The sequence below is a fragment of the Oryzias latipes genome, chromosome 13, assembly GCF_002234675.1.
Source record: "Oryzias latipes chromosome 13, ASM223467v1".
Classification (NCBI taxonomy): Eukaryota; Metazoa; Chordata; class Actinopteri; order Beloniformes; family Adrianichthyidae; genus Oryzias; species Oryzias latipes.
This window is the reverse complement of record NC_019871.2, coordinates 22,258,667-22,319,468: the sequence shown is the minus strand read 5'-3', so window position 1 is coordinate 22,319,468 and position 60,802 is coordinate 22,258,667. Positions and strand designations below refer to the sequence as shown.

General features: G+C 40.8%; 4 protein-coding genes across 7 annotated transcripts; 2 read left to right on the top strand and 2 right to left on the bottom strand.

Moving 5' to 3' along the window:
* Positions 1-1,027: 1,027 nt before the first annotated feature.
* On the top strand, positions 1,028-10,100 carry LOC101173726 (RNA-binding protein FUS). 3 transcript variants are annotated; one of them, XM_004075761.3, is made up of 16 exons: positions 1,029-1,193; positions 1,852-1,876; positions 2,320-2,356; positions 2,436-2,520; positions 2,686-2,746; positions 2,983-3,185; positions 3,283-3,457; positions 5,357-5,391; positions 5,926-5,958; positions 6,042-6,151; positions 6,262-6,391; positions 7,160-7,249; positions 7,334-7,406; positions 7,500-7,588; positions 9,141-9,285; positions 9,737-10,100. In XM_004075761.3, the coding sequence occupies exons 1-16, from the start codon at positions 1,184-1,186 to the stop codon at positions 9,774-9,776; spliced, it is 1,341 nt and encodes a 446-aa protein (XP_004075809.1). In that variant the 5' UTR covers positions 1,029-1,183; the 3' UTR covers positions 9,777-10,100. The 3 variants fall into 3 exon arrangements, with proteins under 3 accessions (XP_020564056.1, XP_004075809.1, XP_020564055.1); XM_020708396.1 differs by lacking the exon at positions 5,357-5,391 and having other exon boundaries at positions 1,031-1,193; XM_020708397.2 differs by lacking the exon at positions 5,357-5,391 and having other exon boundaries at positions 1,028-1,193; positions 1,852-2,356.
* Positions 9,904-32,139, top strand: mmp28 (matrix metallopeptidase 28). The gene is made up of 8 exons (XM_023961722.1): positions 9,904-10,438; positions 12,140-12,216; positions 12,721-12,908; positions 22,080-22,301; positions 24,501-24,746; positions 29,196-29,345; positions 29,463-29,630; positions 31,412-32,139. The coding sequence occupies exons 1-8, from the start codon at positions 9,947-9,949 to the stop codon at positions 31,804-31,806; spliced, it is 1,938 nt and encodes a 645-aa protein (XP_023817490.1). The 5' UTR covers positions 9,904-9,946; the 3' UTR covers positions 31,807-32,139.
* A 541-nt stretch (positions 32,140-32,680) lies between these two features.
* On the bottom strand, positions 32,681-40,271 carry LOC101173486 (protein FAM124B). Of its 2 annotated transcripts, none has more exons than XM_004075760.4 (7): positions 39,544-40,271; positions 37,999-38,030; positions 36,741-36,956; positions 36,262-36,651; positions 35,982-36,178; positions 34,889-35,036; positions 32,681-34,247 (listed from the first exon to the last, which is right to left on the bottom strand). In XM_004075760.4, the coding sequence occupies exons 1-7, from the start codon at positions 39,609-39,611 to the stop codon at positions 33,718-33,720; spliced, it is 1,581 nt and encodes a 526-aa protein (XP_004075808.1). In that variant the 5' UTR covers positions 39,612-40,271; the 3' UTR covers positions 32,681-33,717. The 2 variants fall into 2 exon arrangements, with proteins under 2 accessions (XP_004075808.1, XP_020564053.1); XM_020708394.2 differs by having other exon boundaries at positions 34,889-34,961.
* Positions 40,272-40,609: 338 nt separating this feature from the next.
* LOC101172920 (cullin-3) lies at positions 40,610-58,582 on the bottom strand. Its single transcript, XM_004075757.4, has 16 exons — positions 58,316-58,582; positions 55,672-55,869; positions 53,955-54,068; positions 53,678-53,838; positions 53,323-53,437; positions 53,008-53,236; positions 52,588-52,733; positions 49,782-49,958; positions 49,261-49,431; positions 47,775-47,882; positions 46,859-46,983; positions 46,059-46,155; positions 43,619-43,753; positions 42,812-42,998; positions 41,571-41,716; positions 40,610-41,439 (listed from the first exon to the last, which is right to left on the bottom strand). Exons 1-16 carry the CDS (start codon positions 58,376-58,378, stop codon positions 41,308-41,310), a joined length of 2,304 nt encoding a protein of 767 aa, XP_004075805.1. The 5' UTR covers positions 58,379-58,582; the 3' UTR covers positions 40,610-41,307.
* Positions 58,583-60,802: the final 2,220 nt, after the last annotated feature.

Genomic DNA, 60,802 nt, shown 5'->3' with positions numbered 1-60,802 from the left:
TGTGGTCTATATTTGCCAATCTAGTGAGCATAGATGCACACTGGTTTTTCGCAGAGACTTCTGTGTGACGCATTTTTTACCTCTTTGACTTTTATTCAATTATTGCAAAACCGTTATAGTCTTTGCAGTCCTTGACTGCAGTGGGCCATAACAAAAATGAAAGGAATCATCATCCATGACAGTCACATGAGACACTTCATAAAATGATAAATAAACACTAGCAGGTAAACTCAAACATAGGGTCTCGGGTAAGGTCACAAAACGGTGTCCTCGTGTTTAAAGGCAGCTCTCACAAAGACATCCAACCACTAACTCCACAGGTAAAGGGATGAAGAAAACCAGCAAACTACGTTTGCATGCCTTACCTTCAGTCTGTCTTCAGATAAACCACATGTTGAGCTAAAGAACCCTTTAAAATTCTGCAAAAACACTAAAGCACCTTAAATCTGACAATTCTAAAACGTTTTAAAGGTGCATGAATTTAAAATTTAGAAACAATCACAAGATAAAATGAAAATTTGGCTTAAATTTTAGATATAGTTTTGTAAACAAATAGGGAATATGTTTGCAAATTAGGCAGTTTATAAAGATTTTTCAAATAACTGATTTATATCTGGTAGTTTTATTTAGCAATTGCATCACTATTTTTATTACCATTCCCTTTGTTGTTTCTGTTTTTTTTTTCTCATACAATATTTCAAATCTCCAAAAACCAAAGAGGGGTGAAAGCTTTTAGGTATGGTCAAAGTTATGGTTATTTGAACACAAAGGAATGCCTTTGTGTAATTATTTTTTTTCAGTTATACAGAACTTGAATTCTAGAGTATTCAAATAGGTGTAGACTCTCAGTCATCCAGCTCATGATGACATGAAAAGTTCTAACAAATTCAACAGAAATTTTGACAAGTTGAATTTTTTATTTTTAACACTTTTCATTGAAGAGTATTCAGGGATGTAATTAATCAAACAAACACTAGGTGGCGGCTAGTGGGGCGGCTGTGCTTTAAATCGTGACCGTATAGCAGCTTGTAGGTCGAAGAAGAATTTGGAGGGTGGTCCGGTAAGCTGTTAGCCGCAGAGCAGCAGCGTGTTGTCCGCGGCGCTTTCCAGAAGCTATTTTAATTATTCAGTCACAGATATAGACCTCCTTTATTTTATAACGAGTTAAACAGAGGAGTGTACAATGGCGACCGGTAAGTAAATATGTTTCCCTTTTTAACGCCCCATTTTCAGCCGCCTGGACCCTGAACTAAAAGTAGGTCGAAATGAATTGCGGCGTAACGCTAACACAGTGAGGCCTGTAGTGGTGTCGTCTATTTAACGAAATTCAACGTTGTTTTCCACCGAAAACGGACACAAAATCATCTTTGTTAACATGTTTTATCTGTTTCGTGGTTTGAGCTTCTTTCTGCGCAAAATTATTTTTAAACTGTAGCGCGGAAGAACATTTTGAGGAGCAGGCCTGTCATCGGGCTGCGTTCAAGTTGAAGCCAACAGCCTCTTTGTGTTTTCCCTCATATCCTTTTTTCAAAACCGGAATCATATTCAAATATTTGTGTCAAGTGTATATATTCACGTGTACGTATGCTGATCCTGAACCATTAGATGGGGTAGGCAGAAATGAGAAGTTTTGTTTTCAGCGTTTAGACCGTACCGACGCTGAATAAACCGCCATTTTCTGAGGCCTGCTTTACAGCAGGCCTGCGCGCGTGCTCATTGTTTTTCAATTTGGCGCATTTTATGTCCGTTCATAAGTTTCCGTTATTTTTAGTAAATTGTTCGATAAAGTTAGTCTTATTTTTGTTGAAATTCCTGCACCTAACTTGGTGGTGAAAATGTTCTTCTTTCCAGATTCGGGGTACGGCGGTCAACAAAGGTAACTCTGAAAGGGAAAGCGCGGTAGAAAAGTTATGTTAAATTGTTGTTGCATAAGATTGTTATCCTTTTTACATTTGTAGGCGTTTTGGAATGTTGATTAGAAGTGACTAGTGTTTTTACTATTAAGTAATATTTAGCAGGTTAATATTTATTTATTTGAAAGTCAGTGTGATGGTGTGTGTACAGGGTATAAGTACAAATATTGTTCTGAAACAATTATGCAAATATGGCATTTTTTTCTAATTACTTTATGAATAAATAGACTTGAATTGTCTTTGTATTATGTCGTTTTCCCCCTATTTAGAATTGCTTGAAATAAATGTGTTAATTGGAAGTTATAAAAAATTAATATTTTTTAATTGACAAATTATAAATAAGTCTTGAGCTTATTAAATACCCATTGCAATGAATAGATAGTATTGAAATACTGTATATCTGCAGCTATGGAGGGTCGTATGGAAGTCAGCCAAGTGGACAGGTAAGGCTTTTTATTTAAAAAACAAACATGTAAAACGTTGTGTGTGTACGACCAGCTTTAACTGATATTTTTGTGACAGGCCTACAGCCAAGGAAATGCTGGTGCCTCTTTTGGAGGACAGACTTATGCTGGTTATGGTCAGCAAGGTGCTCCACAGGCCACAGGTATGTTCATTTTGGGGTGTTTTAGGGTTGCATATTGGAGATTGATTTATATCCCCACCCCTTTCCCCCACTTCCATTAAGTGCAACAGAAAAAAGTCACACGATTTACATAGATTCTTTTGAAACTCTGGAAGATGATCAACATTTTTCTTTTCACTTCTACAGAGGGTTACAGTCAACAACCCCCGCAACAGAGCTATGGAACTTATGGACAAGAGTCATCTGGGTGAGCTACCATAATATTTACTGCTTTCAGATTTCGGCCATTGTTGTGATGCAACAATACTGTTATGACGGCTGTTTTAAATGAGGAAAGTACCATATTAAATGTTTGTCTTTTGGTGCTACAAAAAATGTAAACCGTTTATCCGTAAATCTTGGCTAACCAATAATATTTTTACTCTGACTTATTCAGTTGTTTAGAATGTGTTGTGATAAATGTTTGCATTTTTTTTTATTAAGGTATGGAGAAAAGCCGTCGTATGGTCAGCAGGCACCCGCGTCTTATGGCCAGCCAAGTTCATATGGACAACCGAGTTCCTTTGGTGCCCAAGGACAGGCAGGGGAAAGTTTCAGCCAGCAGGGCTCCTATGGAGGCCAGGGTGGCACTGCATATGCTGGTACCCAAGGCCAAGCAGCCGCTGGCTATGGAAGATGGAGTGAGGGTATGTTCGCAAGTTCATTGGTATAATTTTCTGAGCTTTAGTAGAGATGATTTGGTCATCTAGGCACGGATCAGCTGTTAAATTAGCTTCTTCTTAGGTGAAGGTGGTGGTCAAGGCGGGAGGTTTGGTCGGGACCAAGGAGACCGCTCAGAAGGAGGGGGCTTCAGAGGCCGAGGCCGCGGGGGTTATGAACGTGGTGGTTATGACCGCAGCGGTGGCTACGACCGCGGAGGATATGACCGTGGCGGTAGAGGCGGACCTCCTGGTATGGGGTAAGTTGCACATGCCACTGCCCCTAAGGTACCCATTTGTATGTTTGATTATAGTATGTGTCATTTGGCCCTGTAACCCCCCCATCCCCCACAACTATGAACATCAACCTGGACATAGATCTGTGCTAATCAGCGATGTGCTCAAGTATCCCACAATGGTACACTCAAAAAAAAATTTTTTTTTAAACCAGCTTGACCAAGTGTTGTCAAAAACATGGGTATGTGTCAAAACATGAAGTCTTGTGCTAATCCACACACATCTACATGTGTTTTAAAGTCTCCCCTCCCCTGAACCTGAACTCTGGTAACAGAGCCATATAGAGGTCTTACATTCGGACCTATAAACGACTTGTAATGGTTTCATGGGGTCTTGAGTGGATGAATTGTATGATCCTTTTTTAGCTTGAAAGGCACTGATCATTTCAATCAGGAGGTTTTGCAAAAACTAGAGACGTGGTGATCCAAATGTACCGACCCAAACTTTTGTAAAATACATTTTACTTTTGCTTGAAGTGAAATTGTATGCAGGTTTTTGGATTGTGTGGTACAATGTGACCCCTCTCATAACTGGTCAATGCAGTCCCTTATTTCTCAATATTTTTCTTCTTTTGGCTGGATCTACTAGACGCGGTGGGAACTTTTAATTTTTTGAAGATTATCTATATGGACAAGTTGTAGTATTAAACTTTATTTACATTAGACTCCAGTGTGGTTAAGTTTAGTGAGATCCTTGTTAAAGTTGAAGAAGAAAAATGTCCAAAAAATCAAGAGAAATTGGTGTATTAGCAGCCTGGTTAAGGTTTGTAAACACAAAGGTCTGGTGTGAGTTTATTACATGTCCAGTCACAGCGTGTGGATTCATTTGAATGCTCATCAGTGGTTAGAGATGCTGCTGCAGCAGTGAATTAAAGTTGAACTCAGGACAGTAAACTATGTAGTAGAAATGTTATCTTTCACCAAAACATTTTATTACATTTGAAGCCTGTTTCTGTCAAACACAGCTATCAAGCCAGACTTGGAAGTGAGTTGGAGGCTGGTTGAATAGAAATGCCTGTAAAGCGGATATATTTTATGCATTTTTCTGTTTTTTTTTTTTTTGTGTAAAGCATCTGATATTTCAGATTTATTGGGTGTTCACAGTGGATGATGTTGCATAAGGATGTAATTTTGAAAGTACAAGTGTACTTACTATTAACGGCTAATATTTTCACAAATATTTTAGCTTATCATATTACATTTTTTAGTTAAAAACAACGTAGACCTGTTTATAGTTGCAGTCTTATTTTCTTATTTCTACTAAACTTAAGCATCCAGTTTTGTGCATAAGGTTAGTATATTTTAAAAAAGACTATAATTCCTCCGCCAAATATTTATCCATTGAGTTTTCATGAAGTGTTGTGTGTGTGTGTGACAATGGCCGACATTTGTATTGTGTTAACATGGATCTACATTTTATACTACAGGTGTTCAGAGTGAATGAACTTAAACTCGGATCTCGGTTAAAGGAGCTCATAAATGCACTGAATGGACATTATAGATTGATGGACCCCTTGACATCAATTTGGCTTCTCAATTTAAAAAAAAAAAGAAGAAACTTCTGGTTTTGTAATTTTATTTCCCCCAATTTGGCCTGCTTCTCCAAAAACAAACAACATACCTCTTGTTGTGGTGACCTGTTGAAATGTCATTCTTAACCGGTCTGCCTGATTTGTTCAGAGATGCCTAGTGGTCTGTTCAATGATCTCTAATGCCAAAAACTAACGCATTCCTCGTGTGAGACATTTCCACAATAGTCGCACACCCTGGCAGAAGTTTCACACTGGTGTGGATGTAGGGGAGCTTTGAGCTCTCATATGGAACAAAGGAAAAGCCATCATATCTCCAATTTTTCCTCTGCAGAGGTGGTGACCGTGGTGGCTTCAAAAATTTCGGTGGTAAGTGACGAGCATCAGAACTGTGTCGGTGGGGGAGGAAAGATCTTAAGTTTAGAAGCAAGAAATAATAAAAGGAGGGGATTAATGGAAAGAGAAACTGAATGCCACCATTTCCATGTCCAGAACCCCAAGGATGTCCGCTTTATGCTATTAATCATACATGACATCAGATATGGTAAAAAAAATGGTGTGGTAAAGAGCTTGGTAATATAAAATAATGGTCTTGCTGCATGAAGACAAAGGTTGACTGTAAATAACAAAGGTGTTCCTCGGACGAAGGAGGAGAAACTTAATCTTGGAGACGTTTTTGGTGGTCTTCCTTTCTGGTGTAAGCCCAAAGAAAAGTGAATCGAACCTTGTTGCAAGGTATTGGTATTTCATGCAACGGTATGAGAAACAGCCAAAACGCTGTAAACACGGACGTAGCCTATTTTGGATTGATAGGGATGAAGTTACAAGTTATTGTGAAAGTCTTGGGTTTGTGAAGATGCCATAATAAAGTTGTCCTCCACGCTCTCCTCCTTTGCTTCTCAGGCTCTCGAGACTATGGCTCAAGGGATGATTCCGGTGAGGCTTTCAGCAGCACTTAAGTGCAACATTCCCCCCCAATATAACAAACTCTAACTCTTGTTTTCTGACCCCCAATATAGGTGGGGAGCAGGACAACTCGGACAACAACACCATCTTTGTTCAGGGCCTTGGAGAAGACGCCACCGTTCAGGAAGTTGGGGACTATTTCAAACAGATTGGCATCATCAAGGTGCATTATGGGCTCATTTTGTATTACAGATTGATTTACCTTTTTGGTTTTATCCATTTCAGCTCCTGTCAAAGGCTTTGGCTTAAGATTTTAAAAAAATGCTGTTTCAGGTAAATAAGAAGACAGGCCAGCCAATGATCAACATCTATTCAGACAAGGCGACTGGCCGTCCGAAGGGGGAGGCTACAGTGTCGTTTGATGACCCTCCTTCAGCTAAGGCTGCCATTGACTGGTTTGATGGTAAGAGAACAGAGTTACATCTCCCTTTGTACCATGGTCCGGGCGAGTTCTCGATTCTGATTGGCTGCTGGACGTCTATTAAAAAGTGATAATTAACACCAAAAACAGAAGTTCTGGTCAAATAGCCTGTTAACCTGTTGGCTTATCTTGTTAGGGCTCACCACAGCAAATCAGCTTTCACTGATTTGCACAGGTGGTTTAGTAGAGTTTGTATTTTCAAGGCCAATGGAGACCCAGATGGGCAGCAGTGTGAAGAGTCTTGTCCAGTGACCCACACTGGACTTTTTTTTTTTCCCCTCCAGCTCATTGAGCCCTGGGAACCCAGGTTTCCTGCGTGACAGTCCTACTTCTAGCTAACTGAGTTATCCCAGCCGCTTTATGTTCTATATAATCTATACAATTGTGGTGGCCTAAATGCATTAGTTACCTGCAGTAACAGAAACTTGGAAGACAGGTGGACTTATATTATTCCACAGTTTATCACAACAGGAAGACAGTAGAAAAGATCTGTCCTTCAAATAACTCTACAATGTTACCTTTTAGAATAGTCCACTTTGTGGAAAATGATTTAAACCTAAAAAAAATGTTAAAGTATTAACATTTATCTCTCACAAGTGACCATAAGCATGTTGGACGACATGGGGACGTAAACCATCCTCCAGTTCACGCCTCCTTGTTGTCCCTTCATTTCTGACGATGGACACCTCGTTGGGCATAATCCTTACTTGTCCCGTTGTTTTCTGTCCGTTTGATCTTTTCTGATTCCAGGAAAGGAGTTTAACGGCAAACCCATCAAAGTATCATTTGCTACTCGTAGAGCTGAGTTCACACAGAGAGGGGGTAGAGGAGCGCGAGGAGGTGGGTTTGGATGAAACCGTTTGTGTGTGTACAACGGCCTGAAGGAGGAGTGGGATGTTGTCCTCATCAGTTGTCTTGGTGCAGGTTTCAGAGGTCGCGGTGGAGGTGGAGGACCAAGCTTTGACATTAAGGGAGGGGACTGGCCGTGTCCAAACAGGTTAGTGTTTTAAACATCAATTCCCAGAAGGCCAACTGCTTGGTATTTCACCATAACTTTCTAGATGAAATGTTTTCTCTGATCTTTCATCAGCTCCTGTGGCAACATGAATTTTGCTCGACGGCAGGAGTGTAACAAGTGTGGAGCACCTAAACCAGGAGACGCAGGCTTTGGAGGTGGAGGTCAGTGCTTTGAACTGAGTGGCAAATGATTTGGAAAAACCTCCAGCTTTTGTCTCTTTAAATCTTTAGATTTTTACCTTTAAAGTCTCTTGCTTTCATTTTTTTTTTCTTATCAACTTTTTCCATGTGACTGTTTTTTGTTGTTTTCACACAATAAATCAGGAATCACAAAACAAAATCCAAGTAGAAACTTAGAAATTTTCTTTTTCTGTGAAAATCTTAAAAGTTTAATAAACCTAACTTGAAATGGAAATGGATTGTGTAACTTTGAAAAACATAATTTATTTTACTGTGATCTTTTCTGTTAATGGCTTTTTTGTTCAGCTGTTCCTCAGATTTCAAATTAAGAGATGTATTTAGAGTATTCTAAAGTATTTAGTCAGCCACCAACTGTGCAAGAATGAGAGAGGGCTGTAATTTTCAGCACAGGTATACCTCAACTATGAGAGATAAAATGAGAGAAAATCCAGAAAATCACATTTTCTGATTATTTTTTTTTTTTTTTTAAATGTATATGTAAATTATGGTGGAAAATAAGTATTTGCCCGTATAAGTATTTAACCGTGACACCGCGACTCCTGCTGCTGCTTCATCACCGCGGTGATCAAAAATCCCACACCGTCACAGCTCTAAACTCAGCATTCCATCTCCTCCAAACACGACGAGTAGAGTTCTTACCAAAAAGTTCTATTTTAGTTTCATCTGACCATAGGACATTCTCCCAATCCTCTTCTGGATCATCCAAATGCAGCAAACTTTAGACGGGCCTGTACATGTACTGGCTTCAGCAGGGGGACACGTCTGGCACTGCAGGAGTCATGGCTCTCCCAAAACATTTATTTATTTTAAGGTGCACACACGTGACCACATCACAAGCATGTTCATATTGTGGCAAATGCACCTACAGATTACTTTTAATTAAAAAAAGAGAGAAAAAAGCAGACAAATTTAAATTCACAACAGGATCCCACAGAAATCCCAGAAAGCAGCTTCTGTCTGGCTGCTCAGGCCTGATCCTCCTGTGTCTTTCCTCATTTTGTCCACTTGGAGGCAGCGTTTGCATTTGTCTGCCTTTGGTGGAGTTCATGGCAGCTTCCTTTCTGGGGATCTTCTGTCTTGTTCACACCTAAAAGCTGACTTACCATGAACTCTGTGTCAGAGGCTGAACCTACTCTGTTTGACTCACTATTCGCTCCAAACACACAATGTCTTGATTCTTCCCTGTATCCCTTCCTGACAAAATGTCCCTTTGCTCATCTTACAAAATCCACACTTTTTTTTTTTTTTTTTGGGCATTTCTGGACTGACAAGATGCAGTGTAGACATGTGGAAACATAACCTCAATGATTTATAATAATGTCTGGAAATAAACAAAAACATAACCAGTGAAGCCATCTGCCTTGTAGTTTGAAATGAACAGTTGGCAGATCCTTGAAGACCAAAAAATGCCTTTTAAAATAGTGATCTGCAGACTTGAGCATCTGACGCTGAGGGGGTAAATGCATTTACCTCTAGGTTATTCATTTATTGTACTGAATAAATTTGTGTGCAGACCGTGGAGGCAGAGGTGGCTTTGGAGGTGACAGAGGCAGTGGATTCCGAGGCCGTGGTGGAGGTTTCCGTGGAGGAGATCGTGGTGGCTTCGGAGGAGGAGGAGGAGGAGGAGGATTTGGGGGAGGCTACAAAATGGGAGGAAGGTTGGCCAACTTTTTGTCTTTATGTTGATGCAGCTTCATAACCAGAAGAGGGCACACACACTCTCCATGTGCGTCCTGGGTTTTTTATTTCCTGTCAGGCCTAATGAACTTTTATTCTTTAGTTTTTCAAAATAAAACTGAACACTAGAACATAATGAATGAGCCAAATATAAATGAATAAGATTTTGGTTCTCTGGATGGCATTAATCAAACTGGACTATATTTGTGTTTTGATGTGGAAAATTAGTGTATTTTAAAAAAGCAAATGTGTAGGATTGTTGATGCATTAATTCTTAACACAGTTTAAATAAATACAAATCGGTTTTCTGTTACAGAATGATTTTTTTTTTTCAGTAATGGAGGTGGATGTTCATCTGTACCCGTTAGACGTACTTCGTCTCCATCTGTTAGAATTCAGACAGTGTAACGCGTCTTTGTCCTTCCTCCACAGAGGTGACCGTCGAGACGACAGGCGAGAGCGGCCATACTAAACGATGATCGACGAAACCATTCCAGCCCTTCAGTTTGACAGGGGGAGGGGGAGGGGGGGTAGCTGATGAGAACATGGGGGGGAGGAGAGATCAGACATTTGTCTGTTTTGTAGGTCGTCCATCCTAATTATTACTGTTCATCTTTGATGCATATGCTTGTGCTAATGTGAATGGGGGTTTGGGACTGGTCGGCATACGGAAAACCTTTTTGTTTGTTTTATTCTGTACATCTTTATTTTTGTCCGATTCTAGATACAGGTGTTTGTGAGGCTGTGAACCATTTTTTCTTTTGTATGAATGGAAATAAAAACCTTTTACTTGGAATTGCGCCTCCTTCTCTTCATTATGAACCGTCGGGACTTGTGTTTGTAGAGTTTGGGTTTTCAGCAGCTCTGGTATTTTTGCCGCGAGCTTCAAACCCCTCAAAGGGGGCGGAGCCAGCGTCCGTGATAAAATCGGAGCCGTCGCCCCTGAAGGATGGAGTCGGGCCGGCAGCTGCCTCCGTCTTTGACACCATGAGGGCGGCTGCGGGACGGCGGTGTGCGCTGCGCATGTCCCGTGGCGAGGCGCCTTTCTCCGGACGCGCCGGGACGGCGGCGTGGGTCCTGGCCGCGGCCGTTCTCATCACTGCGAGCGGAGCGCCGCTGGGGCTCGACCCGCAGGTACCGACTATCTGTGGGAGGGGTCATGCCAGTAAATACACAGGAGTTAGAAACTTAAGCATGAGACCAGCTTTATTGTTTTTTTATGGTTTTTTAGTCCTTAGCGGTTGTTAAAGGATTTTCAATCTTAACCCTGAGCATGCGCAGTTGTGAGTTTCGAAGTAAGGCTTTAGTGGATTTAAATTATGAAATGGGGTTCACTTCATTTATATATATTTTTTAATGAAAACATCTGGGTATTTTTTCCATATCGGGCCAGTTTGGTTGCATTTGACCTTAAGCTGAAGGCGTTTTTTATGGATTCATTGCAGAAAATAAAACACCCTAAATAAATTAAATAAGTTCGGAGTCCTTTTTTTTTAAATGCCCTCGATAACCCAAGAACAATTTCCTTTTGAGGTTTTCAAAGTTATTTTGACAATTGACAACGGCCGAGAAATTGGAAATGATAAAAGATAAAAAACAAAACAGTCCCCTATCCAAGGTTAAACATGTTTTTTGCTTTTTTTTTTTTGGCAAGAACATTCAAAACATTGTCTCTTTTATTTCTTTTTTTTACCAACTTGTTTACCTTGGAATTAATTATTACCAAGACTAAACCAAAGATGTTTCTGCTTTATGCAGTAGATTCCTGCTGAAGTCTAACCTGTCCAGAGTAAAGCAGCACTTTTACACCTGCATTGTAGCTCTTTACCTTTAAGATAATTTGAATAGTTCATTAAGTTAGGCATATATTCCCATCCATGCTGGAAAACTGTGTCTAGTTGTTTTTAAAGTATACAATTGCATTTAAATGTTTAGATGAAAACAATCTGGATTCTAAATCCATGTTTACAGTAAAAGGAAGAAAATCATGATAGAGAATGCCATGTTAGACTTTTTTGTAGTTCTTAATTCAGGTAAATCTGCTGCAGCAGGAGGATCTTATTTGACACATTATTTTTGCAAGGAACTTGTATGTGCAGCTGTCAAAAGTAAAGAAGTTTAAAATTATGATTTATAATTCCATTGTTGGAAATAAATGGCTTAATGGCCACAAAGACATAAAAAAAGTGTATTTTTGTAAATAGTGAGGTGGGACTTTGCGGCTCTCATTGGTTTTTGTCTGGACAAAACTGAACCAAATAGCTCTTTCAGTGTTAAACGTAGCAGAGCCCAGTTCCAAAAGAAGTTATACGAGATTTTTTTGGGGACTTCATCTGGATTCCCATGTACAAAAAATTGATATTACTCTTTAAATGGGTTTAAAAATATAGATTCTTAGATGTAAAGATAAAAATGAACTACAGAAGGTCTCAGGGATGTTCTCTGTGCATCAGCACCTGCAGTTTGAACCAAGCTCTCCATTGTTGAAGGAGCGTGCTTCAATTTGTCCAAACCCATCCGTCAGCCGCTGCTCTTGATTTACAGTCCCACCTTCCCCGCATCTGTAATCAGCTGTGGCTGCTGCTGCCTGAACATGAACGCCGCTGCACACGAGGAGCAGAAAGTGCATTGGAACATCTGTTATCAAATACCACCTTTGTTCATCTTGTATTCGGAGAACAGCCTTTTTCTGACAAATTCCTTCTGAGTGATGGGTGGGGGTCTTTGTTGTGTGGGTGGTCCACGCGTATGAGCAGCATCCTGGAATGGAAAAAGATGCTCTGACATCCAAGTGTCTGATAAACATTTGAGTTAAAAGCCTGATTGTTGTTGCAGGAGTTTCTGGAAAAGTACGGCTACCTCCATAATGACCACCACATCCACAACACGGCAGAGGCGCGGTCAGCCATCCGGTGGGTGGAGATGATTCGGAAATGACAGCTTCAGATTTCTGTGGGCTTATGTTTTCATTCCCTGGGATCAGGCAATGTCACAGGTGCTAGACAGGTTTGATGTGTTCACCTGGGCCAGGGGTGATCTGAAGGTGAGACGAGACGGGGTGATGCAGCTGCTGACCCCCTCCTCAGTCTCTGCACTTGGAGAGATCTCCTGAGCCCTATTTGAATGCTCCAGGAATTTCAGGAAGTTAACCCCCCTCTGACCCATCTCCAGTCTGCAGCATAAATAAATTCAGGACTTGTTTGCTGTGACAGTTTGGGCAGAACTTTGTGTGGAGAAGATCCCTAACAGGAATTATAGGAGTGTCAGAGGTTCCATTGATCAGAAAGACCTTCTGCCTGTCAGTCAATTTGATTTATTCTGTCCTTTATGATGATAATCACGTTCCTTCCAGAACCACCAAACTTCTTACAATCCAGACCTCATAAAAAGAGTGAGTGCTGTTCCTGTCTCTGCAGAGATTTCCAGTGGCTGTCCCATCTGCCCATCACGGGAGAGCTCGACGGCGCCACCCTGAGGCAGATGGCCGAGCCCCGCTGTGGCGTGTCGGATGAGGGCAGCCAGCGGATTTGGTCACAGAGAGTAAAGGTCATCTTTACCGGAGGCAGACGACCGCAGCATCGCGGCAGGCGCTCAGCCTCACAAGGTGCCGATGTGAACGTCTACCAGACTCTGTTTGCTGTCTGAGCTGTGGCTCCATTAGACACCTGCGTGGGGAGGGGCTGTGTGCACTTATGTGGTCACAAATGGGCAGCAGGGAGGGCCCAACAAAGCTCTGAATGGAGCCGGGGGGGTGTAATTAATGCAGGTGAGGTGGACGGTGCAGCCATTCCGGACCACTCTAGCTCTCTGGGGAGTGACACATGAAGTTTACAGGTTCTTCTACCATGTTAGGGTAATGTACATAAATATGTATCAAAGCAAGGATAAGAAGGTTGACAAAACTTCTTCTGTACAAATTCTATAAAAAAGAAATATTTCATCCCTTTTGGTACAAATTATACTCTATAGTTCTATATTTAGAGTTTAAAGACACGCTCTGTTTTCAAAGCGTTTCTACTGGTCTGTTAATTATGTCTGGGTCTTTTTATAGGACATAGTTTCTGCAGAGCGGCAGTTGTTTATTAGAAATTCCCCTCTGAGATGTGGGCAAGACTGTTGTGTGGGAGGCAAACCCACCCCTGTCCCCCTCCCCGTTGCTGAGAGCTCTCTGTTTACACGCTCTCCTGCTAGCTTACACCCCAAGCTAACAACAAAAACGGCGAGCAATATTCGAGCTATCCAGCCGCACAGTTTTGAGCCTGAAGAGGGAAACAAAGACGTATGCGGATCTAGTTGTCAACAAGTGAAAAACAGAGCAAAGCAGGAAGCTTGGGGGCTGCCGATTGTAGCTTCTACGTCCCAAATAAGATCTTTTCCAAACAGCATTTAGTTCATCTGCCCATTATTCACAACAATTTGAACATAGAAAAAGCATTTCTTTATTGACGCCCTCCATAATCAGAAAAATACACAAAGAACATGTTCAAAACACCCTTTTCATCGGGACGGGTCTTTAAACTAGCTTCATCCAAATGTTCAGGAGATCTTTGACTTTTTCTCATCATGTTTTAGACGCCACAGGTTTCACAGTGGTGTAGGGGTTAGCCCTTTCACTTCATAGCAAGTCCCTGGTTTGAATCCTGGCTGGGTTCTCTCGGTGGAGTTTGCGTGTTCTCCTCGTGCATGCGTGTTTATTCTCCAGGCACTACAGTTTCTTCCCACAGTCCAAAAACATGCTTCATAGGTTAATTGGTGACTCTATCAGAGCTTGCCAAGTCTGGTCCTCACGAGCCGCAATTCTGCCTGGTTTCCAGGTTCTCCTCTTGGATCATCTTTCTGCTGATTGGCTGACTCAAGTACTTCCGCATCCTGATTGGCAGGACACACCTGGTTTAGGTACTCAAAATCAAGAAATCCAGGGAGAGCTGGAAATCAGGCAGAACTGAGGCTCTTGAGGACCAGGGTCGGCCAGCCTTGCTCTAAATTGTCCCTAGATGTGGTGTACGGTCTTTGCCCAAGATTAGCTGGGATAGGCTCCAGCAACCCCATGACCCCAAAAGGGATTCAGCGGGTTTGGAAAATGGATGGATGGAAGTTTTAGGGGATAGGTTTTCCACAGTCGCTTTTGCAATCCTCTGTAAACCCGACCCAGTGTTTAACTGAGATGCTTGTTGCCAGATTGTGGTCTAACATCCTGCAGAAAATGATTAATTTTCTCCACTTTTCCTCCATCATCATGCTGCAATGTGATTTGTTTTAATGGGGGTCAAGAGTGCATCTGAGCTGCACCAAATTATTTGCAGATTTCACACGGTAATTGAGTACAAAGTTCAATCTCCTTCTAATGTTTTTTTTTTCTTTTCTGAAAAACAGCTAAGAATTAGTGAAAGAAGCAGCTTTTGTTTGTGTTTTCAGTCTGAGTTATGAGTTTGTGAGTTTTAGTAAAAATTTGTTTTGCAAACTTTGACTGAGGGATAAAGATGATGTTTAGAATACTTGTGGACACTGTTGCGGTGTCGGTTTAGAGTGCAGCTTTTTACGGGCCTCAGTTTCCATGTCTCAGCTGTGAACCTTCAGCACCCTGGGTGGAGAAAAGTCTTGACACCCCCCTTCTCCTCTATCTGCTCATGCTTATGCCTTTGCATTCCTTATGTCAATGAGGACGTTGGCTAACGCTCAGGGAATGCTCCGGTGGCTGATATTTGCCGCCGCTCTTCATGTCGGTACCTGACGCATTCCCTCTGGTGAACACCTGACTGACTGTTTGCTGTCAGAGACTTTGAAGGTTTTTGATTGAATATTTGCAGAGTGACTGGTTGGGTTTTGATGGTTCTTGTCCAGGTTTGGGTGAAGAAAGCTTTTTTTTGTCTTTGGTTTAGACACAGACTTGAGCAGTTTGACTGGCAACAGGGCCTGCTACACTCCCGTCTGGTATCCCATAAGGTTTAATGTGTTTGGAAGTGCAGCATAGTTTGTTTTTTTTTTTTTTTTCTGAGATTCCAGACGTGTTTTCGCCTGATTCTGTTTGAATTCCTGCTGGAATTTGTGCAGCACATTTGGAGCTGACTGCAAATATGTGGAAAGATTCATTCAGAAAAGAAATGCTGCGGCAGTACCTGCTGATCTCCTTCAGCGGAGCAGACCTTTGCTGTATGTCTAAGACATTCGGGCCGGACGCCGCGGTGCACCTTGCTCAAACCCGATGTCTTGTTGCAGCTTTTCAGCCGCCATTTGCACCTTCTATTGTGGGCTCAAAGCGGGATAAAGTGAATGAAAACCAGATTGTAAATTTGAAAAACCGTTTAAACTTGGAAGCACACATTGTTAACTTAAAAGAAATATTGAAAATATGAGCCCATTGGTGCTGTTGATGGAATAAGTGTTGCTCCTTTTATGCTGAAATGAGGGAATTAGACAATCAGAGTGTAGTTTGTGTAGACATGCCCGTGTCATCCCTCCTCTGGCCTCATTTATGTGCACATGCACAACCCGTGTGTGCAGCATTTGTACACGGTCAGTCAGGAGCCAGTACCCCCACCTTACTAATGACTCGTGTATGGCGCATCACCCCCCGTCTGTAAGGTAGCTTCCATTATCCTTACGAATACTTCACAGTACACTTACCCGCACGCATGATAATGGTACGTTCCATTATCATGACGACCCTTAAGGTGGCCGTATGAATCTCAACACACCTGCGCTCCCTTTGAGTTGCCCTCTCTGCGAGCCTCCGCGGGCCGGACAACCCAAATAACTTGAACATTTTTTTTTACATCTTCTTGATAATCATGATTATGTTGAACGTTTGGAACCTTTGACAGATTTGGTGTAGCCTGCTTTCAAGTGGTAGGGGTGTGGACTTCCAACAAGCTCACTCCTGATTGGTTAGAGTGGTTGCCATGGAAACGACGACTCAGAGTAATCACTGCCTACTAAAGACGTCTGGCTCCAACATGGTGACAGCCGTGTCGCAAAGAAATGGCAACTGAATTGAATTGGTTGGAGCCAAAGATAAACCGTTTTCTATGGGTGATGTCACACTCTGTCCAGTTCTTGTATACAGTCAATACTTGTTGGCCGCTGCCAGTGTCATCCCTCCTCTGGTTTATCAAACTTTGGGGGAGCATGAGTGCTACTCTCTGCCCTAAACTATGTTTCTACACATTTTTTATATTTCTATTAAATGCACATTGTAGTACTTTGAGTTTAACCCAATTAGATTAGATTAAATGTAATTATTTGTTTCAAATTTTCCTTCACTGTAAGCTGATCCTGTTTTGACCTCATCTTCTTCCTCTGTTTCCCATTTTAAATGTCTGCACCGCTGCTCTGAGTGATTCTAAACTGTCATGAACAGGGGAGTAACAGTGTAGAGCAGAGACTGGACAGGATGAGCTGATTGTTTCCATATCCAGACAGGTCTATCAGCCTTTTCTCTGTTGTATCTCAAGCCTCTCAGGTCAGGATGACTCAGGGATTCCCAGTTTAGCTTAGTCTGTTTAGTTGATTTTAGCAATTACCTATTATATTTTATGACGATACATATTCTTATACAATTATGAACCCCATTGGGACGTCTTTTGGGTTTTATAAATAAAATTGAATTGAATGAATGATTGCGCCTACCAACGTCACTCTTCCTTTCCGTTTTTGTGAGCTGTGCTGTTGGAGCTATAACGGCTGTTTTTTGTGTGACGGACGCCTTCAGCCACAGCGGAGCAGAGATGAGTCAGACGCTCAGCTGGGCTGTTTTGTCATTTGGTGAACACAGAAACTGAAAACAGGCCTTGACCTGTGGAAGTTGAAGCATGTTTTCCCACTAATATTTACAGAGCGGACACTCCTCCATCCTCACTCACAATGAGAGCTTAACGTGCAGTAGGTGTGCGGGGCTTTTCAGATTCCCAGGAAAAATGTTGCAAATTCCTGTCTGTCTTTTTCACACAGTAGAAAGATGGCGGCTAACTTTACATTTACCGTGCCTGTTCATTTATCCTGGTGCTTTTATCCAGAGGTTCCTTACACTTATGGAGGATTATTGCGCAGCTTAAGATTTAAACCCTCAAACTGGCAAGTGCTACACCTAGATGGAGTCATTCAAGTAAAATCAAATCAAATCAAATTAAATCCGAAAAACTTAAGGCAAATAAAGTTACCGTAAGTCAAATCCTCTCAGATGTAATCACGTTAAATCGAGTCAAATAAAATCGAGTGAAAGAAGTCATATGAAATCAAGTCAAGTGAAATCGAATCAAGCCAAAAATCGAAATAAGTCTAACCGAATCTAATTAAATTTAACAAGTTAAGATAAGACTAGTAAAGTCAAATCAAGTAAAATCAAATCAATTCAATCTGAGCCTTGGCAAATCAAAGTAAATCAAAACAAATGAAATGAAATTAAGTTAAATAAAAAGCATAAAAACATTCATTAATTAAAGCAGAGAGCTGCGTTGTATTGGCGCCACCTGCCTTCGGCCTCGCCGCCCGCCTCTAAGCGCCATCACCCATCTCGCTTCCCGCCTCTATGCGCCACCGTCGCCCGCAGTTGAACAACGCTAGTCAAAGATACATGTGACAAAGTCATGTAAAAACCAGTTTTTTTCAAAATGGCGGCTTTTCTGTTGGTTTTATCTCTACAGCAGCCATGTTGTGTAATAGTCGCCTGAGGATACTGAACAGATCGACGTAAGTTTTAAAAGAATTGGCAAAAATACGCTTTTTTGGTTATTTTGCTAACCACGCCCACATTTCTTATATGTTCATATTCTGTGTTATGTCATTATTTTTGCTCTAGCCAGGGATCATTCCATTCAATTTTCATAGTATTCTGTTAAAAATGTGCAAGTTACAGAAGAACGCCACTTTTGCAAGCTCGCCACACCCACACCGTTCAAAGTCTACAACTAATCGCAGCATTTTTTCTCCAATTGCTTTTTAAAAATGGCAGAGAAGTTAAGAAATGATCGCTATAAATCCCTAGGACGACTTTTTGATTGTAGCTGGTAATAAAAGTGTTTTTTTTAATTCAAGATGGCGGCCTCTTCCCAAGGTCAAAGTTCGATGAAACCCCAGAGGTGGTTGTAGACTTAAGCTAGCGGCATGTGTGGGAAATTTCGTGAAAATCGCTTGAACAAAGGTTTCCTTTTCTTAACCCTTGTGCTATCCTAGGCACTTTAACATTGGGAGTTGGGTCATCTAGACCCACTAGACAGTGCGCTGAACCTTTTTTCTTCAATGATTTGCGATCTTTACTGGTGTCCATGGATTACATGAAATCTTTCCACCTTTATCCACCTTTGTCATGGTAGGGAGAACACGTCAATGCAAGGGTGGGGTCATCTAAGATAGCACAAGGGATAAATTGTGGAAAAGGCAAAATATTTCAGCACAAAATGATTGCCGAACCGTTGGCCGTGTGCCCATACCATAATAATTTCAAAACTTCCTTTGGATATCCCCGACAAGAGTATATTGGTTTCGTTAGTGGATTCTGAAAAAATTATTTAAAATTTATTTATTTTAGCTGAGGCAGCAGAATATTTTGTGAGGACATTTTGTTTACCATGCACACATTAATCCTAATACAATCTTATCGTATGTTACATCGTTTTCTTCAGCTTCAGTCAGGGAATCCCATATTCAATGTTTACGACATTCCGATAAAAATTGTGCAAGCTAGCTTAGATCACAACAGTTGTGAATTTACCACGTGCACGCCATTCAAAATCTACAACTTCTAATTCCAACATTTTTGCCACAGTAGCTTGCCATTGATGCCCAAGAAGAGACAATCGATAAAAACCCCTAGGATGAGTTTTCGTTTGTATCTGGAAGTAAAGTTCCTTTTTTTGTGTTGTAAATTTAAGTTGGCTGCCTTTTCCCAAGGTCAAAGGTCAGTGAAACTTCTGGGGTCGTTGTAGACTTAAGCTGGCGGCATGTGTGTCAAATTTCATCAAATTGGCACAAACAAAAAGGTCGTTTTCCCATATTGTTGAAAAACGGCAAATCTCAAACTTTGTGTGACCGGGTGGTGACTTTTCGCGCATGTGGCGGGGGTCAAATTTTTGTTCCAAGGTGCAGAAATATTTTCAAATGTGAAATGTCACAATGTCAATATGGCCTGCCACAGACCATAATAATTAAAAGAACTTTTAAATAAACTTGAATTACACAAAGAAACAAAACAGTATTTTAAAATGATGTAAGGCTATTGACCTCAAAGTGCCTGTTTTTATGCTGAGAGGACAACACATCACACTGTTGGTGTGCGGTTAAGTAAACACTGTTGGCCTCACGGTTTTTCTCCAGCAGCGTTCTAACACCAGTAACAAACAGGACCTCCTGCAGCAACAGCGCTCCGAGGATCTCCCTTCCTGACCCCCGCTATAGAGGCCATGATGCTAATTGCTTCCATAAGGGAAGTCTTGGAATGTCTTGTGTATCGGACTTCCTGGCCTCTCCGCCGTCCTCGGGGACCGCTTGTTCTCTGGCAGTCTGGGATGGAGCGTGAGCTCCGCTCAGGATCCAGATCAGCAGAGATCCTGTCTCCGTCAGGCTAAACGCGACCCCAATCCGCTGGGAGTAAACACTGATGTGGGGCGGGAAGGAGTGTGGCTCACACCTTCAGTTCATCTGCTCTAACATTCCTTTGAACTTTTGTGACAAATGTGCTTATCATTGTGTTGCATTAAACAGTCTGCCGGGCTGCTGCAGAGGCTCAGTGTGTGTCTGTTTACTCCCAGACTGATGTCATTGCCAAACCCATGCGTTAATGGCTCCAGATATCCAGATACAGCCATGTCAGTAACAATCTTTGAGGGATCTTCTGTACAGACCTGCATGCTTTCAGTGGTCAAACCCCCCCCCCCCCCTTTTTAATGCTTAGATTTGGACTTTTTTTTAGTTTTAACTTGTAAAGTTTGGTTCCAGTTGATTGTAAATGGGTTCCCATTTTCCCAACCACCCTTTCATTCCCAACAGGTCTTCAGTTCCTTCTCTGAACATATTAACAGCTGTTCCCTGTCACACAGCAAACAATGGGAAAACATCACTCATTTCAAGAAGAAAACTACAGGAAAGTAGTAAAATTATCTGTCCAACCAGCAGGGAAGTATCACGTAACAAGAAATCTTATGATAAAATAGGAAAATCTAGAATAGAATAGAGTTCCACACAAGCATTCATAAAAGGAAAAGCAAGACAAAAAAAGGCTGTTACTTAGAATTACTTACACTTGAATGTTATACAGCCCAATAATCAGTTGGTCTTTTTTGCTACTATTAAGCAAATGGTTTGTATTTTTTATTTTCTTTATTTGTAGTTTATTTTGATTACAGTGACTAAAAACTAGTGTAATATGTAGAAATGACTCATTTTAGAACAAAATGTGAACAAAATGAGAACCTTAGTACCAGTTGGCCCATCTTTAGAAATCCTTATAAAATCTGAAACTGATATTGATAAATGCCAGTCTAACTTATTTGAACTTCAAAATAAAGTTCTTCATATTGAACCAAGAATTACAAAGCTTCTTATTGCCTTACAATAAGTTACCAAATTATGAGCAATACGTTTCTCTGTGGAGATCTTACATTTCTTAATTTTCTTGTTGTGGTCTTCAATGTTAAAAAAGAGATTTCATGTGGCTTCTCCCTGTTATTCTGTTAAAAACAATGCAGTCAAATGTCATTTCGGAACCCTTGTGCTATCCTAGGCAATTTAACGTTGGGAGTTGGGTCATCTAGACCCACTAGACAGTGCTCTGAATCTTTTTTCTTCAATGATTTGTGATCTTCACTGGTGTCCATGGATTACATGAAATCTTTCCACCTTTATCCACCTTTGTCATGGTAAGAAGAACACGTCAATGCAAGGGTGGGGTCATCTAATCACAAGGGTTAAATAAAGCCATTTCAGTTTTTTGAGTCTTAAGTTTCTCTTTTGTTAGGAGTATGAAGCCAAAGGATTTGGACTGATTTTAAAAATAATTTCTTTATTTTTTAGATCCTATCTCTTAACGAGACAAAAGTGTTTGGTCCTGATTCTGAGTAAAGTTCAGAAAGGTGTAGAGCAAAGAGAAGTTAAAACAATGGAAGATTTGGTACGATATCTTGGATGCTCCACAGGTCAAAACAAGGTTTAAAGTCTTTGCAAGTGACAAAGAGTTTGCAGCTGGAGGTCTGTGTTCATCGGTTTCTTCTCTCTGAGTTAGAAGAAATATGAAAGTTCGTGAAAGTCTTTCTTCTTTCTTTTTATTTGGTTCTTATTAGAGACTGTTTTATATCAGAATAAATGTATATAACTGTTAATAGAAACTACAGGGGTTTCGTTTGTTACATTTTGCGTGGTAGTGATGTGTCTTGTGATTTATATCAATGTACCTCGGCTCAAAGAAGGTTGAACACGGTGAACTAAAGATCTGAGTCTTTCCATTGGTATTATTGAGGCCAGAAAAGAGGAGATTTCCATTCATTTACACTTTCTATTCTGCTCTCAGTCATTCCCAGCTTGAGAAGTTTCTGCAATAACTCAAAAAATGTTCTAAACATTTGGAAATCTTACGTTTCTGAAGGTTGTCTTTGCTTAGGATTTCCTGAATCCAGCAGATCTGCTAGCGTTGTTTTTCCATTTAGTCACCATTTGGTGGCTTTGGTGAGTTCTGAATATAAATGCACTTAATTTGAAGTTAAAGGAAGAGTGGATACACCTGATAACGGATCAAGGAAATAAGCTTTTTTCCCTAAGTGTGATCTGCTGTGTTGTTGTTGTTATTTAGGTGAGAAGTGGTCCAAGCGACATTTGACCTACCAGGTGGTGAACTGGCCTCAACACCTGTCCCGGGGCTCTGTGCGTCTGGCGGTGCAGGCCGCCTTCCAGCTGTGGAGCAACGTGTCGGGCCTGGTCTTCCAGGAGGCCCCCGAGGGCCCGGCTGACATCCGGCTGACCTTTTACGAAGGCGACCACAACGACGGTGCCAGCAATGCTTTTGACGGGCCAGGTGAGAGTGAGGAAAAATGTCATGGATTGATTACACGCTTCCAAACTGTCCAAGTGAAAAGTTAGACACTCAATAAATGTTTGTGTTTCTATTACCCAAGCAGAGTAAGACCATAGTTTAGTTTAAAAGTGTACAATTTGTTGTAAATGTGATATTTCTAACCAAACAAAGACTGTCCCTCAGATTATTTCAGACACACAGATTAGCCGTTCAGGTGTGCAGTCTGTGAACAGATTACTTCAATGACATAATTGGGGGGGAAAAGCCTCACACGGCTGTGTACTCCAAATTTTTTGCAGTAAACATTTACAGAGCACCTATTTACCAACTTGCAGCTTTTGAGACTGGCCCCATTTGATTCGCTTTAAGTGAATCAGAGTTCAGTTCACCGATAATCCGGAACAAACTTTCAGTCTTAATACATCCAAATGGTCCCTGGTCCGGGACCAGGAACCACTCTCGGACCCAACCTTGGGGGTGGTCTCGGTTCGTTTTCAATTGGACTGAGCTTCGGTTAGCTCTCAGATTCCTCAGTCAGAATACAATCTGTTCCCGAAGCGAGGTAGGAATGAAGCAACAGATGAGTCGCGGACAAATGCAAAGCTGGGATTGTCGTGTTATCAAACAGAAATTTTTTTATTTTATTAAAGTTTATTTTGTTTTGTTCCCAAGTTCAAAACTAATAATCGAAATAAAAAGTTTGAGCAGTTAATTGTTCCGCTTGACCCCCCCCCCCCGTAGTTCCTGGCCAATGACTGAAGAGATCTTTAGTCATGTGGTTTTGTCTACAAGCGTTGGTCCTCAACAGAAAGGTCCGCTTGATGCCAGTCTGAATACAGACCAAACGCAAGGTTCGGGACTCGATCTGGAACAAAGGACTTTCCCAGTCAGAATACGCTCTAAATGTGTGAGGTAAAAGTCTAAAAACAAAACAAAAAAATCTAAAATGCGATAAAAAAGTTAAAAATCTTTAGTAGGATTTTTCAGAAATCTAAATGTAGACAAAGATGTGATCCAGCATGAAGGTAAAGTGAATGTCTGACTCAGAAGAGAATCACGACAGAGGCTGCAAAAAGATGATCTACGTCATTTCTGATAATGGACACTTTGAAGGGGATTACCCCATTTATACCATTGTCACTTACGAGAAAAATTATTTAATCTTGTTATTTTCAACATTTCATTTGTTTTTCACAAGATGCTTACTATTCGATTAGTGGCGTGCCACGTTGTCATGGTAACGGATACAGGCTTGCTGTACTGCAGCTGGTGTGGGAGGACTAAACAGCGGAGGAAAGTGTTTTATAAGCTAAATGTCATGTTAAACTATACAAAACATCATTTTAGACAGGAAATTAACCTCTTCCTGCTCGTTCTTGTCCACATGATGAAGCAAAAGTTTGTTTCAAAGAAACAAAGTCCACAAGTCGTTTTTTCCTAGATCGCTTTTAGTGCTAGAAATATCCATCAATGTGGATCAACAAACAAACTATTTATTTCATTAATAATAAAATGAAGTAGAAACGCGTGTTCACATATGTTCTAAGTTTCTGTTGTTCCGGTCACCAATTGGCGTTTAGAATAATGTTTAGAGTATAGAACATGGCCTCGCAACTGACTGGCAGCCTGTTCTGGGGGGACCCCGCCTTCACCCAACTGTAGCATCTCCGTGACCTCAAAAGGGAAGTGGTGGGCTCTGAAGATGGATGGTGTGGAACATTCAGGCTATTTGACCAGAGCTTCATCATATGTGTTCATTATTACTTTTCAGATTTGAATATTCACCCAGACCATGGGATTCCCATTGGCTGTATATGAGAACTGAACCGAGTGAGTGTGACGTCTCCCATAGAAAACGGCTTGGGAGGGGTCACCCAGTTCAGCTCTCGTCAGCGGGTAGAACACTTTATTTTATGGACGCCCTGCAGCCAATCAGAATCGAGTATTCACCAAGACCATGGTATCAAACTTTATAAACTTTAGGAAAACACAACAGTGCTTCAGGAATCAGAACAAAACAGAGAAGATCTTTGAAACAAGACAAGAAACGACTCAAAGCAAAACTGATGCAAGGATTTCAGAGGAAATTGTCAGAAAATAAAACAGAAACAGAAAAAGCTAAAGCTAGACAGCTTCATCAGCGGCATCACTGAAGCCTGTGACAATATTACTTTAATGACATGTGTTTTTGGAACTCAGGGGGTACCCTGGCGCACGCCTTCCTGCCTCGCAGAGGCGAAGCCCACTTTGACATGGCCGAGAGGTGGACACTGAACGGACACAAGGGCCACAACCTGTTCATGGTGACGGCGCATGAGGTCGGACACACCCTGGGGCTGGAGCACTCGCCAGTGCGGCACGCCCTCATGTCCCCGTACTACAGGAAACTGGGCCGCAGCCTGGTTCTGAGCTGGGACGACATCGTGGCAGTGCAGCAGCTGTACGGTGAGAAGGTGCTGCTTTAATGTTTTCCCTCCCAGATGAAGGGACCTGCTGTCCATCGGAACGGTCGCAGAGGCAGAAAAAGCTTTTCCGTTCAGTTTGTCCCAGACAAAATCTGGAAATCTGGATAAAATCCATCGACACTGTATAAGAGAACTGGACTGAGAGACCCCTCCCCCTCTGGCCTTCCAAACAGGAAGTACCTGCGGGCTCCGAGAAGTCAAAATCCCATAGACTTCTATAGAGAAATAAAACGGCTCATTTTATTTGTCCAAACAATCATTCTTGTTCTGATGCCTTCTTTTAACATGATCTTAATAATCCTCACTATTTTTTGATTGTTTTTTTCTGTAATTTAAGTTGTCAAGTTCTAAACTGACCAATCGGATGCCTTTATAACAGTAGGTGGAGCCGTCTGGCCTCCATGCCTAATGTTGGAAATGCATGATTGACAGATTTCGGGCAGCCCGCTTTGAAGTGGGAGGGTTCCAACAAGCTCACTGCTGATTGGTGAGAGTGGTTGCCATAGAAACTTTGACAGACCAATCACTGCCTTTTTGATATCGTCCCGCTCCAACATGTCTGCGTACGTGTCGCGTAAAATTGGCGAGTGAATTGACTTAAATTTGTTGAGGCTGGTGTGGGGGATGTCAACCTCAGTCCAGTTCTCATGAACAGTCAGTAACCCTTCTCCTCAAAATCTTTTTTTCAAATTGTGTCGTGACAGCAGCACATCTAAGGTTTGGGTGTTATCAGTCCACAAATGCAGCTTTTCAGTGAAAACAAACGTTTTATAGAACATCAACAAAAAAATCAAAGCCGTTTAAATAAACTATATTTAAATAAACTTATTTATTCATTAATTTTTTTGGCCAAGATTAAGGAAATGTGTTTCCAACTTGCAAAATTTGACAGCTCCAGAGAGATGCGATGTCAAAGAGAGTTTTTCTCAACAGTTGTTGGTATCTTCGCTTAAAAATCCAACTAGAGGAACATTGCATGTTTTGGGTGATTTGAACATGTTTTTGTGGCCTTTCTCTGATGATGGGGGACATCTTCAAAGAAAATGTAGCTCAAAATTGCATTTCTGAATATTTTTTAGTTTTTGAGAATCAGGAGCAGACAAAAAAAAAGATGTTTCAATAAGATTGTGTTTATGACATCGAAAATACGCTGGGCGGGGAAAGGGGGGCGGGGTTGCTCTGCGCCAACAGCAACTCAGAGGCAAATTTCTAATAGTTCTTCATAAACTACGTCCTAGGAAACGATGCAGGTGTTTGGATTTTCATCATAAATAAAAAAAAACACTTAGAAGACTTTTATAACAGACCAAAAGATGATGTGATTGGGTCTTTAAGAGCATCACAGTAGTGTGTGGCCAACACTTTGTGGTGTCCACCCCACCAGCTTTAGTCCTGGGACTTGAACCGTTATCTTTGCACTCTAAGGAACATTCTACTGAACACTGCAGGTGCTAAACGGAAATCAGGTCAAAAGCCGGGTTTTATTCTTTTGGTCATCAGACATCTGAGACCACGAGGATCAGCAGAAGTTTGCAAACACACAATTTTGAGGGTTAATTGGGACTCCAAGCTTTTACTTTAGTCTACTTTAGTTTACTTTACTTTAGTGGAAAATCTGATAGTTTGTTTGAATCCCAGCATAAATTCCAGTGAAGGACATTGTTTGTGTGCCAGCACTACCGCGGCTCTCACACTGTGTTGTGTTAGATTACTGAGTGTGGGAGTACGACATTCTGACTGTGTGTTTAATAGTTTCTGTTTACTGTGTGCCCCCCCCTCTCCTTGGCATGTGTGAGGCAGGTTCCCACATGCGCCGCTCTGCACAGCATTCATCCCACAGTCATCTTCGTCTTTTCCACTTCTTAGAAAGTGATTGGGCTGCAGGAGTTGCAGCTTCGCCTGACGGTGTGAAGCCTCAGGTGTGCAGCAGCTGCAGAGAAAACGCTCATTGCAGTGCAGGAATGTTTGCATTTCTGAAGGACAGAAGCTCCATCATTTGGATCGTTTGGCTCCGATCGTTTGGCCTCTGATTACTTTCTGAAATGTTTGACTAAGGCTCCATCTGCTTCACCTCTGGAAAAACGTTTTGCTTTTTAGAAAGTACAGTGCAAACAAATGAATCTTAAGAAAATGAAATAGACTTTTGTTTCAAGGAAAAAAATGTCTTACTTTATGTCTTGCAAGAAAAATAATCTGATCAAAAAAGTTTTTGAACAGCAAAATACTCTTAGTTCGAGAAAACATGTCTTAGTGACTAGAATTTGCTTCTTGGAATTCCTAGTAAGATCATCATTTTTCTTACCCCATTGGCAGATTTTCATGCTTATTTAAAGACAATCTGCCACTGGGTTTAGACGTTTTGACTATTTTCTAAGGGGCCTGTTTTTGCAGTGACATTTAACTCTGAAAGAAAAACAGAAAAGGTGCATCAGACCTGTAGCGAAGCCCCTACATTCAGGGTTGAAACACATTTACGGAAAAAAATAAGAGTAATCCGATTACACTTTTAGTTGTTTTACCAAATCCCTGTGTTTTAGTTTTTTAGAATCGTCTTTATGAGCTAAAACTAAAGCAGAATCCTGAGAGAAGCTCAGATAAAGTCTCCAAAGCAACCAGCTAGAGTGTGGGGAAGTTCAGCCTGCTTTCCATCCAGAGCTGCCAATCCCGTTCCAGTTGTTTTGACATGCCGCTCTGTGGAGAAGCTCGTGCGAGTGTCAGGCGGCGTGCAGAGCTCCTCTGAGCGCTCACTGACAACAAGCAGAAGGAAAATGTGACTGAAGAAGAATGCAAGCACTCCCTTTCTGGAGGAATAAGAGCCACGCTGCCCTGGGTATGTCAAAACCTGTGCAGACGTTTCAAAGCTGTAGCTGCTTATATATGATTTTATTTTTATTACTTGATTTTTGACAAGAAAAATACCACTCTGCTCATTTTTTGATCTATTTTCAAAGCATTTCAAAGCAGGATTATGCCATTTTTAAGCAAAATAATTTTAAAAAGAGTTGATTTCTAGGACATAGTCTCTGCAGAGATTAGAAATTCGTCTCTGAGTTGTAAGCGGGACTGTTGTCGAAGAGTAAGCCTGCTCCTGTACCATTAATTAATTGTTTGCAAGTTCTCCCACTAGCTTACAGCCCCTCACACCCCCAATGAGCAATATTGGAGCTATCCAGCCTTTTAAATCAGATGCCAGCTCGGAGGAGGAAAACAAAGACGTACTTGGATGGATCTGTTTGTCTGGAAGTGGATGAATCAGAATGGAGCAGAGCAGGGAGCTTGTGGCCCTGCTGATTATAGCTTCTACATCACAACTACAAACTTTTTAAATGTCATTTTTCGTCTGCTCCTGATTCCCAATGATTTGACTAAGGAAATACTCAGAAACGTAGTTTTAATCCAAATCTGTCTAGATGTCCACAAAAAATGCTACGAGAACATGTTAAAAACACCATTTTCATTGGAGTGGGTCTTTAATGCCTTGTTTTAATTTTGTGGAGTAAACTGTTTACAGTTGTTTGTTTATGGAGTTCGCAGCTGAATTTATGCAAATTTTTTAAAGGAACTTAACTTTTATCTTTGCAAATGTCTCTTTCTGTTTGAGTAATTATAACATTTTAGATGAAAAAAATGTCTTTCTTGCTGTTTCTCTGTGAAAACCGCATGAACCTTTGCTGCACACTGTGATCTTTAATTTGAATGAAGTCAGATGTTCTGCCCTTATCACGCGCAGATATCTGCTTTCCCTGCAGTTTCCGCCACTTCATGGGTGTGCTGATTTTATCCGCCTCCAACACAAATGTTTGTGCCGTTTTTTTGCAAACAAAACATTTGCAGTCGCTTTGAAAGCGGCATCGTTCGCCGTGCGTCGTACTTTTTCCTTTTGTTCTTCATGCTTTTGATCTCCGACTCCGCAGACGTGGACGCGCCATGGATTTATTTAGTGCTGCATGATGTAAAGTTTGGGTCAGCGCTCGTGCGTTTGGCCGGTCTACAGCTGTCTGTTTACTCCCCGATCTCTGAAATGTTACCCGTTAGTCTAAACCCAGCCACTTCCTGCAAAAGATCATTCAAATGATCAAATTCACAGTCTGGTTTTCAAGGAAATTTCACCTTTTTCCTTTGCTGTCTATACTTGTAACCCTTGTGCTATCCTAGGCACTTTAGCATTGGGAGTTGGGTCATCTAGACCCACTAGACAGTGCTCTGAACCTTTTTTCTTCAATGATTTGTGATCTTCACTGGTGTCCATGGATTACATGAAATCTCTCCACCTTTATCCACCTTTGTCATGGTAGGGAGAACACGTCAATGTAAGGGTGGGGTCAATTTAAGATAGCACAAGGGTTAAAGCCCATTTTTGTTTGATTTTAAGGATAAATATTCCAAAAGGTTTACGATGGATTGATTTGTTTTTGTTACGCCCTTTCAGGTAAGCCACTGAGCAATCGGCCTGTGAGGTTGCCAGGTCAGGTGTTGCACGCTGCGCTGCAGCAGTGGGAGCTTGCAGAGCTGCAGAGCCAGAGTCAAACGGCGGGTCTACCTCTGTACTGCCAGGGAGTCTTTGATGCAATCACTATGGGTGAGCCACAACTCAAAGAACTGCCTGAAAAGAGATCTTATGAAAATGACATGACTTTTCTGTCATGGAAAAAGTCTGTTCCTGCAGAGCTGCTCATCCTTTTCTCTGTCTCTCCAGACCAGAATGAGACGGTGCTGGTGTTTCGCGGCAGCGTGTACTGGACGGTCTCAGCTGACGGCGGCGTTAGCAGCCCGCTGCCGCTCCGCCAACGCTGGCCCGGCCTGCCACAGGCCATTGAGGCAGCCGCTTTCTCCCCGCTGGACTCCAAATGGTATTTCTTCAAAGGTACATCTTCTCCAAAGTCATTGAAAACCCAGACGTTCTCCTGACATCCCTCTCTAGCCTTCAGACATGGAAAAATCCTCCTTTGGGTCACACTGTCTACAATGATCAAATGCTACAATATTTATAAAATTAAGAGAAAAACATAAAATAGACTCAAGATGAAACATTACGAAAAGCTTGACTTTAATTCAAATTGACGGTTTTCAGTGAAACTTTACTTTACAGCCAAGATCCAGAAACTAAAAAGGAAATAAATTAAACAGTATTTGTAAAATTATTAATCACAAGTGCTCTCAAAACATTTTCTTTATGGAAGGTCTCCTTAATGTTTAAAATGTTCCAAAAGAATTCCTAACCTTATATCCCAGTTCAGTTTAGTTAAATATGACATATATGTCAAAGTATGTTCATTTTTCTCTTTATTTCACTGACTATTCCTTTTTTAGAAACATTACTTTGCATTATGTTTATCCTACACAACAAATATGGAACATCTTTTACAGTTTTGGAGACCACAACCTTTTTACCTTTATCTACGGTTTAATTATTTTTGTTTTTTGTTAAAATGCAGTTTAGGATAAAGTTTAATAAAGTCTAAAATAATGGTCAAATGTGCAGCAAAAAAAACATCCTAGAAAAAACCGACTAATGTGAGTTTAGGTTTATTTGATATAATTGTGTTCATAAATGGAAACTACTTGTGCAATATTTTTCAATTTTGAGCCACTAAGATGACAAAGACAAACTATCTTTGTTTTCTTCAGTTTTTTTGTCCTTATTTGCAAACTACAAACATTTTTGGTTTGATTTTTTTTGCTTGTTTTTTAATTTTCAGCTTTTGTGTTTGTTTTAACTGTATGACCATTTAGTATATTTGGAAAGGCTAAAGCTAGAAAACAGACTTGTTTCTAAGTGATTCTTAATGTTGATTTAACGATTTTAATTGTTTTGCTGCTATTGATTTTGTGTACAATTTGCTATTTTACTAGTTAATAGTATAACATGATTCCACACGTTGTTTTATTTTTGGAGTTCACTAGAATTATTTTGTACCTTATGGTTTAGTAAATGAACAAGTTCAATTCCAGAATCAGTTTTTCCATAAAGTCAGAAGTTTCTACCTTTCGACGCTAGAGGGCGCTGTAAAACATCAGGTTGTTGCGTTTTCGTCATAAAAGCTTTAGATTTTAACCACACAGACTGAGTTCAGTTAACAAATTACAGCAAAAAAATGTACACAGAGGAGCGTTAAAATGGGATTTATAGTTCATGTTAAAGTCGGAAAGAGAATTTAACTTGATTTTATTTTAGCTTTTGCTTCTCGCTTTCTGATTGGACGATAGCGTATCACGTGTCTAGGAAGAATAAAGAAGGGTGAAATTATTACTATTATTTATATTAGTACTTCAAAAGATGACATATTCTAAAGAATAGAATAGAAATAAAAAAGAAGAAAATAATAAAATACAAGAAAAAAAATAAAATTAGAATTGTAGCCTAATCCAATTTCAAAATAGGATATAATACTAGGGATTGTCATACATGTTATCTTCAATGTTATCATGTTATCTTCTAAAATGTATTCAGGAAAATCTGAAGATAAAACCTCTTATTTTTTACCTATTCTTCTGTGACATTTAGGCGGTAGATTACATTTCATATTTTTTATGACCAAAATTTGATTTTAAAACTGTATTTTTTTATCTGAGGTGAAACATTGTAGCTAAGAAGTTCCTTTAGGTTCATTCTGAAATCTAAAATGAGTTTATTGTGGCGTGCAGGGAGGAGGACGTGGCGATTTACAGGGAGCGTTTTGGACCCCACCTTCCCCAGGATGAGTAGTGACCTGGGTCTGCCCCGCCACCCAGACTGCGCCTTCTATTACGCTCCTCTGGGCCACATGGTGCTCTTCAAGCGCTCTCGCTACTTTGTCTTCAACCTCAAACTTCTTCGCCAGGAGCCCTACTACCCCCGCAGACTCACCGATTGGACCGGCGTGCCGCCGGGGACCAATGGGGCTCTGACCCGGCCTGACGGGCGCCTTTACCTGTTTAAAGACAGGCAGTTCTGGAGGTTTGACCCAGGGAAGCTTCAGGTGACCAGAGACGGGCAGTGGGCCGAAGATCTGAGCTGGACTGGCTGCTCCAACATTCCTCAGAGCAATAACATCCTTTGACCACTAGAGGGAGCTGGTCAAATCAAAGTGCAATTTGTGTGAACCTGCAGTTTATCTAGGTGTAGACTTTATTGGAAAATGTTGAAGCACTTACACTATTTATGCTGTTGAATGGATGTAGTACGTTGATGTTTATGTGTAATTACAGCCTCATTAATGCTCTGGTGCTGTTGATGTAACCAAAGAAAATCATTTGGAGCTTTCTTTTTTTTACAGCACAGCTCGTGTTTTATTTCCCGTTACAGGAATTACTTTCTGTTCTGAAATATTGATCCTTATGATCTGTACAATCATTGCATTTTTTTCATTTCTTACATCTAAAAACCTTGAATGCCAATTGAGATTTTATTATTTTCATATAATCTTTGATATAGTCTTGGAAAAACATGTAGCAAACACAGAAACAGTGTTTAGCTCAAACTGACAGAAGTTTCTTTTTAACCCTTGTGCTATTCTAGGCACTTTAACGTTGGGAGTTGGGTCATCTAGACCCACTAGACAGTGCTCTGAACCTTTTTTCTTCAATGATTTGTGATCTTCACTGGTGTCCATGGATTACATGAAATCTTTCCACCTTTATCCACCTTTGTCATGGTAGGGAGGGAGAACACGTCAATGTAAGGGGGGTGGGGTCATTTAAGATTGCACAAGGGTTAAGTCGTCTGATTTACAAACTAAAATACAGGTTTGAACCCCTGAAGGCAACGCTGCCACTATTCAAGTAATTTGCATTAATGCAAAACACTCCAGAGAAGAATGGAGAGTCCAGAATGTCATGCAATCATGAAAAATCCACATGGATCCACAATTTCAGCGCTTAAAGTCATTGAGTTTTATTTATTTGTGACAAAGTAAAAGTAAATGCTTTGTTGAGACACTCACCTGCCAACCAAACATCGAAAGCATCCAATACAAGCACAAAAAAAGAATCTAAATATTTCTGTTTTTCATTTTGATGGTAAATTTATGATCTAAATTTACAATAAATCAAATAAGTTTCAACTTTGATCAGATCTGCTGTTTATCTAGAGGTTTCGTATGATCAGAGCGTGAAGCACTTTTGATGGTGAGATCCTATTTTCTGTCAGGATGAAAGAGAAATGTTTCTGTTGGAATTTTACTTTAAAACATAAAGGATGAAAATCCTAATTTGGCCAGATTGTCCGTGGTTTTAGATTTCTGTCAAATGCATCTTCAGGATCCTGAAGTGTCACCGCTCTGAAGCAAAAGACCTTTTGATCTAACCCTTGTGCTATGTTAGATGACCCCACCCTTACAGTGACGTGTTCTTCCTACCATGACAAAGGTGGATAAAGGTGGAAAGATTTCATGTAATCCATGGACACCAGTGAAGATCACAAATCATTGAAGAAAAAAGGTTCAGAGCACTGTCTAGTGGGTCTAGATGACCCAACTCCCAATGGTAAAGTGCCTAGGATAGCACAAGGGCTGTTTGTGCCACGTTTGTACACAACTCTTCCTCATAATCCTAATCTGGATTATAGACAAGCAGCTGCCAAAGTCACTGTCAAGTCTAAATGTAAAATGTTCACCTCTTATGTTGCTCCCATCATTCATCTCCAATCGTCTGGCTGTTGGAACAAACGTGGCATTTCAAAGAAAACATTAATTAACATATTTTCCCAGGATTGAGGCGTTTTACTTTTAGCTCAGCTTCAGGATTATCTTTTAAGGTTGGGGGTTTGGAACGGTTCCCTCAGATTTTGGAAATCCAGCCTTTTTTCCAGGTTTTCTTTCTTTTTTTTTACATTAGAGAGCAAAAACAATGTTTGGAATGTTTATCATGAATCACTGTTTTACATTCCAACAGTGAGTTCCTCCATTTCAATAAGGTTACCATTGAGCAAGGCATGTTCTTTTAGCAGAAATCCGTCGGAGCCAAACTCAGACTCAGATGAAGAACTCGTCAGCTGGATCTTCACTGCGTGTTCCTGCAGAGAACTGCTCAGTCTTGTTCTGGACAAAGCGGTTCTGTTCTGACCCCGCGCTGTTCTCCAAGAGCGGGTCTGTGGAGACCCACAGCCCACGTGGCCTCGGCTGGGGCGTCTGTTTCCGCTCCTTAACCACAGCAACTGAAGGTCCGTCAGGGAGGACGCTCATCAGGAGGTCCACCGAGGAGGAGCGAGGAACTCCTACGACTGCGGAGTCGGAGCAGGGAGAAACTGCAACTCCTGTGTCAACATTCGTCTCTGACTCCTCATCATCCTCCTCCTCCGGTGGGAGGTGGGGGAGAGAACAGGTGATGGAGGTGCCCGGAGGAGAGTCCGTAGGAAGGAGGGAGGTTGAGAGCTGAGATGGGCTGCTGCGCTGAGAGGAGTAACAGGAGCTCCCGGGAGGTGTGCTGCAGCAGCTCCCCATTCCCAGACTTCCTGCTCCTCCACAGAGCTTCTCCGGGGCGGGGTCACTGCGGGGCCGCTGTCCTGCCAACGAAGAACCAGCACCGTCACTCAAACCCACTTTAGGAACAGCGGATGAGTCAAAGCGGCTCTGCTGAAGGTGTCTGGCTGTTTTTCACACATGTTCTGGTGCTTTAAATGAGATCCACAACGACAACAACTCCCATAATCCCGTCTGATGTCCAGTTCAGCAGCATAGACATTCACTGTAACCTGATGCCCTCCAAAATATTCTGAATGATGAAAATGAAGACTGAAGCGTTCAGGGCGTTTTGACTCCACCCATATCAGCAAAGTGCTGAAAATGGGCGGGACAAAGTGATGTAGATGTGTTGTTGACTCCACCCACCTGCCAGTCAGTGTTAAATGTAAACAGCTGATTAAAAAAAAGTGAGTGTAAAAAGAAATTTGACATAAGGCGGGGTTTCAGTGTGAAGCCTCTTGAAATCAGCCTCTAGTGGTCACTAGAGGGACTGCAACATTTGGTGCATTGAGTTTGCTTTGATTTGAATGTTGGGGGTAAGTTTGGACTGAGTGGTCTCTTAATACTAAAATATTTCTTACATGAAATTCAGATTCTAGAAGGAAAATGAATAAAGTTATAAAAAACTCTCCAGCAAGTTTAAGGAAAACACTTGGATTCATCCAGTTCAGGAGGAGCTTACCTTGCCGGTGGGTTTGCCAGCAGAAGGGAGCTGAGCGGCTGCTGCCCTGAGTCAAACTCCTCAGCTTGGGGCCCTGGGGGGCCACGTGGGTTAACGTAAGAGGAAAAGCACAGGTGAGAGGCTGCTCAGGCCGGGCTGGAGCTTTTACCTGCAGCACAGGTGGACACGGTTCATTTAACTGTGTTTCAATGCAGATTCCTAAGTGATGAATGTTCTCATGATTTCAGATCTCCACCAGATCCATTGTCCCTCTAACCTCCACTTTTTAAGCATGACTCAGCATTAAATCAATCTACTTTAAAGTAGGTAACATTGGATTGACTTTAGTGTTCATCACTTTTCTCATGGCTCATTGTGGTGGTTGAACCTCAAACCACCATATAGGTGTTAGTATTTCTTTAAATTAAAACATTCATTTTTACTTTTTTTTACTTCAAATAAATTAACAATGGGTGCACACATTTGATTAATTTGTTTTAAGTGAGAAAAAATAGTTTATTCACTTGTGTTTGTATTCTGAATTTCCATCCCAGGTGAGAGGCTCCGTAGTAATCAGAGGAGATTGGGACATTCCACTGGGGAACTGCAGGGATTACCAACTCTCCTCATGGACTTTATTTTTGTTTAATTAAAGGAAATCATTTAGTACACTTTGTGTTGAAGACTATTTTTGTATTATATGAATTTTGTTTGGTTTCTGTTTTCCTGTTTTGTAATCAGATTAATTAGTTGGAATGTTTGATTACTTAGTTTTCCCCTCCATCATGTGTCCAGTATGGTTTGTCCCTGTCTATAAAGCTTCCCCAGTGTGTCAGTGCAGTGGTGAGGTCTGGTCAGGTTCAGTGCCTCTTGTTTAGTTTCATTTAGTTATTTTTTCAGTTGGGCCCAAATTACTTTAGCTTTGCAACTATTCTGTTTTGTACTTTTTTATCTTCCTTTACAAACACACACAAATTATATTAAAAGATCTTACAAGAAATTCCATCCTTGTCCATTGACCAATTGTGACCCTTCACACTCATGTTTAAAAGTGCGAGGATGACCACAATCTTCACGACAGGATGGAGCTGAAGGATGGGAAATGGCGTTTTACCTGGAAGAGCATCTTGTTGCCGTCCAGGTCTTCTGTCTGCCAGCGCGTCTGACTGATGGGGGTGCAGGGATTTGGCAACAACGGAACCAGCTGGCCAATTTCTTCCACGCTAAACTGCAGAACAGCAGAGTCACACGGCTCCACCCGAACCCCCGGGGATAACTGCTTCAGTGCCAGCTGCAGGGTGAGGCCGGGCTCTGTCCGGCAGGAAGAGAGCAGCCCGCCGTCATGGAGGAGCGCGTCTATGCAGGGATGAACGCAGCGGTGCAGAGATGCTCACCTGTGTGGAGGGTGAACCAGCAGAAGCCGGCCTTCTGCTCCTCTGCCCGGCGCTGCAGGACCGTCTCGTAGAGCCGCACAGCATCGTCATAGTTACCGTGGCAACTGTACAGAGTCACTCGCACTATTTCCCCGCCGCAGTGGACGGGTCGCACGCCCCACACAGGCATCCCCCCGCCCAGACTGTAGAAGTCTCTGCTGGGCAGCAAGTAGGGCCGCAGAAGGCCGGTGGAGGCAGAGCCGCCGACGTGGATCCCTCCGGTTCTGCCACTGCAGCTCTCCGTGTGGTGGTACTGCCACGGCGGCCGCTGGAAGATGTCCAGCACCTTGAGAATCCGCTCCTCTCCGTAGGCTTCGTGCAGGAAGAAAGTGATGGCCAAAGAGGGGTAGCCTGGAATTCATTCGGGGAAATCTTCTGTCAGCCCTGCAGGTACAGTTCTCCAATGCGCTCTGGAGCGACAAACACGTGGAGCTTCTCACCTGCCACCGGACTTGGAGGCGTGAAGCTTCTGAAAGGGGAGGCCCTCTCGGAAACGTGGAAGATGCGGAGGCTCGGGCACAGCCAGCGCAGCAGGCGGTCCAGAGAATGCTGCAACAGCAGGGAGTCTCCAGGGTTGGCCAGAAGATGCACATTCATCAGCAGGAGCTGCTGCCGCCGCTGCCATGGCGACCTGACCCGCCCAGCCAGGGGCTCAGCTGAGAAAAAACAGACAAAAAAAAGTGCAATTAATAACAGGAGGCTAAAAACCAATGTCTGCAGTTCATGTTCTCCATCCGGTAAAAAAAAAAAAAGTTATAAAGTCATTAGGTTCCTTTTAGCTACAACTTTTCTATCACGTCCAAAATAAATATTTGTTCCTGTAAAGCCCAAAACATCAAAACATTGACGAAACAATGTTATATTTATATGTAATATAGATAAAATCAAATATGATACTTTTTGGTAAGGTTTGGCCACAATGTTTGTTAATGGTGCAAAAAGTGACTGTGTACTTTTTGGTAAATGCAAAATAAGTTTCTGTCCTTTTCCAAGCAAAGATGCTCTTTCCACTGCTCACAGTAGACATGAGAAAAGTGCCCATCAGTGCAGAGCTGCATCTCTGTCGGGTTTTCCATCCTGGAAAATGATCAGTGGCGTTTCTCCTCACAGCAGTAGGGTCACTGCAGCTTAACCTTTCAGTTGATGTTGGAAACGCTTCAGCAGACAAGTGTTTCTCACTGCCTCATCACTCTGTGGAGTGATAATCCACTAGAGGGCAAAAAACATGCATCAAGTTATGCAGGGTGGGTTTTTGCGGAAAATGTGGACCGTTGTAATGAGACAGGTGTCTCAGTAAGGTGTGAATCAAATATGAGAAGAATGGTTTTAAAGGGGTAAAAGATAGAAAACCAAGTAGCATTTTGAAGCTTCCTAGGTTTTCTTGCAGCTTCAACAGTCTGACCTGATTTGATTTAATGCATGTTTAATACCGGTAATTTGTTTTTACGTTGGTCACCGTTGTTCATCTGTAACATCTGTTTAAGTGTTAGTAGAGAGTTTAAGTCATCAAGCAGGAGAGTCTGAGGTGATGCTACTGCAGACATCAGAGAACTTTGGAGATCATTCAACTATTAGGCATCTGGATGACGAAGGGTTTTGTTGTTTTTTGACTTGTTGAGGAACTATGACACCGTAGCTTCTGCCTCCTGTTCACCATTCAATCTTCTAAAAGCCGAGTCCAGACAGTGGAGTACTTACAGACAGACAGGGACATCCTGCTGGAATCAGATCTGAAAGAGACACAAAAACGGCATCAAATTATTCCTTCACCTGAAATGCAGGTTTTCTAGCTTTTCTTCCTGTTTCCAGTCTTGAAATGTATCTTTTAGTCCAGAAACCCCTAACTGTTTGTCCCTAGAGACAATTCAAACTGTTTTTTAGAAACACTGGAGCCTTTGGGGGTTTAAAACTGCAGTAAAACATCACAATTAGTCATATATTGTAAAAAGGGTTGGCAGAATAAAGTAACAAAAGTGACAGTTTTTAAAGGGAGAGAACACTATAAACAGTGTGCAATTTATACATAATAATTTGAATTTTTGCATTAAATCCTATTTTAGAGACAGAAGGGTAGACCTCTTTAGAGACAAAAATGAAAAACAAAGACAAAAAAACGAAGGACACATGACATATGACGGGAAAGCCGAAAGGATTAATAAATAGAAAATTTTCACTAAATACACAAATTAGTAAATGCAGCAAATTATTTTTGACCTATGTGTGTAAAATGTGTTAAAAATCTAGTTTTTTATGTATCAGTCTTTTATAATGGAAATTTAATCCCTGGGTAAAAAAAAGGCATTTTTAGAACCACAAACCCAGAAAATATTATGTTGGGGCCGCCATAAAAGAAAAATAGATAAATAAATATGAGAAATAAAATAAGTTGTTAAGAAAAGTCAACATCTTATGAGACTAAGATATAAAAATCATAAAATTTTGACTTTTACTTACAATATGAAAAAAATGTTTTCTTTTTTCTATAGTTGTATGAATTTATTCTTGTACATTTTGACTTTTTCATATAATTGTTCTTTTAATCATGTTTTTTTTACTTCATTTTCATAAAATGTTGACTTTTTCATAATTTTATTACTTTTTTCTAATAGTTTGAGTTTTTTGAACCATAATTGTAACCTTGTAAGATTACATGGTTGTGTCAGGAAGGGCATCCGGCGTAAAAAAACAAACAAACAAACAAAAAACTCTTGGCAGAAGGCAAAACAACATTTTACGAATTTGATCGTAATATTTTTGCTTTCTCATAATTTTACTTAATTCTCGTAAAATGTCGACTTTTTCCTCCTGATCTTGTGATTATTTTCTTTACTTTCCCTTGTGAGATTAAAAAGTATAATTGAATTGAACTGAATTGATTTTTTTTTGTTTTCCCGTTCAGAACCAATTCTCCTTAGAGAAACGCTGGATTTTCCACTAACATTTGTCTCCATCTTGCGGTGGTTGTCTTAGAAACCTGCCGTATTGCTGTGGTCACCATGACAACCCTTTATATGTTAGCTCCCATGAGGTGGAGAAAAAAAAGTTAATTTACGAGAATACAGAATGAAAAGAACCTCAATAGGGACATTTTACCAACAGGTTTAGTACTTAGATGCTGCTGCTGGAGTTAAACGTGACGGATTTTCAATAGAAAATCGACCCCATTGTGTTTTGAAAACAAAAGTTGAGAGCTACTCAGCTAGCGTTAGCCTGACGCTAAAGCGGAAACCACGGCGGACTCACTCGGCAGTTTCTGCTCCGGAGTCCGGTTTTTCATTGTCGCATCTACCGAACACTGCGGCTCCTCTCATGACCCGGTGGAGAGCTTCGCGTGCAGGGCCGCGCTGCGGGCGGAGGTTGCGGGGTTCACACCGCGGAGCATCCTGTCCGGGTTGGTTTCCACAGCCTTGGACGCTGACGTCACGCCGCCGTCTTTGAAAAAGACGAAGCCGAGCGTCCGCAGAACAAACGCTCGTGCGGAGTGAAAGGAGGCAGCACAAGTGTTAAGGCTTTCAACAACAACAGAGCAGATGGTAGCAGTCTAACGTGAGGACAAAGGAGGAGCAGACGGAGGCGAAGGGAGGAGGTGTCTAACCCCCAACAGAAACACATTATTAAGACCTGGATAAGCGCATTAGTCTCTGCTGGATCTGTAAAAACTAAATGAACGAGGGTTTCAGATATGACAGCTGATCTGTTGGTGTTTTTCCACTACAGATCCTGAACTTCTCCTTCCAAACTGATGTATTCCATAATAATGCATGCTTAAATATCCATTTGTATTTGTAAAGGGTGAAACATTTCAAATTAAAATCCCAAAATCATTTATTTTGGTTTAACAACTTTTTCCTTATATCTTTAGTTGAAACAGGGCTTCATTCTTTGACTAAACGCATTAAAATTTTTATTTTTTTACAATTTTTTATATGCGGGCAGTCACTATAGAGTGTAAACAATATTTTAAAAGGTGTTAAATAAAGTTATGGTACTCTAAATATAAACATGGGAGATTTTTTGAAAAAAAAGTTTTTTTTGGTTGAGCTTCTCTTGAAAAGGATAGAAAACCAGGAATAATATATTTTTCTTTCTACATTTAATATGATGAAATCAAGGCCCTGTACAATCCACCTTCGCAACGCGTACAATTATTTTACAATTTGTACATATTAAAGCGTGGCACTCTGCTGCCTCCACCTGTTCAGAATGCAGTGGAAAAGGGAAATCTATGAAACCTGCAGTGCTAGGAACAGAATATTGAAGGATCAATTTGTCTGATTATGCTGCATCATTGAAGACCAAACATCTATGGAGTTGTGTCTTGTATCTGTGATTGACCCATTTATTCATGAAGGCATGCTGTGAAGCTGTTGGTTTTTTTGGCTGCTGGTACAGACCTGGTCAGACTTTTTTCTGTTTTAGTCTGTGCTGTGCTGAAGGACGAGTGTCGCCCCCTAAAGACATAAACTTGCAGCTGACGTGAAGCTTTTAAATGTTCCGTTAAACAAACATTGTTTGGCTGCTGCTGTAAACCAGGTCTGTATCAGGGAACACCTCATCTTTCTCTTGAAGTCTAAAAATCCTCTTTGAGGAAAAGGCTGAGACGCGCCGATCTGTACAACTATTATTGTGTCACAAAATACAAACATAACACATGAACGTCCACATTTAAAACAGAGGGGGAGTCCCGATGTTTTTCAGATCTCCATGGCGTCACGAGTCCAGTGACTGCCCAAAGACTCAGCCAGTTTCCTCCAAAGGCCACAAAAATCTTTTTTTTTTTTTTTTTTTTATACAAAACTACATCCCACTCCTCTCACTTTACTCAGAAGAAGTCTAATAACTCTAGAAAATGTCACCATCTTTTGCAGAATTATTCTTCACAGGTTTGTGTGGAGGACGTTTTTGAAGCTTCCCAGTGTTTCCCAGAATCAACGACGAAAGCAAGTCCGACTCGACTTAAACAAGAAGCAGTCCAGACCACAGAGCGGGCTCTGCTTTCATCACTCGTTATGCTACGTAAGTGTACACTTTGCGGTCCTCTGGTGTTCTCGCCAAGTATTCCCTCTCAATGAGTCCTTCAATGCGCTTCTTGATGACAACAGGACTAGGAAGAAACCGCGCTCGCAGCTGCTGTGTGACCTGAGAAGACAGAACAAGCACCAATGAGGGACATGACGCGTAAAAGCCAGTCTTTAAGAAGGACTGTCACCAAAGAGCAGAAAACAACAACAGAAAGTAACACCTCAGAGCAAATGTGTGAACCAACTGACCTCTGCTACAAGCACATTGTGCTGCATCTTCTTTCTGGACTTCATGATGCGAACAATGGCGGCTTCAATCTCATGCTTTCTGTCATCGTCCACTTTCTGCCGGGTCTCCTTCCTTTCCGGGTCCGACTCTCCCTGTTTAGCAACCACTAGAGGACGGAAGAAGACGTGTATGCATATTAAAAACGATTAAATACAAAAACTGAAATATGATTGTTAAAGCAGTGGTCCCCAACCAGCCTATGGTAAAAACACAACCTACATTTTTTTCCCTGTTTATTTAAATTCTGACCTGAAGGGAGTTTTATTTCGGGAAACTTCTGGATTCTCTTCACTACATTTGAGGATTAAGATCAACTTAATCTTCAAGTTTAAAAAAACTGAAGGCTAAGGAAAAAAACCAAAAGCAAATGAAGGCCTTCTACAGGCCAGTTAGTGAAAATACCATCTGGACAAACAGCGGAGCTCCGTCTCTAGGAGGCTCAGACAGCTCCGCTCCAAAACGGCCTGATACCAGAAATCCTTCCTACCCAACACAATAACACTGTACAATAATTCACACGGTAGCAGATAACTTTTGCACATTTTTGCACATCTTTGCTGGTACTGCTTATAAAAAGCTCTTTAAATGATACGGCCTTATTTGTTTACATTCATGTTACTTTTTCTTTTTTTAATCTATTTTCTCTTTTGTCTCCTATTCTTTTACTGCTACGGTAAACAAATTTCCCACGTGTGAGATCAAAGTATTTCTGCCTTGCTGTTCGGTAACGTGGAGCTGAAATGTAAACATGCGTCACGTATAGAGCCGTGTGATTGCTGGTTAGAAGAAATAACACGCTCTCAAACTACAGAAACTCGTCAACCATTTACACCATCAACAGAATTCTGACACCTTCTGAAGCTTTGAGCCGGCATGCAGCACTTTACGGCATAAAGCTGCTTTTCTTTGTGTCAGAGAGAGCTGATGTACGCTGACTGCATAAACCTTTACTGTAAACTGTTGCATATCGGCTGCTTGTCTCCGCTTCCCAATCCGCTGGAATGACGTTATTTACGGTAAGAGTTAGGGTAATTCAAAGAACTTCAACACTGAAGCTAAAGCTATGGTGTTAAAAGGTTAATAAAGTGTAGAGCCAACATATTTCAAAGCATAAATGGAAAGTAAGAAGAGGCGAAATCTTTTAAACTCCTTCTGTGTGGTCCACCTGTAAAACCCACATAACCATGAAGATTTAGCACACCTGTCTGGATTTTTACGCGGTGAAGTTTAGATGTAAACTGGTCATTGACGGTAAAAACGTGTCCGTTTTCAATTTCCTTGGATTTGGGCTCCTTGGTGAGGACTCTCTGGGTGGGTTTTCCACAGGCCAGAGACTGCAGCGCTCGCACCAGCTCCCTCTCTGGGATGTCCGTCTCCTGCTGGATCTCCTAAAAAGTGAGGAGGACAAGCCTGCTGTTAGAAAACAACGCTCCTCAGGAGTTCTCCGCACACAGGTGGAATCATGGGAAACAGGAAATGCTGAGAAAACAGGACAGTATTAAAGAAAGTAACACTCAGCTGTGCTTTAAGATAAGAGTTTATATTTGCTTTTGTGAAATAGGACCAAAATACAAAGTATTTTAGGCTCGTACAGGCCAGCCTGAGAAATTCTTGTCTGACGTTGGACCTGTCAGTGGCCTGAAAAAGGTTGGAGACCACTGATGTAGAAGATGGAAACCCATTTGGGAAAAGATTCCAAAACAAAGATTGAAAGACATAAAAGTCATTTCTACTAAGATGAAATGACCTGTGGCCTTTAGTGACATTTACAGGGAACACCGATCTCATTTTTATTGACATCTTATGACAAAAATAAAAACATTCCAGCCTTTAAACCACAAAAACACACATTTAGATGAAAATGGTTCATGAACACAACATTCTCATTTCCTGTACCAACATTTTAAACGGATACGTCGTTATGCAACACTTGAATATTTTACAGTTTTGTCTCAAAGCAGAGTTTGGCTGCTTTTTCCACTTTGACGGCACTCCTTCAGCGGTTTACCTCAAAGGTGGACTTCTCCCTGTTGTTGAACAGCATGAGGATGGTCATCTGAAAGGTTGACACCTGCAGGATGTGCTTTCTGGTGTTAGAGCCCGTCACCTGGGCTCCCCCAACTACAACTTCCGACCCGTCCTCCTGTTGGAAACAAAAGCACATTTACTCTGACTCGTTTCCACAAAAGTAGATCCAAGCAACTATTTTATTTAGTATTATCAATGAAAAGAAAATGATGTTGCTAAAAGAAGATGTAAATCCCTCATATTGTTGGACATAATTGGTTTAGCCCAGTGTTTTTCAAACAGTGTGCCGTAGGAGATGGTCAGGTGTGCCGTGGGAAATTGCCCTCATTAACTGATCTAAAAACATTTCCCATCTCCAGGATATCAGCTCTTTGTTCATCCAAACAGGCCCTGATAAAACACTGAGTAGTTAGGAATATGAAAGGTCGTGAAAGACTTTTTTCTCTGTGTTTATTTGGTTCCAATAAAGACATTTTGATAAGAATGACGGTACCGCGATTTAGCCGTAGCTTCAGGTATTTTAGGAAAAGTCCCGCCCCTTTCTCCACCAAATATTCTTGGAGGCTCAATCACACGTCATCAGTCTGACCAATCAGGAGTGGTTCCTGTCTTCACTTTCTTGTTACGATTTAGCTCATAAAGTCTCTCAGTCCCAACAAAAATACCAGCTAAAGCTCATCTTTAGCGGTGTTGCTTTCCACAGAATCCGGTGTCAGACCGTGGAACATGTGAACAAAACAATGAAGCTCAGAGACGCTAGTCCAGGGGTCGGGAACCTATGGCTCGCGAGCCATATATGGCTCTTTTGATGGTCACATGTGGCTCGCAGACAAATCTTTAATTATGCTTTTTTTTATCATTAGTCCAGTCCTTCTCGGGCGCGATGCGATGCCAGAGGCGCGCAGTAGTAGCGGTGCTTAGAGAGAAAAATCTGCGCCAGCATGATCAGTTTACTATTATCTATAATTTCACAGAGTTTGTACCAGCCTGAAACCTGTGAATTGCCGTGCCTAAAACTGCGCGCTCCCGTCTCTGAGAAAGAGCGCGCAGTTGAGGGGACGGGATGTGTGAGGGAGAAAGCAGAGGGTGGGGCTGAGGTGTTGTGGGGACCGGCAGCAGGTGAATCGCACAGGGATTGTAAAAACGTAAAACCCGCTGCCCGTCACTCACTGCAGTGTGTGAGTGTGTGTTTGTCTCCACGTCTGCATGTGAGCGTCTGCCTCACATCTACAGAACATTCAGACCTAAGATCACGTTTAAAGTCTCAACGCCTGCATGAAGCAGAAACTCACCACGTATCAACCAGACTAGACCATCAGCAAAACTACCACGAGAAATACTCATCATTTATTAGCAATAGCATAACAATGTTATTAAAAAGAATCCACAGACTTATTGTACTTTAAAAATGTTGAAATTACATCAAATGCACACATTCACTTGTATATTTAGTTTCAAACATATCGTTGCGGTCTGAGTTTAACTGGGTGGCTGTTGGGCCGCGTTAAAAGTTCTGGAGTTCATGAAACGCATCAAGCAGAGATCTGATTGGCTCTCAGTTCTGTCGCTCAGGCGGTTGTTAGGTAGTTTGGACCAATGGGGTTCAGCTATGGGCCGAATAAGGGAAATGGGAGGGCTGTAGCGGGAGAAGGGGAATATAAAGTTGGGAGAAGCGCTCTCATCTCGTGTCGACAGGAGAGATTCAGGAGTTGCTGAATTAATTTTACGGCGTTTGTTGTGGTCTACAGTAACCAGAATAAAGAACCTTAAAAGAGGTTAAGTCTCCATGCCTCAGTGTGGGAAAGGGACGCTACATTATTGTATGGCTCTTTTTAAATTACATTTAAAAATATGTGGCGTTTTATGGCTCTCTTGGCCAAAAAGGTTCCCGACCCCTGCGCTAGTCTGTCTGCCCTTTTGCGGCAGTTTTCACACATCTCCCATGATGCATTGGGTTAAAGTGACAGCATCTCAGCGCACGAGTCTTTCTTGTTAAACATCTTGAAACCACAACGAACACACATCAAACAGTTTTTAAATCTTCTAACTTAACTTTTGTTACATCTTTTAGAAAAACAGCTGCAGCTTCCAGCTTTTTCTGCCACAATTATCACAAAAATGCATGTGAGATTGCAGAGGGGCTGTAGATCAATACAGACTATGAGTTTATCCTTTTATTTAATTTTTGGATGCTGGTGTGCCGCAGGATTTATGTCGAGGTTAAATTGTGCCGTGGCTCAAAAAAGGTTGAAAAACACTGGTTTAGCCTCACGTTTACATACTGTAGAAATTGATCATTCTTAAGAAAAAATACTACTTATAAACAGAAAACTTAAACAGCTGAAATGAGTCAACAAAAACACTCATAAAGCAGCAGTTTCTGTTAAAAAGAGTTTTTCTGCTTCTCTGGAGGCATTTACCTTCTTGATAGGACCATAGAAGGTGGCATTTAAATCTGCTGAACCCATGTGATGCTGCAGGGTGAGTTGTCTCCCACTGTGCTTACCAAGGTAAAACCTGAAAGCGGAGCAGAGTCATGTCAGGTTCATCTCTCAGAGAGGAGAGTCAATGGAGGACAGTTCACTGTAAGGATAGGTGGGCATCAGTTTGGTTTCAGAGAATACACTGAAAGAAGGAAAGAAATGTTCAGCTCCGCCGTAGAGCTGTGGACAGTTTTATGCTAATTTTTTACACATTACAATGATGCCACCAGCTTGAAAACAACCAAAACTGGACTGTAACATCAGAAAGATAAAATTAACCAGCAGAAAACATTAATTAAAGGAAAAATCAAACTTTATGCCAAATTATTTGTTCTTATACTTGGTATCAACAATCAAGTTTCTCTAAAATGTAATCAACCTTTCAAGCCTTAAAAACACAACTTCTGGTTTTTAAGGTTTTCAAGAACCTGTAGGAATTCTGTAGACCACAACAGAACTCAGTTGAAATCAGGAAATGTTGATCTCCTGATCCTATTTAAAATGCAAACACTTGAGATATTGAATCAGCAAACATTCATAAAGCACAATGTTCAGTTTAGGATTTTCCACTTAGCTGATCCACCTCTCATTGTGAACGCTGGGTTTCAGCGTTACTTAAAACCACAAAACAAACTATTACCGCTACACTTCAAGTTAAAACTGACCTAATGGCACCGCTATCCATTAACAATGTTGTTTTAAAAACATAAAAATAAAATTGGAAGTTAATGGCAAACCTTCTAAAGACTTCGAATGCATGCCGTGGCGATGGGGGAATATTGCACTTGGGTGTTGCTGATTGTGTTGGCCAGTAGCCTGTGGTCAAGACTCTCACAGTGAGATCAACTCCTCCAAGAGACACCTGAGTTAAAACGAATCAATACATACAGTTCAGGTTTCTGGGTTTACAGACATACGACAGAACCCTGACACAAACTTGGTGCATTTGTGAAACCCATTCAAACTTCTTGATGCATCTTCTAACAAAAGCAGATTTCATGTTTTGACCGTTCCAGACATAATCCCCCTTGTTTTTAGTTACAAATACAGTAAGATGATGCATTGAAAGACTTCACTTCCAATGGCAAAAAGCCAACAGAAAACACCCTGACAAGTAGAAGCACATAGAAGAAACACAGTTGGGAGAATTATCTGCTCCATGTAACTCAGATACACAGCAGTCCTGTCAAACCAGCCGTCGATTACAAAGTGCAGAAAAACAGCAAGAAAAGACCGAATGAGTGTGTAGTACCTTGTATTTTTTCGTGTTTTTTCTGTAGCAGACATGTCTTGTCAGTAGCATGCCGTGTATTGTCCAGTGTGGCGTGTATTATCTGCAGTTGAACGGGTAGTGCCTGTAGCGTGGTGTGTATTGTAGCGTGGCGTGTACCATCTGTAAAGTGGCGTGTACCGTCCATAGAGTGGTGTGTACCGTCCACAGTGTGGCGTGACCGTCCACAGTGTGGCGTGTACCGTCCACAGTGTGGCGTGTACCGTCCACAGTGTGGCGTGTACAGTCCAAAGTGTGGCGTGTACAGTCCACAGTGTGGCGTGTACAGTCCACAGTGTGGCGTGTACAGTCCATAGTGTGGCGTGCACCGTCTACAGTTTCACGTGTATTGTCTGTAGTGTTGTATGTAGCGTGTTCCTCACCCCTGTTGTCTGTAGATGTTGTCTAAATTCATCCATGGTGGTGTTGGAGATGCTCATGTCCCGGAACATTCCTTCCAGTTTAGAGGTGAACTGACAGCCACACTCAGTCTGGAGAGGTGGGGAGTAAGATGACATTAAACCAAAAAACCTTTGTGGCAAAACAACAAAAGTAACAGTAACACTGTTTACAGATAAGCATTGCTTTGAATATGAAAACTAATTTCCTCTTTCTTAAGATAGTTTTGAGTAAAAGTTTCTAAATTGATTAATCGTGATTTCTCACGATTTTCTTTGATTAATTGCATCAATAATTGCAAAATATTGCAATTATGAATTCAAGTGTGTTTGAACACAAAATTAAAAATTTATAATAGCTTGGTAAAAAAAAAAATTAGCATTGTGTGCACTTAATATCCAAACTGCAATCAGAACATAATAGTCACCGTCTGAGAACAAGATGTCAAGACTTAAACATTTATTTGTTTATTCAATAACTAAAAACAACAAATGGTTTTTCTTGTATCTGTGAAAATTTCATGTTCAATTGTCCCTATTGAAGAGAGACCACAATTAATAGCAATGATTTTCTTCCCATGGATCATTTTAGTTTGCTCAGTCGCAGTCTAGTGACAGGTGGGTGACAGGAAGGCAGCAGCGCTATAATTGACTGATATGGCGGTCTCCAAGGTCCTTAAAACCGTCTGATGATGGGCCCATTTCAGACTGACACCCTCCAGTCACCCCCCTGAATCCGTGCTGCTGTCCCACTGCCACCTCCTGATTATTAGAGATTGTACGGTAGCAGTGCGGACACAAGACGAGGGTTGTTGAGATGGGCCGGGGGGTGGCAATTCTGGCCACTGTGAGCCCTGCATATGAATTGGGAGACGGCTTTGATCCTGTATTGACGCTCTTCATTCGATGAAGACTCTTACTGCAGTTGAACTGCTTGGACCTTCATTTTTGCTTTTTATTTAGCCCGGGGCTACCGGGCAGCTGGTGGCACTTGATATTGGCGGCCGCCATCTGAAGACATTTACACATCGATTTCGTAATGGCATCTTCCTCGCCTGACTGACGGCTTCCGTCTACGTTCATGAGCACGGCAACGATTAAACATAAAAAAACTGCACAGTGGCAGTTGTATTTGTGACCGTAGCATTAACACGTTATTTTTTTACTGTGACAAAAGCAGCAAACAGTCTTGTTGAACATAGATGATAATCCTCAGCCACCAAAGAAATAAGGATCTAGTCCAATTTAAGGTCCCAAACACTAATAATAGGAAGTCTGGTTCTTTTCACTGATTTGACTACAAACCTACACTCTCCATTCTCAACTGATGTACCCGAGAGGCAAAAGCTACACACTACGAATATCTTTACACATTTATAAATAAATAAACAAATAAATAAGCTGTTGTGTAGTTGGAACAATAAAATATGTAACCATGGACAGAAATACAGAACATCAGACTCCTGCTTACCTTTAACTTTGAGATCATGTTTTTTTCGGAATCATCAGAGACGCTTTTGTTGGTGAGCAACCGTCGTGCCAGATGCTGCTTGTAGTACCTTTCAAACACGTCCTTCTCCTGCATGAAGCGGAAGAGCACCATCGCCTTGTCCAGTATGGACTCCACCTCCTGCTCTGTAAGCTGATTAAGATCAAAAAACATCACCATCAAACCTTTGAGTAAATGAAAGACGCAGCTAATCATGTTACAGAATGCTGAAGCTAGTCTCGAGTATCCATAAAAAGTGTCACGTAGTAAATGACATATTGGCAGATTTCTCTTTCTGAATGAAAAAAATCATGTATAAAAACATCACTGAATCTCAACTACATCATGAAGATTTAAAAAATATACATAGACATTTCCATTCATCAAAAAACAACCTACAGTAAAATCTCTGTGTGAACATCAAAATAAAAATAGTCATACTAGAAAAATGAATTTGAAAATTATTTGTCCAGACATGTTTTTTTGTAGAAAAACAAACTGACCCCTTTCACACCCTTCTTGAGTTTGTCGTCGATGAAGAGTGAGAGGTACTCCGGGGATCGAGAGTTAAGGTTAAGGAAGTACTCAAAATCTCCTGCAATTGTTTGTTTGAAGAGTCTGTCGTTATTGAAGGACTCCTGGAGAAAACGGTCAAATCGGGACTTTAGGTCCAGCAAACCCTGCAACAAAGAGGGAGAAAGACCGGGAATGAAACAGCTGCAATCCTAATTAAAGTCCAATCTGGTATCAACTGGGTTTAAATTAATTCAAATATAACTGAACTGTGTGGGAAACAAAGCTTTTGTGAGGCGTTTGGCTGCTACTAAGCTTCTGACTCAGAACATTTTGTCACTTCAGCTGCATAATAAAACGTACACTCCACCAACTCCAAAAATGCTCAATCTTTTGCTTGTTTTTGTGCAGCTGAAAAAAAGCTATATTCACACCAGACAAAGAGAGCAAAGATATTTTTGCAGGAGCTTTAGAAACACAAAGTCTTTCAGGAAGAAAATGCCTTCTCTTTAAATCACAACAGAAATATCCGTTACATGATGGTCCTGTTGGAAAGATGGCTTTAAACCTGCCTATTAGAGACGCAGACTTCTCTGCTCTTTGTCGGGTCCAATGAAAACACCAGAAACACCAGCATGAAAATGTAATCAGTGGTTCCTAACAAAGTTACACATTAGAGCCTTTCGTTTGCTAATATCAACTATACTGCTGAACTTGCTAATAATTCCCATAAATCAATAGGAGAGTGCAATAAGACCCTGCTTTTTCTCTGGACGATAGAAATCTTTTTATATGAAACTGCCATTTACAACACTGTTAGGCACTTTACGCTACTATTTTATGTCAAAGTGAGCCTTGTGCGAAAAAAGCAATGAATTAATACAACAAAAAATATGGATGACAACTAATCAACCCAAACCAAGGGCCTTCTACCTAACAAGGGGCAGCTTCAGTTATACAGATATGTGCTTTAGACTGACAGGGAACACACGAGGGTCATTTGTAATGTATGCTGGACTGTGGGAGGAAGCCAGAGGGCCAGCAGAAAACCCACGCATGCAAGAGGAGAACCTGCAAACTACACACAGGAAGGTCCCAACCGGGATTTGAACCATAACCATAAATGTTACATTTTCTCACACATTATTCGCTAAACCACTTAGGTTAGCTATGAGGAAGTTCTGACTCAGCACAACATTCAGCCTGAAGCATACAAGATGTAAACAGTGGAGAGATTGATCTTGTTCTGCAGGCGGTTCAAAGCTCTGGATTACTCTGCCTCCTGGGTCACTCCACCACAGTCACATCTCTTTTTTTTAATACTTAAAGAAAAAAAAAGGTTTAAATAATCCCTAACAACACTATGACCTTTCTTATTATTGTTTCTACCTAAAAAAGGGGCAGCTTCAGTTGTATGAATGTTTGGTTTGGACTGACAGGCACCAGACTACGTTTTTTTGTATTGTACGCTGACTCCCAGTGTTGAAAAAACAAACAAAAAAAAAAACACCGTTTCATGAGGAGCACTGTGTCAGACAGCTGCCTGTAGTTGCCGTACATCTTTACAGTCAATGAGATAATGACAACAGTCCAAAACATATATATATATATATGTTTCATATATTTTGTTTTTTCTTTTGGGACAATGACCGAATTTAACACGATGGATCAATGTTGTGAATTTGGCGACTTTGGCTGCATTCCTTCCTTAATCCCTAAACAACTATAAATAAGATATTGCCAGATTTTCCAGTGCCCCAGATTTTAACGCAGTTCAAATCATTGAAACGTGTTGGCAAATATAGACCACAGTGCAATCAAGTGAGCTTTTACGCACACTTTTCGGGCAAAAACTTCAGAGAAAGTTCAAGGGCACTGGATTTTGGAATTGGATTCAGACACCCCACCAAAACAGCGAGGGTGTACTGAGTGAACCTGGACATCTCTTGCAAGCCAGACAGTAAGAACAAAAACATACTATTTAAGATTTATTTATTTCATTTCATATAACAAATAAATGAAAAGTGGTTTAGACATGATCAATATCTCATTGACAGACATTTGCACACCATCTACATGTGATTGTTTTGCCACTACCAACAGATTCCAGTGCAACAAACTTATTTATCACCAGTGCAAGCACCAGTACAGAGGGTACAAAGAGTCAACAAGCAAAAGCTAAAAAAAATTCTGTCTGCCTTCAGACAGAGTTATGAAATGAGCTACAGCTACGTGTTAAGATATTTAATGTCAGGCCATGCTTGGAAAAAGATTCTAAAAAAAAAAAGAGAAAAAAAAAGAGAGGAAATATTAAGTTCCTACTACCTTTGTTTATTACAACTTTTCAGACTACATTTCCATCTATCGATCTTTCCTATCTATGCCAATTTTGAAACACGTGAAATTCCTTTTGGGTTCATGTGGTCGCTGGAGTTTACCCAGCTACTGTTGGGTGGAAGCAGGGTACACCCTGAACAGGTTATAATCCCACTCACTTCCACACTGAGGGATAATTTAGAGATAATTAACCTAAGAACCATGATTTTTGGCTGTGGGAGGAACCTGGGTTTCCTGGAAAAAATACACCAACACACAAGGAGATCATGCAAACTCCACACAGCTGGGATTTAAACCAGGGCCTTCATACTATGAGGCAGGAGCAGGAACCACTACACAGCTGTGCAGCCCACACTGCATTTCCACTTTGCAATGATCAGGTTATGACATTTATGTGATAGATCAGCCCTAATGATCAACCTCTTGGGTAATGTGATCTGATCAACGAGATGTTTGTACCTGGATGTAGTCCACAGGGTTCTTCCCTTCTCCCTCCTCTGACACCAGCGCCTTCCCCTGCTCTCGTAGGTATGCGCTCATGCACTCACACATGGTCTTCAGCCCGTTGGGAACCCGGCTGAACAGCTTGTACATGCACGCCAAATCTGTGGACAAACGTGTGAAATGAAAGGAGGCAATCAATTTCTACAAAATGAGACTGGGTGAGCATCTGCTGACGAGGAGGCACATCTGATCAAAGACCATAGAAAACTCAAGCCCATTTCATTTCCTTATTAACTGTATTTTGCAAAGGATAAATGAGAAATCAAATATTAGCAAAGCACTTGAAACTTTCCTCTACATTGTTTTCCATGGAAAGCTTTAGCTGGAAATGGGATGAATGAATAAATAACACCCAACAGGTGGGCTGCTGCTTACCATCTGTTTTGCCGTTTTTGAGCATGTGAACCAGGCCCGAGTTCTCCATCTCTACGATGGTCTTCATATGTTTAGAAATAAGTTCACGTTCCACCACCTTGACGATGGGCTCCTCTGTGGATTTATCCAGGCAGTGCATTACCCGCTCAATCTCCTCATTGATTCTGGCTTCTACTTTCTTTATGTACACACTGGCACTGTTTTCTGCTAGGAACTTCTGGCTCTCCATCTGCATTAAGACAAGGAATAGTATTAATGTTCTTCACATCACTTTGAAGATAACTGAGGAATTAAATAAAAAGTTTTCGGACAAACCTGGAAGAACTCTGCAGACATTTCCAAGAAGGGTGCTTCAAAATCTTCTTCGTAAACAGATCTCCCTTCAAGGCCGAGGATCATCAACATTTGGCATGCATTTCTGATGGCCCCTCTGAGGACAGAAACAGACTACATATTGAAAGAGAACTGACAAAGAGGAAGAAGATACGTTTTTAAAGACTGTCTCTAATGAAAATGGTGTTTTTAGCGTGTTCTTGTGGTCTTTTTCTGATGATGGCGGACATATAGAAGGAGAGATTAGGATTAAAATTGCTATTCCAGTATTTTTGTGTTGTGAATCAGGAGCAGATGAAAAACTGCTGTTGGAAAAGGCGTAATGATTTTGTACTACCTGTCCACAACCTCCCCCTTCCTCTCTCGTGCAATCATGTCAAGCAGCGTCTGTCGGAGATGATCTCTGATGCAGCCGTAGCGAACCACCTGATCTCTAAAGATGATCAGCCCGAGGTTGTAAACGTTCTCTACGTTGTTTTGCTGTACATAAACACGATCCTGTGAGGAAAACACAAACACTGGGGGGTATTTATGTGCAATTACAGTTTGGTAAAAGTTTAAGCTTCAGAGCAGAACCGTTTCATCTGAGCCCAGCTAAAGTTAAATAGACTCACCATATACATCAGGATGTCTCTGATCATCACCATTGCTGTCTGATGGTCATTCCAAGCCTGATTTAAGGTTTGAAGGAAGTTATTGTTTAGGGAGTTCAGCACATCTTCTCGCACCTTTGACAAAGTGAGAAATTAAAGAGCGTGTTGTTATTTTGCTGTCAAGATACAAATCAAGAAGAAGAAAAAAACAAATCAACTTCTTGTAGGCTTCACTCTGACCGTTTTTGGTCATTTCTAAGAAGACATTTTTTCTACTGGTCAGGTTTTAAAGTGGCTTAACTACAGTCAGACTGCTGAGTGACTCAGCACAACAAACCTAGTGCTTCAATTGAGCAGGATCCTTAAGGGCACATTGACCTTCTCTTTCTCTGGCTTCAGAGCAGAGATGACTGGTCGCCTCCACTCATCCTGTTACATAGGTGAAACTCAACAAATGCACTAGTTTCCTCCTTCACTGTGGTAAAAGGCAAACAGTGACCTAATTGAACTCCCCCCAGCTTATATATATCAGGAGATCAGTCATTACTGGAGCCGATACAGCTTGTTTATTTTCTTATTTTCTTTAAAATAAACAGTTTTTGGATTCTGAATGGCAACAAGCTGTCAACAGAGCCAGTCCATTAAAAAAACAAAGATCATTTACAGCAAAAACATATTTAAACTTTACTCAAACTAATATTAACATCCTTGAAAGTTGTATTAATTCAATATGAGACCATCTTATCGCTCAAGTTCAAAATGTGCTTGTATTAAGCTGCTAAGGTTTCAGTCTCAGCTCCACAAACTCCAAAAAAACATTTATACACACATCAAGGAAGAGCTTAGTATCTACAAGCAGTGAAGACGATAGACAATTTGGAAACAACTCTCACCCCAAGTTTATTTAAATTGATAGGAGTAATTGGAAAAGTGGCTAATAGCATATTTTTAAGAACTGTAGAACACATTTTCAGATCAAATCTGTTAAAGACACACTAATGAAAAGTGTTTTTTTGGGTTGTTAACATATTCTTGTGGTATTTTTCTCACTATGGAGATACATAAAGAAAATTAAACTCAAAATTGCATTTCTGAGTATTTCTTTATCAAAATCGCGATTCGGGTGGAGATGAAAAATTGCCGTTGGAAAAAAGCCTGTAGAAGTGATGTAGGTGCACCAATTGCCGGGCCACAAGCTCCCTGCTCTCCATTCTGATTCATCTACTTGTAGATGACTAGATCCATGTACGTCTTTGTTTTCCTCGTCTGAGCTGGAATCTCTACGGCTGGATAGCTCCAATGTTGCTCACCATTTTGTTGCACCAGTAATATTAGCTTGGGGTCATAAGGGGCTGGAAGGTAGCGGGACAGTGTGAAAAAAAGGATGATGGGAAGGGAGGTCAGGCTTATGCCACACTAACAGTGCAGTTCACAACTCAGAGGCAAATTTCTAACGAACTCCTGCTGCTCTGCAGAAACTATGTCCAAGAAAACAACAGTTTTTAAATGTATTTTGGCTAAAAAAAAGGATAATCCTAATTAAAAGACAACTGGGAACGCTCTGAAAATAGATCAAAGATGATTGCAGTGGGTCTTTAACTAAGATCTTTACTGAGGTATTAATCACTGTAATATAAAACAATTCCTTGAATCTGTAAATTCATACAGAAACACTTAAGACACCATTTGATGTCTCTCTGTAGCAATGTGGAGTATATATAATCTGAAATTGACATACCTTGTTGATAAGGTGTTCAGTGACCACCTCCCGCAGGCCAGTGTACAGCTTCTCTCCATGTTTGTGGAGCACCATTGTGTATGCGTTTCTGTAGAGCTCCTCAAAGCTTAGGCCGCTGTTGTTTTTCCTCTGAATTTCCTGTATAGCATTCTTTAGAAGATCCCAGATGTTGTTTACATACTTCTCATCCATTGTCATCTGCAAAAAGTAACCAGTAATAACCTGAATTAGTGGATTATTATTTGTGCTAAACCTGTATTCCTTTCCCATCTATTATAGTTAAAACCCTATTGGAGGAGACATCTGAATAATCGAAATCAGACTTAAGTCAATTTACAATTCTGTAACTTTACAATTCTGTAACTATTCTTGTGCTTGAATAGTACAATGTGTGGATGATAATTAGAAGAAAAAATAGAAAACAAAAAGTTCTGCTTCAACAAATAAAAAAATATGCTCATTTTGAGCCCACAAACAGAAAAACAAGGATTTTCAGCTATATTAATTTAATATGAGGAAACAGGTAAATCATTCTGTGGCAACAAAATCACAAGTTAACCCTGTCCTTTGCTGAACCCGTCCATGTTTGAAAAGCCTTCAGGATTTTTTTTCCTTTGCAGAATCGAATCTATTCAGAAAAAAAACTAAGCCAAAATGTACTCTACGACAACTTCAGTTGCAAGTTTTGGATTTGATGTTTTATCCTGTCAATCCATTTTCCTTAGGAAAAGGAAACAGCAGCACAGATGATACAGGGATTAACCAGCCCATTATCCAGATGATGAAGGCTATATGCAAAGTTTCTATCCCTCTTTTACTAAAAATAATCAAGTAAAATTCATCACAACAAGATCCATAACTGCTACAATCTAAAGAAAAAAAAAGTATGATAGCTGCATTTTTGTTCAAATTCTTGTAAGAAAACAGAATATATAAAGAGGTTAGTGTGTTGCTGGAGTTTGTCCTGGTTACTGTTGGGTGAAGAGAGAGTAAAGCCTGGACATCTCTATTCCACTCCCACACACTAACACATGCAAACCTGGGGACACTTTAGAATGACCAATTAACCTATGAAGCATGTTTTTTTGACGGTGGGAGGAAGCCAGAGGGCCAGGAGAAAACCCACGCATGAGAACATGCAAACTCTACACAGGAAAGTCCCAGCCGGGATTCGAACCAAGATTTTATAAACTATAAATGTAAAATTCTTTCAAGAATTTTGGAATTCGCTAAACCACTTAGGTTAGCTATGAGGAAGTTCTGACTCAGCAATACATTCAACTTGAAGCATACAAGGTGTAAACAGGGGAGAGATTGATCTTGTTCTGTAGCCGATCCAAAGCTCTGGATTACTCTGCCTCCTGGGTCACTCCACCACAGTTGCATCTCTTTTTTTTTTTACTTAAAGAAAAACAAAAATTCAAATAATACTCAACTACACTATAACATTTCTCATTATTCTCATGTTGTTCAATGACTTAACCTTACTTGTAAAATAATATTTTTTAATAGTTTTACTTTTTGTAATACTTTGGTCAGTGACTGTTTTACCGTACAAGAGGTAAATTCGGTTAACTGACAAAAAGGGATAAGTTGGATAAATTCTACAATTAGGCTTCTAATGAAAACTTGTTTTTTAAATGCGTTTCTTTTCTTCATCATGCCAATTATCTTCCTAATAACCAGAAATATAGTTTCTGGTTTAGTGAAGGCCTCTTTTCCCCTCTTCAAAACAGGCTAGCTATGACACCTAATGCTGTTTGTCAACTGTCAGGACTCAGTAACACTAAGAAGCACAAGTAGAGCAAGGAAACTGTGTAAACGTATTGTTAAATACATTTTAAAATGTATTTTTATTTTGAACTTCAAATGATCACATATATATCCACATGAATAGAACAGAAGGATACAAAGATGGGGGAGGAAAAAATAACCAGTGGCTGTATATGTAACACTCACATCCAGCTAGTCGTAGCTACGACAAGCAGCTAAGCTAATGTGGCAGAATCAGGTCGGTTAACACTTAACATGTTTAGGAGGCTACAAATTACGGGGTCAAGCACTCATCAAATTTGATCCTAGTTTTAGCAATAAAAATACAGGAGTTGAGTCACATCCATATACATCAACAGAATTGGGTAAGCAGGTTTGGTTGTCGTTAGCTTCATTAGCTGCCGGTATCGCCCTCGGCTCGTTTTCACAGCAAAACTTTTTTATTGACCATTTAGGAGCAGAATCAACAACGCTGAGCTTTTCCTGTAAACGTCGAGCATTTTTATTTTATTTTATTTTATTTTTTAAAGAAAAGGAGTCACAGCGACAGCTGTCAAAAGCAACTATATTTACGTTAGCATCGGTTAAGCCGACGAGCCGTTTCGGCTAGCTGCAGAGTGCATAGTTATTAGTCACATTTATACCAATTCCTAAAAACTTTTTATCGAGACGGTTTAACAGTTCAGTAGTTGCATATTCAACTAAGCACGTCTGGTAATATTAAAAATTTAACTGTTGCATGTCGTTTATGAGTAGATAAATTGTCAACATCGCCGGCTCATCTGCTGGTTAGTAGGCCAGAACCTTAAGCCACGGTGGTCGATTCAGTATTGATCTCACAGGCAGAGCGCCAATCTCGGGGCGTACTCACAGGAAATGCCCGTATCCTCATTTTAGTGTCCTTCTTGGTGCCGCCTTTGCTGAGATTGGACATGGTTGCCTCGTCCGTGGGCTCTGTAATCACATGAACGTGTTCTCCAGGGAGGGACAAGGCTGACCTCTGGTTTACGGAGCAGCCGACGATTTTTAAGTCGACCTCGTAGCCCCGCGTCCCTCACCACAAGTTTATTGTTGACAGACAAACGCAAAGCCCTATGCATGAAGCAATGGCGGATAGCTTTTAGATCTCACTGCACTGAAATATCGTACTCCAACTCACGCGAGAAATTAATCACGTAGTCAAAGCACAATAAATTAAAGACTATTCATACATTATATATTTCACACATATGTATTATTTAGGATCCTTAAGCTGTAAGCACTGATAAAAAAATAAATTATTAAAGAACTGCAATTAAGTTGGCAGCAACCCTTTTGAGCTCATGCGGTGGTGCCTCAATCATTTCAGGTTCCTGTGATGCTGAGGACCTGATGAAGCTGTGGGGAACATATGATGCCTTAACAATCCGCTCCGCAACCTCTGGGTGGACTTCAGTCTGATGTTGATTTACTGATGTCTCTGTGCAGAGAGTATCCAAAAGGTATTTAAAAAAAAAATTGCATCAAGTCTTTTCCTGCCACAAAGACATGGGTAAGGTGTCCTCTGTGCTCTTTTCCAGAGATTGGAGACTCATTGGAGACAGAAGATTGAGTGATCCACTGCGAGGCGCCTTACCAAAGGTGGAGTTGGCCAGAGTCCCACCATCGCTTGTCCTGCCCCAACATCAATCACCTGGAAGTGACTGGTGACATCCACAACTGCAAGAAGAACTTTAGAAAGAAGCCACCAGATGAGAATCGCCCTTAGTCTGGCCCATCTCCCAGGACCAGTTTTTGGTGGAACACCACCCAGCCAACAGCTCCTGGGAACATTTGGGCACGCAAACCCTTCCTTCACGATAAGGCATCAATTCAGGGAGGGGATATTTATCAGTCACTAGTAAGGTTGTGACAATTAATCAATTCATTGATGAATCAATTTCTATTTCTATGATCCAACCAGATTGATCTGTCTGAGGAAAGTTGTTAATCAAATCTATATTTATAAATCAAATTTATACCATCATAAAATCAGTTAAAATGAAATACATTGAATCAAATCAATATTGGTAAATACCATTTGGATTAAGGTACGGTAGGCTTATTTTACTATAACGTAAAAATGACCAAATGCTATCACAGCAGACAACACACATGAGCGGGCAGTAAAAAATGCTTTACTATCAGGGTCGATATATTGAAGGAGAGGGCTCAGTTTTGGCTGCACAAAGTTTCCTGATTGGCTTTAGTTGCTGCAAATTGGTCCTTTAGTTCAATCTATTTTTTAGGTCTTCTACCTCTGATGATATTTGCATTTTTCCATTGCAAATTAAGAGCATTTGATTTTGCTTGAAGATATTCCTGTTACAATTGTATGAGTTGTTCCTGCTTCTTTTTAAGGCTGTCCCATTTCTCCACAAGTTCAGCGTTGCTTTGTCTCAGTCCATCAAAGTTGGTGGTTTTGAGTATTGGATTTAGATTTGGAATCCACTAGTATATGATTTAATTATTACTCAAACACATGAACTCTTATGCACATGACACAATAAAATGTAAATATTGTCAAAAGAATCTTTATTAATTAATTAAAGGAGTGGGAGGAAGTGAACTTCTCCCACTTATCCCAACCCTTTTTTGTTTGACTTAACTTTTTATTTTCTGTAAATAAATAATCAGGTATTTGTACTTAACCAACACAGATTTAGGTCATTAAAAAAATCCACAAGTATCAATAAATCAAATGACAGAGATGAATATTAATTACATAAGTAGACACACCAATTTTTAAAAAATTATTATGAAATATCCAGATCAATTTTACAAAGTAAGTGCATAATGTTTGTCATTTGAAAAAATTGAAAGCAAAATTCAAGAAATTGTTTTTTACAATTTACATGTTAGAAATACACGATACAGTTTTAAAATCCATAAGGCCCCAACATCTCATATAATAATTTCATTAAATCCATTTCATAATGTTTTGCAACAATGCTGCTGGAGAACTAAATGGTGATGTGCAATGGGCCTCCATAAATGCATATCTCTAGCTGTAAATGTCAAAATAATCATGATTTAGACATCTAATAGATGTGTCCGAGGCCAGTAGGCAGCATTGCCAACCATGCTTTAACTGTAGTTCATTGTGAAAAAACTGATACCAATTTTTCTAAATGATAGAGAGTTAAATACTGTTTTATTGATATACTGTAAGTTACGGGGGGGGGGGGGGGGGCACAGCAGTGCAGTGGTGAGCACCCCTTCCTCACAGTGAGAAAGACCTGTTTCAAATCCCAGTTGGGTCCTTTCTGTGTGAAGTTAGTATGTTCTCCCAAGGCATGTATGGATTTTCTCTGGGCCCTCCAGTTTCCTCCCACAGTCC

Excerpts from the sequence above, each read along its gene's own strand:
- LOC101173726 (XM_004075761.3), top strand. Across the intron at positions 3,458-5,356 it reads GGCGGACCTCCTGGTATGGG|AGGTGGTGACCGTGGTGGCT; the intron begins GTAAGTTGCACA and ends TTTCCTCTGCAG. Across the intron at positions 6,392-7,159 it reads TGCCATTGACTGGTTTGATG|GAAAGGAGTTTAACGGCAAA; the intron begins GTAAGAGAACAG and ends TTCTGATTCCAG.
- mmp28 (XM_023961722.1), top strand. The coding sequence starts at position 9,947 with ATGGGGGTTTGGGACTGGTCGGCATACGGAAAACCTTTTTGTTTGTTT. Across the intron at positions 22,302-24,500 it reads CAATGCTTTTGACGGGCCAG|GGGGTACCCTGGCGCACGCC; the intron begins GTGAGAGTGAGG and ends TTTGGAACTCAG. Across the intron at positions 29,631-31,411 it reads CAAATGGTATTTCTTCAAAG|GGAGGAGGACGTGGCGATTT; the intron begins GTACATCTTCTC and ends TGTGGCGTGCAG.
- LOC101173486 (XM_004075760.4), bottom strand. The coding sequence starts at position 39,611 with ATGAGAGGAGCCGCAGTGTTCGGTAGATGCGACAATGAAAAACCGGAC. Across the intron at positions 36,957-37,998 it reads CAGGATGTCCCTGTCTGTCT|CTGAGCCCCTGGCTGGGCGG; the intron begins GTAAGTACTCCA and ends GTTTTTTCTCAG. Across the intron at positions 36,652-36,740 it reads GCCTCCAAGTCCGGTGGCAG|GCTACCCCTCTTTGGCCATC; the intron begins GTGAGAAGCTCC and ends AATGAATTCCAG.
- LOC101172920 (XM_004075757.4), bottom strand. The coding sequence starts at position 58,378 with ATGTCCAATCTCAGCAAAGGCGGCACCAAGAAGGACACTAAAATGAGG. Across the intron at positions 49,432-49,781 it reads TCAAGAAGGGTGTGAAAGGG|CTTACAGAGCAGGAGGTGGA; the intron begins GTCAGTTTGTTT and ends GATCTTAATCAG. Across the intron at positions 46,984-47,774 it reads AACATCTACAGACAACAGGG|GTGTCTCTTGGAGGAGTTGA; the intron begins GTGAGGAACACG and ends GTTTTAACTCAG.